At 35.1% G+C, this 72,089-nt stretch overlaps 1 protein-coding gene and 1 pseudogene across 1 annotated transcript; both read left to right on the top strand.

Moving 5' to 3' along the window:
• The first annotated feature begins 13,708 nt into the window (after positions 1 to 13,708).
• Positions 13,709 to 66,806, top strand: C6H14orf39 (chromosome 6 C14orf39 homolog). The gene is made up of 18 exons (XM_046009628.1): positions 13,709 to 13,757; positions 13,851 to 13,907; positions 16,392 to 16,518; positions 21,017 to 21,106; positions 35,867 to 36,054; positions 36,145 to 36,187; positions 38,168 to 38,288; positions 39,246 to 39,343; positions 41,010 to 41,143; positions 41,836 to 41,912; positions 48,652 to 48,737; positions 48,823 to 48,881; positions 53,190 to 53,251; positions 53,999 to 54,177; positions 57,886 to 57,891; positions 58,156 to 58,294; positions 63,113 to 63,170; positions 66,610 to 66,806. The coding sequence occupies exons 1-18, from the start codon at positions 13,709 to 13,711 to the stop codon at positions 66,804 to 66,806; spliced, it is 1,770 nt and encodes a 589-aa protein (XP_045865584.1).
• Positions 55,234 to 56,824, top strand: LOC123944491 (annotated as a pseudogene).
• Positions 66,807 to 72,089: the final 5,283 nt, after the last annotated feature.

The raw sequence follows: 72,089 nt of genomic DNA, 5'->3' as shown, positions 1-72,089 counted from the left end.
ATAAATGCATATTATTATTTTGAATGGTTGCATTGTATTTCACATGTATACATAACTTATTGAGCCTGTCTCTGTTGATGTTTGTTTAAATCAATTCCAGTTTTTCACCTTCATAAACAATGAGGCGTGAGCATCTTAATGCATTGTCCAATTTTTTTCCTTTAAATTCTTTTTTTTTGCAACAAAGCAGCTCTTTTTTAAAAATTTTGTAAATAATTTTCTTTTTCATCATGATAAAGTGTACTCTAATCCCTATCCCCCCCACCTCCCCTTTAGTAACCATCAGTTTGTTCTCTATATTTTGATTTGTCTTTTTCTTTCTTTCCTTGTTTGTTTTGTTTCCTAAATTCCACATGGTATTTTTTTTTTCCAAATGACTTATTTTGCTTAGCATTATACTTTCTAGCTTGATCCATATTGTTGCAAATTATGAGATTTCATTTTTTATGGCTGAATAATATTCCATTGTATATACATGCCACATCTTCTTTACCCATTCATCTATCAATGAATATTTGGACTGCTTCCATAGTTTGGTTATTGCAAATAATGCTGCATTAGAATAGGGGTGCAGGCATTCCTTTAAATAGTGTTTTTGTATTTTGGGGGTAAATACTCAATTGTGTGACTCCTGAATTGAGGCACCTCCATATAGTTTTCTACAATGGTGCACCAATTTACATTCCCACCAATAGTGCAAGAGTGTTCCCCTTTCTCTACATCCTTGCCAAACTTGTTGCCTCTTGTTTTTTAAATTTTAGCTATTCTGTCAGGTGTGAGGTGATATCTCATTGTAGTTTTGATTTGCATTTCTCTGATGGTAAGTGACTTTTCATGTGTCTCTTGGCCAACTATATGTCTTCTTTGGAGATTTCCATTTTTAAATTGGATTATTTGTTTTTTTGGGTATTGAGTTGTATCAGTTCTTTATATATTTTAGGTACTAATCCTTTATCTGTTATGTCATTTGGAAATATCTTCTCCCATTCAAAAGGTTGTCTTCCTTCAAATTCTTGGAAGTGAAAAAAATATGAATATGAATATGAAATGAATATTTGAAAAATTGATACACATTTCCAAATTGTCAACCAAAAGGATTTTTACTTCTACTTATACTGTGTAAGAGTATGAGAGTACAAGATACTCCCCTCCCCCATGCCCTGGCTGTTATTATTCTTTTAAATCTTTGCTATCTTGATAGGTGAAAAATGTTTTTTCATTTTTATAATAGGCATTTCTCTGGTTATTAATAAGGTTATGTTTATATTTCCCCTTTGAGAATTTCTCAATTATATCCCTTCATTGGAATATTTTTTCCTTTTATTCATTTGTAATATTTCTCCAAATATTAAATATCTGTTTTTCCCTGTCCTATATTGCAAATATTTTCCCTTTTTCACTTGCCTTTTAACTTTATGGTTTTGTTTTCCCTGTAAGTTTATAATTTTTACATAGATCTATCAAATCTGGTTCTATTTTGCATGCCATACTTAGTATTGCCTCCCTTCCAAATTATATCAGTATTTTCTTCTCCTACTCTGCCTAGATTAAAAACATAAGTTTTCCCCTTCATATAATTTTCTAATTCTTCTGCCATTATTTATTGATTGATGCATCCATATCCCGTTGATTTGAAGTGCCACCATTATCACATACTAAATTTCTAAATATAGATAAATTTCTATATATACATAGAATACATGGGTTTTCTTCTGAACCTTTTATTCTCTTTCTTTGGTATGTTTACTTGTTCCTATGATTTCACTGTAGTTAAATTACATTTTAATATTTGATATATCATATTACTCCTTAGCATTTTTTAAAGAAAAATTCTTTGGCTTTTCTGTGAATATTTTCTTCCAGATAAAAGGTCAGTTTTGTCAAGTGTCTTTTTGACACCTGCAGAGAGAGTCCATTGGGAGTTTTTGTGGAATTGCGTGTGTTTGCAAACTGACCCCATGCATGGAAGGCAGAAAGAGACCAAGGAAAGAGGCAGACCACTCCAGATTGGCAGGTGGCAGGTTTAATAAGCAAGCAAACTTATTTACAAGGGTTGTCTCAGGCAGTTGCAAGATGACCAGATCTCTGTGCCTGCCTACCAAATCTTAAAAATTTATATAGAGACCTTGATTGGACTCAGTCATGTGTTCAGTCCAGATGATCTCAACAACACCTTATCCTCTGAAGCCTATGTCCTTGAAAATGGCTCCCACTGTGAAAATAGTGGGTAGAACTTACATTCCAAGGATAGGGAATGCGGTAAGGAGACTCCAGTTGACCGGTCTAGCTCTTAGGTCAATGGGTAGTCATGTCTTCTCAATGACCTTCTCCAATACTCCATCCCTCATACTGCTCTTGCAAACTTATACATATTCTTCTTCCACATTATGCCCTAAGAAGTCAATAAGAAATTTCACTAGTATAGAGATGGCTTATTTGGTGACTATCTGGCCATCCTAGTGAGACATCCCATTGTAAATTCCAGTAGCTGATTCCTTTCCCATGTGCGATGGGGCTTTGGTGTTCTCAGCAGCATAGTATATTTGTTTGTGTGTGTGTGTGTTTTAAAGGAGGTATAAGTTTATTGAATACACTGCAAGGGAGTGTATTCAATAAATGTGTATAAGTTTATCGAATACACTGCAAGGGAGTGTATTCTGCAGGACAGCAGAAGAGAGACTGTCTGCCAGCAGCATAGCATGTTGATCCATAGTGAGAGTTGGGGCAATGGCTATTTCCTACAACTTCTATATCTTTGTGGTACTGAGTGTCTCAGCATGTGTCCCCAGTCTGACATATGGGGCAATCAGCTCTACTGGTTGATCATTTAAATGTATTAAAGCCTGGAACTATAGTCCATCTGGCCAAGGTGGTTTTACCTGTTAGTAATTTACTCTGCTGCTTTAATATGGTATTTCTCCTTTCTACCAGATCTGCTGCTTGTGGATTATAGGAGAGATGGAACCTCCATTCAGTGTCATGTTCTTGATCCATCTTGCTTATCAGATCTTTCAAACATAACTCCCAATCACTGTCTGATTGGGAGTTTGATAAGGGTGTCTGTACATGGTACTCAGGTTCTCTAATGCTCTAATGGTGGCAACATGTTTTGTGCAGCAACAGGGGAAATCTTGGGTTAGGCCAGGTACAATATCCATACAAACCAAGGCATATATAGAACCCTCACTCTTAAGGGATGGGACCAATATAGTCAATTTGCCAATTCTTCACTTGTTGAGAACTCTGGTGGATGGCCCCAGACTCCTTTGGCAATTGTCTCAGGCATTGTTTAAAACACCCAGGAATGCTATTACTGCATTAGCCAAGTCATTTTACTGATATGAGGAGGGAGAACAGGAATAGGTTTTAGGCTACCATCTCATAACATAATGTGGGGCTATGTGGATTGCCTTGGAGAAGCACTTGAAAGGTCTGTTATTAAGCCTCCCATGTGAAAACAAATTGACCTTGGTTATCAGAAACCTCTGCTTGTCAGAGTCTTTTCCATAAATCTCCTTGAAGATGAAATACTTTTGCAGGGACAGTTAAATTAATAATATATTTATATGAAATAACTTAAAGTTTAGCATCACTTCTTTTTTTTTCACTTCTTTTTTTTACAATGCTTTCCATATAATTTTACCTGACAAATAAGCCTGATTAGTCTAAAATCTCTCTTCTATAAAGACAGACAGCACATCTTTTGAGATGTTCTAGGGCTTCCCTGCAAAATCCTAAAGTTAACTCAAGATCAAAAAACCTTACTTAGAATTTGATTTTGAGGAAATTTGTCAAAATTATCAAAAAGTTCAAAACTCTTGATTACATAGGCTCAGAGTTCACTGTGATACATTTCTTAGTTATTCATTTAACCAAAGTGACAATTGAGGACTTCAAGTACCTAGGAATAAACTTAACCAAGGAGGTGAAATAATACCTGTACTCTGAAAACTATAAAACATTGCTGAAAGAAATTAAAGACAGCACCAACAAATCAAAAGATAATCCATGCTCATGGATTGGAAGAATTAATAGTACGGTAAAAATTCCGTACTACCCAAAGCAGTCTACAGATAGAATACAATCCCTATTAACATATCAACAGTATTTTTCAGAGAACTAGAAAAAATAATACTAAAATTTTTATGAAACTACAAAAGAGCCCAGATAGCCAAAGCAATGTTGAGGAAGAAAAACAAAACTGGAGGTATCACAATTCCAGATTTCAAGATATACTACAAAGTTATATAATCAAAGCAGTGTGGTATTGGCACAAAAGTAGACACAAAGATCAATGGAACAGAATAGAAAAATAATCTGTGACAACAGAGGCAAGATATGCAATGGGGAGAAGTCTCTTCAATAAATAATGTTGGGAAAACTGGAAAGCTACATGCAAAAGAACAAAATTGTACTACTTTCATACATGATAGAAAAAATAAACTCAAAATGAATTAAAGATTAAATGTGAAACATGAAACTATAAAACTCCTAAAAGAAAACATGGGCAGTAATTTCTTTGACATTGTCCCATAGCAATATTTTTCTAGATATATCTCATCTGGCTAGGGAAATAAAAGCAAAATTAAGCCATTGGTACTACATCAAAATGAAAAGCTTGTGTACAGTGAAGGAAACCATCAAAAAACAAAAAGGCAGCCTACTGATGGGGAAAAGATATTTGCAAATAATATACCTGATAAGGGGTTGATATTCAAAATATATGAAGAACTTAGACAATTGGACATAAAAAAAACTTCAAACTGATTAAAATATTGGTAGAAGAACTGAATAGATTCATATCTACATGAATAGAAGACATACAGATGGTCAACAGACACATGAAAAGATGCTCAACATCCCTAATCATCAGGGAAATACAAATCAAAACCACAATGCGGTATTACATCACACCTGTCAGAATGGCTAGTATCAAAAAGTTAAGAAATAACCAATGTTGGTAAGGATGTGGAGAAAAAGGAACCCTCACTATAGGTGGGAATGTAAATTGTTGCAGTCATTGTGGAAAACAGCATGGAGTTTTCTCAGAAAGTTAAAAATAGAAATACCATACAATCTAGTAATTCCACTACTGGGTATTTACCCAAAGAAAATGAAAACACTAATTAAAAGCTATAAGTACCTCTATTTATAGCAACATTATATTCAATAGCCAAGATATGGAAAGAACCCAAGTGTCCATCAATAGATGAATGGATAAAAAGATGAATGGATAAATATATATCTAAAATATATATCTATATATCTAGTATATGGAAAAAATGAAGATTGCCTTGTTTCTCCAATATGTGCGCGTGTGCGCGTGCACGTGTGCGCGTGCGCACACACACACACACACACACTGGACTATTACTCTGCCATAAAAAAGAATATCTTGTAAAAAAAAAAAAAAGAATATCTTGCTATTTTTAACAACATGCATGAATCCAGAGTGTGTTAGTTAAAGTTGAATAAGGCAAATATCACATGATTTCACTTATATGTGGAATCAAAAAAAATAAAAAAGAATGGATAAACAAACAAAAGCAGAAACAGATCCATAAATATAGAGAACAAACTGATAGTTGCCAGAGGGGAGAAGGGTGAGAGGATGGGCAAAATGGGTGAAAGGGAGAGGGAGATACAGACTTCTAGTTATGGAATGAATAAGTCACAGGGATAGAGCATAGAGAATTTAGTCAGTGATATTGTAATAGCATTATATGGTGACAGATGGTAGCTACACTTGTGGTGAACACAGAATAATGTATAGACTTCTCAAGTCACTGTGTTGTACAGTTGAAACTAATGTAGTATTGTGTGTTAACTGTACTTCAGTAAATAAAGGTGACTTCAAAGGCAAATACAAGAAATTATGTAGTTGGAAAAATAACTTAACTCTTAGTAGAGGAGATGCTTTTCTTAAGTAATCAAAGACTTAATAAAGGCAACATGAAATACAGGAAATTATTTTGATAAAACACAGCATCTTTGTTTTCTAGGCAGATTACTTAAGAGTTAAAAACATTTCATAATTCCACTAAGAACAGACCAATAGTCCAAGAAAATGTTGTCCTTTTAGCATATGAAAGAAAATTAAGTTTCAGTTCTATATAAGTACACTACTGATTCTATTTTATTTTATTTTAAAGATTTTATTTATTTATTTGACAGACAGAGATCACAAGTAGGTGGAGAGGTAGGCAGGGAGAGAGAGGAGGAAGCAAGCCCCCTGCTGAGCAGAAAGCCCAGCAGTCATTCTCTCAATGATATCCTTCAACAAATTGTATTACATAAATTGATTTATTTGGGATAAAGCACATCTTTACATTGATGAATATTCCCATTCAGGTACATGGAATGGCTGTCACTTATGCAAATGTTCTTTTATGTCCATCAGTAAGATTTTATAGGAAAAGCAGATAAGAGAACTGAAAAAGTATCATGATTTGAGGTTATTATTGTAAGCATCTTAACTCCTACACAGTTCCACAGATTTTGAAGGCATCATTGTATTGCAACATGGTACAATAATTAACATTTAATATTGTTTAAAATGAATGAGGAAGTTTTTCTATTGATTGTCCCTGAGTTGGTAGATATAGAAAATTGCAAGGGGAAGAGGAGCAGAAAATGAGGTTATAACTTGAAAAATTATCCAGAGCAGGACTGTGGTAATTGGCCTCTCCTATCCCCTCCTACCTAAATGAATGCACCCAGACTGAAGCCTAAGATATAGTCTGCAATGAAATCAAGTGATTAACTTGCGAAGATATGGGTGTCTCAAAGTAGAGTGTTTGTGCTTACTCTAGGCTTAGAAATTATGCTAGGGCAATTAACAAGTAGTAAGGCACCTGAGGGATTTAATGATATGATGCAGAAGACATATGATTCTTCTCTTTATGGGGGGAAAGTACAATTGAAACTCCAGGGGAAACAAAATATGTATAAGAAATCATGGATCAAATATGAAACAAACTAAAACATGGAATGATTACAATTAATTGATGGAGACTAAACAAGGAAAATTTCACTAACTTTGATGATTGGAAATTTGATGTAATCAAATTTCAAATGGCATGTGTAGCGACAAAAATTTTATCATCTCTACTTCTCTGCAGTTAAAAGGCCTCTATAAGTGCAGGCAATATAAACTGAACTTAGACTATCTTGAACAAAAAGGGAACCTATTGACTTATAGAACTGAAAACCCTGGGGTAGCTGACTCCTCTCTATCTTGTTTCTGTTTTTGTTTGTGTTGCCTTCATTATAGGGCAGGGGTTTTTTTTGTATGGAGAGAAGGACGGTTAGCAGCTCCAGCCTTACAAGGTTTTTGGAGTTCAGTAGCTTAGAGAAGCATTTTTCTTTCACCATTCTGCACATACCATTTAAGGAAAGACTGGCCCCAGAGATGGAGTACTGTGATTGGCCAGGCCATTCCTGGCCTGGTCACATGTCTATCCCTGAGATGAGCCCTCTGGGAGCTAGATATATAATGTTATTGGTATCTGTTAAGAAAGAGGAGTTCTGTTGTCTGAGAAGGAACTCTTTTTTTTTTTTTAAACACTTTTTTTTTCCTCTTTTTTTTTTTTTAAAGATTTATTTTTTTGACAGATAGAGATTACAAGTAGGCAGAGAGGCAGGCAGAGAGAGAGAGAGGAGGAAGCAGGCTCCCAGCCAAGCAGAGAGCCCGATGCGTGGCTCGATCCCAGGACCCTGGCATCATGACCTGAGCCGAATGCAGAGGCTTTAACCCGCTGAGCCACCCAGGCGCCCAGGAACTCTTGAATGTCCTAAGCCTTTATTTCTCTGCAACTGATTTAAATGTGCCAAGAAGAAACTTTCCAGTTGAGAGGAACATTGAACACAAAACCATGGAAGCTTAAATAAGCATAGTGTCTTCATGGATCAGTGAGGGAATTGGGCTGCTAAAAAGAGAGATTTTGTTGGGAAATAAGGTCAAGGTCAAATTATAGAAGGTCTTAAAATAGTGCAGACATTCCAATTTGAAGCAGAGGAAAATATAATCATTAATTTCTTTCAAATTAGATGGATACCATAATGAGATAGATGCAAGAAAAATCAGAATTGTTGTAGGATGGAATAAGAATACAGGATAGGTCAAGGGGATAGTTGTTCCTAGTCTATTATAGTAATCCAGATATGAAATGATATGACCATTTTTTGAGCCCTTTTCATTCACTCATTTACAAATTAAATTAAAGTAACTTTTGAGTGTCTATCTTGTGTCAGGCACTGGCCAGCTGCTGGGCATACAAAATTGAGTAAAAAACAAATAAAATTAAAGAATTATGTGATGTAAAAGATAGAATAAGGGGAGTAAATTAAAATTTAAGATCTCATTTAGTAGGATTTTAGAAGTAAGTAGATATATTTGAGGGAAACAGGATTGCACCAAAAACAAAGATACATGAACAGTAAAACAATGAATGGGTCAAATTAACATTAAATGGTGCCTTTAAGATTTACAAGAACAAAAAAGTCTGTTTTTGTTTGTTTGTTTGCATTTGCCCAATATGGTTTGTACACACTTAGAAGAAAACCTACTAGCATTAGGATTATTGTCAATGGAGCAGAGGTGTCAAATAACTACTCATATTTTATTGACGTGGTAATTCAAGGAAGTGATGAAAATACAAACCTAATGTGGCCAGGAAGGTGAGCAGCACTAATCCTACCACAGGGGATCAAATGAGGAAAAAAAGGAGGGGCGGTGTTTTGATTAATATTAATATATTAATTTAATATTAAACTGTAAATTGCATCATGCATATTTGAAAATCTGGGCACACTTTAAACTTGTTGGTTTTTTTCTTGGACCTGATTACCATTCGTGTAAATAAATTTGTGTTAGATTCAAATTGTTTCACTTCCTCTTCTATGGCTGTTTTCCCTATAAGGACTGTTCTTAGAATGAGGTGGCATTTATTACCTTATCATTGTGTGTGAATTGAACTGGGATTATTCCTTGTGGCTGTGAAGGTGTTTGTGTGTGTTGGAGCAGAGGGGACAGAAGAGATTGGGCCTGTTCCTAGGAAACCTACAGTATAATGGATGAGATAGCTATTTATACAATAATTTCACAAATAACGTAGAATTATAACCATGCTAAAGGCTATGAAGGATGCATACATGAACTCTGAGAGTTTTTAATGAGCGTTACTGTGGCTGTGATACTTGAGTTGAGATTTGAAGGATTAGGAGGTTATCAAATGAAAGAGCATTCCAGACTAAGCAGTCAGCAAGTTCAATGCCTAGGAAGGAACATGTTAAGAACTGAAAGAAGGTCTGTAAGGCTGGATTTCAAGGAAGAAAATAGGGTTGGTATAATATGAAAAAACAGAGATAGATAGGGACAAGGATCATGAAGTGCCTTGTAAGTCCTTAGAATAATAGGAAGTCATTGCTACTGAAGTGTTCTAAGGTGTGTGTGTGTGTCTAATGAGAGAGAGAGAGAGGGAGAGAGAGAGACAGAGACAGAGAGAGTAATAAGTTTGCATTTAAAATCACTCCATTGAAGAATAAATGAAGAATGTTCTAGAGGGCCAGAAGTAGATATACACCAAAACTAGTTTGGAAGCTACTATAATAATCCAGGTGAGAAAATAATGGTAACCTGGACTAAAATGGTGAAAATTGAGATGGAGAGAAATAGAATCCATTTATGTATGCCTACAAAAACAGTTTATAGAGTTGATTGGATATAAATAGGGATATATCAAAGAACACAGGGTGTTACACACACACACTAATGAATCATTGAACACTACAACACAAACTAATGATGTACTATATGTTGGCTAATTGAATTTAAATAAAAAAGAGAAAAAAAATCAACAGGACTTCGTGAGTAGTTATAAGAGATGAAAAGACTAATGAGTCATATAAGACACCAACTTTTCATGTATTGATTTTGGAGGGAATTACAATGTTACTGAGACAGGTGTGTTAGAAGCAAAGGAAGAGATGACTTTGGATTTGGATCAGATTGAACCCAGACTGATGGAAAAGCATGTAAATGTAAATATATTTATAACTCTTAGATAATAAGATAGGACTGGAAATAAAGATTTGGGAATTTTAAGCAAAGAGGTGATAACTAAAGTCATTAGAATGAATGATCCAAAGAAAAGAGTGTAGAGAAAGTTAGAGAAAGGCTTTGAGGGATGCCTGGGTGGCTCACTTGGTTAAGCCACTGCCTTAGGCTTCAGGTCATGATCCCATGGGATCAAGTCCTGCATTGGGCTCCTTGCTAGCCAGGGAGCCTGCTTCTTTCGCTGCCTCTGCCTGCCTCTCTGCTGGTTGTGTGTACTCTCTCTCTGGCAAATAAATAAAATCTTTAAAAAAAAAAAAGAAAAAAGAAAAAGAAAAGGCTTGATAAGAGTCCATAGTGATGGCAAAAGGGAAAGAAGTAGACGCCAAAGTCAGATGAGCAGGTAGGAGAGGTAGAAAACTATGAGCGATATGGTTTCACTTATTTGTGGAGCATAACAAATAACATGGAGGACATGGGGAGATGGAGAGGAGAAGGGATTTGAGGGAAACTGGAAGGGGAGGTGAACCATGAGAGACTATGGACTCTGAAAAACAACCTGAGGGTCTAGAAGGGGCGGGGGGGGGTGGGAGGTTGGGGGAACAAGGTGGTGGGTATTAGTGAGGGCACATGCTGCATGGAGCACTGGGTGTGGTGCAAAAACAATGAACACTGTTACGCTGAAAAGAAATGAAAAAAAAAAAAGAAAACTATGAGCGAGTAGTGTCTTGGAAGTCAAGGTTACAAAGACCTTTAGTAGGACCAAACATGTAGAAGAGTTAGAAAAAAGGTGGGGGGGGGGGCAATAAGACAGAGAAAAGACGGTTAGATTTGGAATAAAAATATTTATTGATTATCTGAGAAAGCAGTTAAATGCCGTGGGGATAGCAGATGAGTTTAAAAAGCCAATGAGGAAAGTAGTGGAAAGTAATAGTAAATAGGAGATGTGTTTTCTGTTGGATAGATTCAGCAGTGAAAGGGAAAAAAAAAAAAAAGGAATACAGTACAATTAGGATGGGGAGCGCGTTTAAATAAAGAATTTCTTCAGATTCTGATTTGCATGTCTGGAGCAAAGGAGAAGGTGCTAATAATATGTAGGGAGGGATTTTTACAGGAGTACTTTCCCAGAAAATGATGTTAAGATAAATGTTTACCTAAGTCAATGGTCTATAATTTTTCAAATGGTGCTCTATATTTCATTGGGGGGATAGAGAGGGAAGAACAAAATTTGTTACTTAAAACTCTCCAGTTGTTGTTGGAACTTGCTCATCTTTATTGCTTTCCAGAAGGGATTTTTTTGGAATGGAATCCGTGGCAGTGGTTTTGGTAGAACACAGTTGTATTTTTGTGAGAGTAATTAGATATGCTCAGATGTTGGGACACCTGGGTAACTCAGTGGGTTAAGCCTCTGCCTTTGGCTCAGATCATGATCTCAGGATCCTGGGATTCCCCCCACCCCCATCCAGCTCTCTGCTCATCAGGGAGCCTGCTTCCCCTCCCCCCCTGCCTATTTGTGATCTCTGTCAAATAAATAAATAAAACCTTAAAAAAAAAAGATATGAATAGATGTGAATTTAAATGCAAATAAATTTTCAGGTGTCAGTAAGGTGGTGTTTCTAGGTTTCTACAAATTTTTACAAGAAAATCTACTGTTAAGTTGAACTGAATCAATTCTTTTGACCTATGAATTGTCTTGACAGTCATAGCAATGTAGTACCAGCAAGATTAAGTAACTGCAACCTTCATATTTATGCCCCTACGCCTTCCTAAAAAGGGGGTTAGTTAACAAATACATCATAAACACGTATAAGAATAAAGCTGTTAAATATCTTACACCATCAAACTTAGTTTTGATGGCTTACTACCATTAATACTAATGAGCAACATTACATCATAGTATATTACATCATAGTATAATAAAGTCAGTTATGCACACATATTCTGAGGTATTTAAACAAGAAAAACCTCAAAATTTCTTTTTCATTTTAATAATCTGTAAATTTAGGTTGTGATGAGTTGAGGCAATTATTTAGATCATTTAGTATTGAAAGCCTTTACCACAAATATATTAATAATGAAAGCAATTTGGGGGCTGACTTGCTTAAATTATTTTTTCTCTACCCTTTTTTTCACTTTGGATATGCTGACAAATTCTAAGAGCACAAATTATCTAAAGGCAGCGTTTGGACAAAAATGTTAATGTGCGGGGCGCCTGGGTGGCTCAGTGGGTTAAAAATATTAATGTGCATTTTATTTGAAACTAAAATGAGTCACTCAGAATGTTTGTTGAATGAAAATGTATTTGAATTCTTATGCTTGCTTTTTAAGAAGTTTTGAAAATACTGAATGCAAAATTGAATTCCGATGATTGATGCGAGGTTTTTCCTCTCACGTTACCATATCAAATTTACTGCTGTTCTCTGAAAATACTTCTTTAAACTGTTAAGTTACAAGAGGAATGAATCGTCTTAAGACAACATTTGTCTTCAAGGCAGTAGGAAAATCCCTGAGAGGTTCCTGCTCCGTCCCTTCAGGGCTGCTCTCTGACTCTAGCACCACCTCTAGGGTTTTAGGGTGCTTGGTTCACGCTTCGCCCAGCGGGAAGGGGTGACTGCAGCAGCGCTGGTCTCGCGGGGAGTTCGATCTCGCTCAGCGCGATCTGCAGCTCCCGCTGCCCTCTTCGCGGGGTCTCGCGGGGCTGGGTGGGGCGGAAGCGGACTCCGGCGGCATTTCAGTGTCGGTTCTGCGTGGCTTACCCCGAACTCGAGACCCTGAGTCGAGTTGTGGGACCCAGAGAAGGGAGGACGTGAAACGTTCGGGTCCCGGAGGGGCCGTTGAGGTGGCTGGGAAAAGGAGCCTGTGCGTGGCGGTTATTCCTGCTACGCGGGCGGCTCTGAGGGATCTGGGGGGTTGGGGGGCCCAGTCTCTGGAGTTCCACCAGCGGTCGCGTGAGGGCTTGTCGGCGCGTGGCCTCCTCCTTGGGCCCAGCGCCTCCCCAAGCTGTGGGCACCGCCGCCTGGCTGGAGGGTTGGGGAGGGATCCGGGTGAGCAGAAGCGCCTGGGCTGTGAGGGTGTTGGTCTTGAGCGAACTTCGTGCTTCAGAACGCGCGGGAAGAGTAATAACGACCCCGCCTCGGGCGTATTTTGTAATGAGACTTGGCAGTCCTGTGAAAACCTTTACTTTCTCCATTTTGGGTGGTAAATTCGTTAAGTGTAAAATTGCACTCTCGCTTTGTTTTACCTTTGGTGTCGGTTAAGGACTTTCTTTGGAATCTTGCGGCGCGTAGTAGTCCACGCGCCGAAAAAGGGCATATTCAGAGAGATGATTTTAAAAGGCATATCCCTTTGAGAAATCTTGGTGTCCGTGCACTCCAGAATATTCAGTGACGTGTGACAATACCACGTATAAACGATTATTAAGGCTTCCCCCGGCCCCTAGATATTTCAGTCCCGCAGTGACATCGAGCAAGTATTTATTAAGTGCCTTTCTAGGGCTGTGCCCAGTATTGGGCTGAAGGGGACTGTTTCCTCCTCAGTTCTTGCTCCCCCCACATTCTTCTGAAATAATGCCTAGTTACCGCACGAATATATGCTGTTTTGCATAGGACTTCAGAAAATCTCTCCTTACAATTTTTTTTTAATATAGTATCCAAGATGAATGACAGCCTGTTTGTCAGTTTGGACAGACTTTTGCTAGAATTTGGTAGGTATAAAATGAAAATAAAGAAATAAGTAACTATTTGTATTATCATTTAACATTTTAATAATGAAGTGAAGTCACTATTTTTTTTTTTAGTTTTCCAGTATGAGCAAGATATAAGCACTAAAGAAGATATGCTTCAACGAATTAATAGTAAGTCGTTTTGCATGATAGAGTTATTCTAGCTTTTAAGTTTTTTATGGCATATAAGATAATAAGCAGTTGCCTTGTTTAGGGTAACTTATAGTGGGGATTATAACTTTTGTTCTAGTTTTATCTGTCTAGTGACTGTTTGCCCTAACTATGGCTTTTCAGTAATAAATTTCTGTATTTAGCATTTAATTACTTTGTGTTGAAGAATTTTGCTTTAAGCAGACCGAACACCTTAATTAAGCACAGTTGAAAATGTTGTTTTTCTCAGATAACAGGTTCTTTCAAACCTATGAGTGAATTTTAAATTTTTGCTTTTTTGTAGTTTCAAATTTTTATTTAAATTCCAGTTATTCAGCATGAAGTATAATATTCATTTCAGGTGTAGGATTTAGCAATTCATCACTTACATACAACACTGGTGCTCATCACAAGCACCTTCCTTAACACCCATCCCCCATTTAACCGGTCGGCCCACACACCTCTCCCCCACCCCCAGCAAACTTTAGTTTGTTCTCTATCATTGAGAGTCTGTTTTATGGTTTGTCCCCCTCTCTCTTTTTCCCCCATGTTCATTTGTTTTGTTTCTTAAGTTCCACATATAAGTGAAATACTGTGTTATTTGTCTTTCTCTGACTGACTTATTTTGCTTAGCATAGTGTTCTCTAGCACCATCCTTGTTGCAAACGGCAAGATTTCCTTCTTTTTCATGACTGATATTCCATTGTATGTATGCTCCACATCTTTTTTTTTTTTTTAAAGATTATTTATTTGAGTGCAAGAGAGAAAGAGAGAGAACATGAGTGGGAGGATCAGAGGGAGAGGGAGAGAGAATCTCAAGCAGATTCCCTGCTGAGTATGGAGCTGATGGGGGGGCTCGATCCCAGGACATGGAGATCAGGGCTCAAGCTGAAACCAAGAGTCAGATCCCCAACTGACTGTGCATCCAGGTGCCCCTACACCACATCTTCTTTATCCATTCATCAGTGGATGGAGATTTGGGCTTTTTCCATAATTTGTCTATTGTTGATCATGCTGCTATGAACATCAGAGTGCCTGTGCCCCTTCTAATCAGGTTTTTGTTTTGTTTTGGGGTTTTTTTGGAGAGAGCATTTGTGAGGGGGTAGGGCAGAGGAAGAGAGAAAATCCTAAGCAGGCTCCTCACTTAGCACAGAGCCAGATCCAGGGCTTCAACTCACCTCCCTGAGATCAAATCAAGAATTGGATGTTTAACTGACTGAGACACCCAGGCACCCCTCCAATCAGTATTTTTATATCCTTCGGATAATACCCTGTAGTGCAGTTGTTGGATCACAGAGTAGTTCTGTTTTTAACTTTTTGATGAGCCTCCGTACCATTTTCCAGAGTGGCTGCACCAGTTTACCTTCCCACGAATAATGTAAGAACGTTTGTCTTTCTCCACATCCTCACCAACATTTGTTGTTAATTTTAGCCATTGTGATGGGTGCAAGGTGATATCTCATTGTAGTTTTGATTTGTATTTCCCTGATGATAAGTAATGTAGAGCATCTTTTCATGTGTCTTGTTAGCTCTCTCTGTGTCTTCTTTGGAAAAATGTCTGTGTCTTCTCATTTTTTAACTGGATTATTTGGGTTTTGGGTGTTGAGTTTGATAAGTTCTTTATAGATTTTGGATCACATGAGTGAATTTTTAAAATCTTTTTAAACATCACCAAAAGTCAGGGGCCAGGACTGATGGATGTCCATTTTCAGGAATAATTCTGAAAAATGATATTATGAGAGAAATGGCAAAGCAAATTACATAAATATAGTATTTTAAGATCCTGCATAAAAGCTATCATAAAATAGAACCATTAATTTCTTGATAGTTCTGAAAAGATAGAATTTGGTTACCTTTCTGCAACAAAAAAGAATGCAGATAAAATAAAAAAAGAATTTATTTTAATACTTAAATTCTATTTTTATCTTGTATTGTTTACTAGTAACAAAAAACAAGTGAGTTGAATGTGTATTTAGTAATTAATTGACATGGAATTGATGAAGAGGAATTTTACATTTTCAAAACCAAAACAAGTCAGTATCTTACATGACTAAATATTTACATGAACTCATACTGTCATAAGATGCCATTGATCCTAGGTATCACTTAATCTAGCCCTCTTATGTTAAAGATGATGGACAGGAACCAACCCTCCCTCCTTCCCTCCCTCCCCCCCTTCCTTCCTTCCTTTCTTGTTTTTATAAATTCCAATTAGTTAACACAGTATAATGTTAATTGCACATGTACTTCTCCCCTTCCAAACACAAATCCTTTGCTTCTAGGTCTAGGAGCAAGCCTGATTCTGGTTCTGTGCTTTTTAGTATAGGGCCTTTCCATCTCAAGCCTCACTTCCTCTCAGTTCTCTAATTCTCCTCCTTTTAGGTAAGTTGCTATACCTATACCTTCTCCCTCTGTATTTGTTATTTTGAATTTATGATTTTCATCTTAAACATTTCTCCTTTCCAGAATGCCTTGAAGATATTAAAGAAAACAAGGCAACAATTTGTAAGATACATGAAACTATAAACACAACAGATGAGGAAATTGGTCATTACTGTAAACATAGTAAGGAGATCAAAGACAACTGTAGTAAGTGAGTATTTGAAAGAAATGTCGCTAGATCTTTTATTCAAGGTCTGTGTTATTTATAATTTATAGTATTTTATAATTGAAGACACTGTTGATTTAAAGTAGTGTTTTGTATTAGCAAAATAATGAGTCGGGTCTTAACTTGCTTTGCTACGTGCTTTGGTAAAAAGGGATCATAGGAGGATCAAAGGAAAAATACAAGTGCTGTAAGATTTCTCTAATTCAGATCCAAATAGTCTACAGAATCTTGAATAATACAGACTCAGTATATAAAATTTCTATTAGCTAAATATATTTGAAATAATTTCCATCTTTGAGTTTTTAAGATTTTATTTTTTTCTAGGGGAATCTAGCCTAAAATAAGTTGCCTTTCAAAGTAAAAGTATTCAATATGTTAAGAATTCTGTCAGCATGGCTTCAGATTCTGGATCCCAGTGTTCAAATTTATTATGAGACATAAACATTTTGAAATAAAGACTTACTAATGGAACTTTATTGTATATTACAAAAATAAAATGTGTTAGTTTTCTGTACTTTATGTAGACCATTGTCTTTGTATCACCACTATACTTTAGAATCTTATTTTAAAATATTTTTTATTCAGAATTTTAATGTCTTTTTGATTTTTCCCCTTTGTAAAAGTAATGGATACCTAGTATAAAAATTCAAAGCCTTTATAAATGTGTACTGTAAAAAGTTATTCCCTGCCTGCAGTTCCTACCTCAACCCTATCCTCTTCCTTAGAGGTAATAATTTTTAACGATTCTATCTTTTCAGACATTTTTCAGTAAAAATTCAATGTCATTATTACATAGACTTATATGTACATCTATCTATATATCTATTTTTTCTTTTTACAAAATGTAATCATACCATACTTACTATTTTTTTAAAAAATTTAGCAGTATGTTATGTAAATGATGCTATACATGTAGTGATTATGTATAGATATCATTCTTTAACAACTCCATAGAATTTTATAGTATTGGTGTATCTTAAGTTATTTAACCATTCTCCTATTAATAGACATTTAGGTTTCTAGTCTTTCCCTTCTATGAGCAACATGTGCAGGTATCCTTCCATGTTTATAGACCTGTTGCTATAGAATGAGCTTCTAGAAGTACAATTGTTGCATCAAAGAGTATGCACATTTAAACATTTGATAGGTAATGCCAAACTTCTTTCCATGAAAAGATTATATAAATTCATATTTCTGCCAACAGTGTCTGAGAAAGTTCCTGTTTCTTCATACCCTTGACAACAGTGAAATTATGTTTAAATTTTTGTTTAAATTATTTGTCAATCTGATAGTACAGTTCAGTATTATTGAACTTTCTCTTTTATTTTGATTTAAGTTTTTTTGTAGGAGGTTTTACCAGTGGTTTCCTTAAACTAGTTGCAGTGGGTGCTGGAAAAGTAGTTTCCCCTTAGAACCTGCTGTATCTAAGATATACTACTTCATTCAAGCTTAATCTCTGCTGGGTTCCAAGGACAGATTTTAATACCATAATATACCTCTAATTCATGATTTCAGCATACTGGTTAAGAGATTTAAATGTGGGAAATGAATTCAAAAAAGTACTGAAAGAAATATAAGTAACCATGTAATCTTTGAGAGTAGAAGGCTGTTGTCTTTTCTTTTTCTTTTTCTTTCTTTTTAAAAAGGTTTTATATATTTACTTGACAGAGAGACACAGTCAGAGAGGGAACACAACCAAGGGTAGGGGAGAGGGAGAAGCAGGCTTTCCCCCGCTGAGCGGGGGCTCGATGTGGGGCTTGATGCTGGGCTCAATATGGGGCTCAATCCCAGGATCCTAGCATCATGACCTAAGCCGAAAGCAGACACTTAATGACTGAGCCACCCAGGTGCCCCGAGAGTAGAAGGCCTTTGTAAGTGTGTCATCAAAAGTAGAAACTGCCGGGGAATCAATGGATAATTACGACTACACACAAAAAGAAAAATGCCCCCAAATGATGTAAAAGGCAAAAGATAAGGTAGAAAAAATGTCAAGTAAGGGTTAGTTTTTAAACATATAAAGTAGGGGCACCTAGGTTAAGTGAGGGGTTGAGCCTTTGGCTCAGGTCATGATCCCAGGGTCCTGGGATTGACCCCCAAATTGGGCTCTCTGCTCAGCAGTGAGCTTGCTTCTCCCTTTCCCTCTGCTTTTTCTGCCTGCTTGTGCTTGCTTTCTCTGTCTCAAATAAATAAATAAAATCTTTTAACAAAAATAAAAACAATAAAAATATAAAGTACTTGTGGAAACTAATAAGCAAAAGGAAAAGCCCCACTAGAAAAATGGGCAAAGAAAACAGGTAAACATCAACATGTAGAAATATATATTTAACAAACATGTGAACAAATGCCCAGTCTTACTGGTAATCAGACATCCAAATTAAAGCAATAATGAAATGGTCTTTTTGCCTTTAAGTTTTGCAAAAATTAAAAGGAAGATGATATCCTGTGTTGACCAGGGAATAAGTCATTTAATCATGTACACTATAGTAAGGTATGCTGGTGTAAACCTTTTGGGTGACACGTCAGTATATTTTTTTAAAAAGCTTTAAAAATAAGCATGACTTTTGATTAAAAGTTTCCTTTTCTGAGAATTTTTCATAAGGAAATGGGCATTTTCTTAAGGATATAATGTACAGTAGGGTATTTATTTCAGCATTTTTTATGATAGGAAAACATTGAAAAGAACTCTAATGTTCAACATTAAGTGATGGGTTAAATGAATTTTGGTATATGCATGTGAATGAACAGTATCGACCAATAAAATTGTAAGTGTATATTTATTGACACAGAAAGATGTTAGCTTTCTATTGTCATGGAAAGATGTATATTCCAAACTGAAAAATGGAATAAAACAACATTCATAGTATGAAACCAATTTAGTAATTGTGTATTTATATATAATTAGAAATAATCTAGGAATATATACATCAAAATGTTTACAAGGAATAGCTTTTTAGTGAACATGTATTTCTTACAGAATTTTTAGAATACTCAGAATATGTATATGTATAAGCTTTGACTTTTAATTCCATTTTTAGAGAATGTTTTCTAAGGAAATGATTAGAAATTCAGACAAATATTTAAGTAAAAGTTCTATTTACAATAGAAAAACTTAAATTAAGCAAAAATGGTCAACAATATGGGATTGCTTAGATAAATTATGGAATGTGATATATTTATTAAAACCTTTACAATGAATTCTTAGTGACAAGGAAAATGTATATAATTTACAAGCGGGTGCTAAAGGAGGATACATTGTTATATATATGAATATGATCTCAAAGATGTTAAATATTGGGTACCTGGATGGCACAGTCAGTTAAGCATCCAGCTCTTGGTTTCAGCTCGGTGGTGAGATAGAACCCTGCATAGGACTCTGCACTTAGTGCCGAGTCCACTTAAGATTCTCTCTCTGTCTGCCCCTTTCCTAGTCTTTCTCACCACCTCAAATAAATAAACTTTTTAAAAAAGAGTTAAATATATACTTATAACAAAATGTGGAAATAGTTTATTAAAACAATAATGGTAGTTATTATTCAGTGTCGAGAATATGGATGATAATTATTTCCTTACATATGCTTTTCTGTGCTTCCAAAGTGGGCATGTGCACTTTTTGAATCTGAAAATCATATTTGAAAGATTTGGAAAAAGAGCTAGAGGAAATAGTTGAACAACACTTAGAATAGAAGCTCACATGGTATATGCAAATTTTAGATTTTTCATATTTGGTAGCATTTCTCAAGTCTTGAAATAAAACAAAAAATATATAACTGTTCATTTCATTCTTACTATCTGATTTTATAACTCATTTTTGCCTAGTTTCTTTCTAGTTCAGGAGGGTATAGCAACCTGACTTTCTAAGTTTTAAAGGAGGAAAAAACCTCTTTTTATTTCTTTTTCTTTTTTTTTTTTTAATTTTATTTATTTGACAGGTCACAAGTAGGCAGAGAGGTAGGCAGAGAGAGAGGAGGAAGCAGGCTCCCTGCTGAGCAGAGAGCCCGATGTGGGGCTCGATCCCAGGACCCTGGGATCATGACCTGAGCCGAAAGCAGAGGCTTTAACCCACTGAGCCACCCAGGCGCCCCTATTTCTTATTCTAGTTCTTTGAATCCTTATTCCAAAAGAATTTCTTAGTCAAGATGTTAGAAGTATGATGAGAAGGAAGCCTGATGTTGCAGTGTTGCACAGTATATTCTAGAAATACCATAGTAATACATAGACTAGCCATGTAATACTTGCTCCTTCCTTAGTCATGGTTCCACAATGGGTTTTATGTAAAAATTAATGGATATTGGTATTTGAGTATATGTATGATTGCCTAAATCATGGTAGTGGTGATGATGGGAGGTGGGAATATTTTCTTGTTTTAAGATTGTTTTTTCCATGAAGAGCAAGATTCATTTATCTTTAAATAATGAAATTTAATTTTATTATCTCTTACAATTTATCATTCTGAGATTCTAATTACAATATTTTTTTTCTATAGCTGGAAGCCAACATGTGATGTTTTTCATAAGCATGAAGACTATATGCAGGACCAATTTACTATTTGTCAAGAAACTATTGAAAAAGACAAGTACAGTACATACATTAACAGTACATATATTAAGTTTATCAGTTAAATTATTTAATATAATAGGATATGCATAGTAAAAATATTACTTGAAAAATGCAGAAACTTTGTACATTGGGGGAGTTTTTTGTTTTTAAAGTATATCCAGTGTTTTGGACTCTTTGGAGGCCTACCTATTTGTTATAAAGCTCTACCACCCTGGATATGTTTAGTGATGCCCTTAGAAACAATTTATCAATAGGAATTGTTACAGCACAGTGCTTCAACTAATGGTCCTTATAATTGAATTGTTATAGGTAAATATCTGGAGGAATAGTTAGCTATAGAATTAGCTTATGAAAAATTTGGAGTGTTGACTTTTGAAGGGGATTTTATATTAAACTCATTTTCAGAGAGCTAATGTAGTTACATTCTAATGGAGAAAACCATTGTATGGGTTTATTTCATTATGTGTAAAATAATCTCGTTTGGAGGACTAAATGTAATTAGTGAATATAATGGAACAAGGTGAGAGACTTTGTTTTTTGTTTTTTTTAAAGATTTTATTTATTTATTTGCTAGAGAGAATGAGAGTGCACATGCAGGTACAAGCAGGGGAAGTGGCAGGCAGAGGGAGAAGAGGGCTCCCTGCTGAGCAAGGGGCCCAATGCCTGATGCCCTCTACCTGAGTGAAGACAGGTGTTTAACCGACTGAGCCACCCAGGCTCACCAAGAGAGACTTTGAACACATTATACAGCATTATAATTTTGTTTAATTTAAAAAATGAAATGTTTTCATTTTTAACATAATTAGACAAGAGCATGGTTTTTTATATTTTTTGTATTTTCTGTTATCTTTTTTATACTTTAGTTTTATTTTTTTACTACTTCTTCTCCCAGCTTTATTGAGATATAACAGACAAATAACATTGCTTAAGTTTGAGGTCTACAAACATGATGGTTTGATATATCTATATAATTTAAAGTGTCTACCACAATAAATTTAGGAAGGTAGCACATCTGTCACCCTGTATTAGTACTATTTTTTTTGTAGTAAGAACATTTAAGTTTTACTCTCTTAGCAACTTTTGAGTATATAATACACTATTGTTATATTTAATATGCTGTGTATTAAATCCCCAGAACTTACTCACCTTACAACTGGAACTTTGTATCCTTTGGGCAACATCTCCCTATTTCCTCCACTCCTGGCCCCTGGCAACAACCATTCTATTTTCTGTTTCTGTCATTGGACTTTTTTTAGATTTTTACATATAATAAGATTACACTGTATTTGTTTTTCTTTTATTTACTCAGCATGATACTCAAGGTCCATCCATGGTGTCATAAATGGCAGCAGTTCTTTTTTTATGACTAAATAATATTCCTTTGCATATATATATATACACCACATTTTTTAAAAATTATTTTTTAAAGGGTTGAAACTCAGTGCCCAATGTGGGCCTCAAACTCATGACCCTAAAATTGAGTCCCGTGCTCTGCTGAGTGGCCCAGCCAGCTACCCCTATATACCCACTTTAAAAAATTATTACTGAATAATAATTGATGTACAATGTTATATTATTTTCTGGTAGTATATAACATAACGATATATATACATATACACATGTATGTATATATATGGCACATAATGATTTAAAAAATATATCCATTCCTCTGACAATTTTTTAAGAAAAATGTATTTAGAGAGAGAGAGAGAGAGTGCATGAGCAAGCAGAGGGAGAGGGAAAGAGAATCTCAAGCAGATTTCTCACTAAGCTTGGAGGCCGATGTAGGGCTTGATCCCCCAACCAAAGAGATCATGACCTGAGCCGAAATCAAGAGTTGGACACTCAACCAACCGAGCCACTCAGGCATCCCCTCATTTATTTTATAACTGGATGTTTGAACGTCTTAATCTCTTTCTTGTATTCCCCACACCCACTGCATCCCAACCTCGGCAACCACTAGGTTGGTCTCTGTATTTAAGAGTCTGGTTTTTTTGTGTTTTTTTTTCTTTTTTTTTTTCAGATTGCGTATCTAAGTGAAAACACATATTTGCCTTTCCCTCTCTGACTTATTCCAGTCCCATTAGTACCCCTTAGATTTATCCATGTTGTCACAAATAGCAGGACCTCTTTCTTTTTTATGGGTGAGTAGTATTCCATTGTACACATACACTCACGCGCGTGTGTGTGTTTCTCACTTTTTTATCCATTCCTCTGTATATGGACACTTGGGTTGCAAGTATATCTTGGCTATTGTAAACTATTCAGCTGTACACATAGGGGTGCATGTATATATATATATATATTTTTTTTTTTTAATATTTTATTTATTTGACAGAAATCACAACCAGGCAGAGGCAGGCAGAGAGAGAGGAGGAAGCAGGCTCCCCGTGGGGCAGAGAGCCCGATGCGGGGCCCGATCCCAGGACCCTGGGATCATGACCTGAGCCGAAGGCAGAGGCCTTAACCCACTGAGCCATCCAGGCTCCCCTATATTTTTGAATTAATATTTTTGTTTTCTTTGGATAAATATCCAGTAGTGGAATTACTGGATTATATGGTACTTCTATTTTTAATTTTTTGAGGAACTTCCATACTGTTTTCCACAGTAGTTGTACCAATTTATATTCCCACCAGTAGTGCTCAAAGGTTGCTTTTTCTCCACATTCTTACCAATAATTGTTATGTCTTATCTTTTCAATATTAGCTATCCTGACAGATGTGAGGTGGTATTTCTATGGTTTTGATTTGCATTTCCCCAATGATTAGTGATGTTGAGCATCTTTTCATTAACTTTTTGGTCATTTGTATGTTTTTGGAAATATGTTCATACCCTCTGCCCATTTTTAACATGAATTATTAGACTTTTTACTATTCAGTTGTATTGAATTCCTTATATACTTTGGATATTAACACGTTATTGGATATATGGTTTGCAGATTGTTTCTTCCATTCTACAGAATGCTTCTTCATTTTGTTGATTTTTTTTCTTTCTTTCTTTTTTTTTCTTTTTTGATTTTTTTCTGTGCAGAAGCTTTTTTAGTTGAGTGTGGCCTCACTAATTTAGTTTTGCATTTGTTGCTTGTGATTTGGGTATTGTAACCAAAAAAATTGTTGCAAAACCAGTATCAAGGAGCTCTTCCCCTGTTTTCTCCTAGGAGTTTTATGGTTTCAGGCATTGTATTTTAAGCATTTGATCCATTTTAAGTTAATTTTTCTGAGTAGTGTAAGGTAGGGGTCCAGTTTCATTCTTTTACATGTGAATATCCAGTTTTCCCAGCACCGCTTATTGAAGAGACTATCCTTTCTGCACTGAGTATTCTTGGTTCCTTTTCCAACTATCTTTTAAAAAATGTTATTTATTTATTTGATAGACAGAGGTGGGGAGAGCACAGAGGGAAAGTGAGAGGGAGCAGCAGACTCCTGCTGAGCAGGAAGCCCCATGCAGGGCTTGATTCCAAGATCCTGATATCATGACCTAAGCCAAAGGCAGAGACTTAACCTGCTGAGTTACCCATGTGCCCCCTCCTTTTCCAGATATTAGTTGACTGTATATACATGGTTTATTTGTGAGTTCTTGATTCTGTTCCATTGATCTGTGTATCTGTTTTCATGCCAGTATGATAGTATCTTGATTGCTATATCTTTGTAACATAGTTTGAAATCAGGGAGTGTGATGCTTCCAGCTTTGTTCTTGTTTAAGATTGCTTTGGCTACTTGGGGACCTTTGAAGTTGCATACAAATTTTAGTGTTGTTTTTCTATTTCTGTGAAAAATGCTATTGGAATTTTGATAGGGATTGCATTGAATCCAAAGATGTCTTTGGGCAGTATGGACATTATAACAATTCTTCTGATCCATGAGCACAGGATATCTTTCCGTTTATTTGTGTCTTCAGTTTATTTAATCAATGTCTTATAGTATTCAGTGGACAGACCTTTCACCTCCTTGGTTTAATTTATTCCTAAGTATTTTATTGTCTTTGATGCTATTGTTAATGAAATTGTTTTATTTCTTTTTCACATAGCTTATTATTAGTATGTAGAGATGCAACTGATTTTTGTATGTTGATTTTATAGTGCAAAATTTCACTGAGTTTGTTGATTAGTTCTAACAGTTTTCGTGTGGAGTTTTAGAGTTTTTGTAGATAAGATCATGTCATTTTGCAAACAGACCATTTTACTTCTTCCTTTCCTATTTGGATGACTTTATTTCCTTTTCTTACCTAATTTCTCTAGCTAGAATTTCCAGTACTACACTGATTAGGACTGGTGAGAGTGGCACCCTTGTCTTATTGCTGATTTTGAAGGAAAGCATTTAGCTCTTCACCATTGACTGTGATGTTAGTGATGGACTTGTCATAGATGCCCTTTATTATGTTGAAGTATGTTCCTTCTGTACTCAATCTGTTGAGAGTTTTTATCATGAATGTGGGTGTTGAGTTTTGCCGGATGCTTTTTCTGCATCTATTGAGTGAATCATATATTTTTTAAAGATTTTATTTATTTATTTGAGAGAGAGAGCACAAGAAGGGGGAGGGTCAGAGGGAGGAGCAGACTCCCTGTTGAGCAGGAGTTGTGATGTGGGACTCAATCCTGGGATTCCGGGATCATGACTTGAGCCAAAGGCAGTTGCTAAACCAACTGAGCCACCCTGGCGCCCCTGGATCTTATGATTTGTATCCTTCATTCTATTAATGTGAAATAACATGTTTATTGACTTGTGCTCATTGAGCCCATTCTTGCAACCCATGGATAAATCCCACTTGGTCATTGCGTATGATACTTTTAATGTGCTGTTGAGTTTGGTTTGCTAATGTTTTGTTGAGAATTTTTCTGTCTCTATTCCTCAGGAATATTGGCCTGTAGTTTTCTTTTCTTGTAGTGTTCTCATCTGACTTGGTATCAGTGTAATGTTCTTAAAATGAGTTGGAGGGTGTTGACTTCTCTTCTCTTCTCTTCAGAAGAGTTTGAGAAGTATTGGTATTAATTCTTCAAATGTTTGGTACAATTCATCAGTGAAATCCATCTGGTCTTGGATTTTTCTTTGTTGGGAGGTTTGGTTACAACTTCAATCTCATTACTAATAATTGATCTGTGCAGTTTTTCTGTTTCTTCATGACTGAGTCTTGGTAGGTTGCATGTTTCTAGAAATTTAATTCATTTCTTCTGGGTTATCTAATTGTTTGTCTTATTATTGTTCATGGTAGCCTCTTATGACCCTTTGTATTTCTATGGTATAATATCTCCTCTTTCATTTACAATTTTGCTTATTTGGGTTCCTCTTTTTTTTCTTGGTTGATTTAGGTAAGGGTTTGCAAAACCTTTTAATCTTTTCAAAAAACCAACTCTTTGTTTCATTGATTTTTTCCATTGTCTTCCTCTTCTCTATTTTATTTATTTCTGCTCTAATCTTTCTTGTTTGCTTCCTTCTGCCAGCTTCAGGCTTAGATTGTTCTTCCTTAGATTGTTCTAATTCCTGGGTGTAAAGTTAGTTTATTTGAGGTCTTTTTTCTTAATGTAGGCATTTATTGCTATAAATTTCCCTTTTAGAACTTTTCCTGCATCACTTCCTTAGGTTTTGGTATATTATGTTTTCATTTTCATTTGTCTCAAGATACTTCTGATTTCTTCTTTGACCAGTGTTGTTCAGGAGTGTGTTGATTAATTTTCACGTATTTGTGAATTTTTCATTTTCTTCCTGCTGTTAATTTCTAGTGGCTAGAAAATACCCTTGATATAATTTCAGTCTTCTTAAGCTTATTAAGGTGGCTTTGTGGCTCAAGATATGATCTCTCTACTGGAGAGTATTCCATTTGTGCTTAAGAAGAATGTATATTCGTGTGTTGTTAGAGTGAATGTTCTGTATAAGGCTGTTAGTTCCATTTTGTCTACAGTGTTATTCAGGTATGCTGTTTCCTTGTTAATTTCTTTCTGGATGATCTTTCTAATGTTGAAATTGAGGTATTTGAGTCCTCTACCAGTATTGCTTTCTCTCTTCAGTTATGTTAATATTTTCTTTAAATATTCAGGTGGTTTAGTGTTGGTTGCACAGGTGAGTTGATCTTTTTTATCATAGTATTGAGACTTTTCTTTGTTTTTTTCTTTGTATTTTCTGACTGATTTTGACTGAATATCTATATTGTTTGGCATAAGTATAACACCCTTTTCTCTCTTTTGGTTATCATTTGCATGAAATATCTTTTTCCATCCCTTTACTTTCAGCCTCTGTGTGTCCTTAAAGCTAAAGTGAGTTTCTTATAGGTGGCATATTGTTGCTTACTGTTTTTTAAATTTATTCAGCTCTGTATCTTTTGAATTTAGTCTATTTATGTTGAATGTTTTGAATTTAGTCTATTTATGTTGAATGCTTTTTTAAAAAAGATGTATTTATTTATTTTCAAGAGGGAGATAGAGTGTGAGCATGAGAGTAGATGGGCAGAGGGAGAGGGAGAAAACCTTTGGCAGACTCCATGCTGAGCACGGAGCCCAACGTGGGACTTGATCCCACCACCTCGAAATCATGACCTGAGATGAAATCAGGAGTTGGGCACTCAACCAACTGACCCATCTAGGTATCCCTAAAATAATTATTGATAAACAAGGACTTACTATTGTCATTTAGTTAATTGTTTTCCGAGTATTTTTAAAATTCATTTGTTCTATATTCCTCTCTTGTCTTCCTTTGTGATTTGTTTTTCATAGTTCTTTTCTCTTTATCTTTTGTGTATTTACTATAGGTTGTTTTTCACCTGTGGTTACCATGAGGTTAACATGAAACATTTATAAATATAACACTATTTTAAGCTGATATAATGTACCTGCAATTGCATATAAAAACTCTACATTTTTACATCCGCCTCCCCAGATTTTATGTTATTTATGTCATACTTTACATCTTTTTTTTAAAGGGTGGGCATTATATAGGTGTGTGCTTTATTTATTTATCTTAAAGTTCCCTTTATTTGTTTAATACATTTTTAAAAGTAATCTTTACCCCCAACGTGGCGCTTAAACTCATGATTCCAAGATCCAGAATCAGACACTTCACTGACTGAGCCAGCCAGGTGCCCCACTTTACATCTTTTATACTGTGTATCCATTAACAAGTTATTGTAGCTGTATCTGTTTGTTAATATTACTGTTTTTTAACTTTTATACTAAAGATAAAAGTGATTTACAAATTATTAATACATTATTATGGTATTCTGAATTTGATTATATGTTTACCTTTACCAGTGAATTTTGCAGTTTCATATGTTTTCCTGTGGCTACTTAGTGTCATTTCATTTCAACTTGAAAAATTCCTTTTAAAATTTCCTGTAAAGCTCCTCAAAGGATAATGAATTCCCTTAGCATTTGTCTGTCTAGAAATGTCTGTATCTCTCATTCATTTCTGAAGGACAATTTTGCTGGGTGTACTATTCTTGATTTGCCAGTTTTTTGTTTTAGCATTTTGAAAATATGATCTCATTCTCTCCTGGCCCACAAGGTTTCTGCAGAGAAATCTGCTATGAATGTTATAGGGATTCCCTTGTGTGAAGACATATTTTTCTCTTGATGATTTCAACATTCTCTCTTCGTCTTTGACTTTTAATATTTTGATTATAATATACCTTGGAATAATCTTTGGGTTGATCTTGCTTTGGGTCCTTTGAGTTTCCTATACTTGGATGTCTAACTCTTTCCCACGATTTAGTAAGTTTTCAACTATTATTTCTTTAAACAAACTTTCTGCCATGGGACTCCCATGATGCAAATATTTGTTTGCTTGACAGTGTTTTTTGATTCATGTAGGCTTTTTTCATTCTATTTTTTTGTTCCTCTAACTGGCTAATTTCAAATGAACCTATTTCAGATTTGTGAATTCTTTCTTTTGTCAGATCAATTCTGTTGCTGATGCTTTTTGGCATTGTACTTTTCAGCTCTAGGATTTCTTTCTTTTCTTTTCTTTATGATTTTGTTTATTTATTTGAGAGAGAGTAGAGCAAGCAGGAGAAAGCAAGCATGAGTGAGGGTGGGAGGCAGAGGGAGATGGAGAAGTGGACACCCTGCCAAGCTGGGAACCCGATGCAGGCAGGGCTCAATGCCAGGATCATGACCTGAGCTGAAGGCAGACACTTAACTGACTGAGCCACCTGGCTACCCCTAGGACTTTTCTTTGGTTCTTTTTTATGGTTTTTATTTATTAAACTTCTCTTTTTGTTCATCCATTGTTTTCCTGATTTTATTTCCTGAAACTACCCAGATTAGTTGTCTGGGTTCTCTTGCAATTTATTGAATTTCTTGAAAATGATTATTTGAATTCTTTGAAAGGCAAATAGTAGATCTCTATTCCTTTGGGGTTAGTTCTTATAGCTTTACTACTTTCCTTTGGTGGTTTTGTATTTGCCTGGTTCTTTGTGATCTGTATAGCTTTCATTAATGTCTTTGCACTTGAATGAACGAACATCGCTTTCAGTCTTTATAGATTGGTATTGGCAGGTAAAGACCTTTTCCTATTGGTTTCTTAGACTGATGGTTTACCTCTAGAATTGCAGTCATGATGTGTCAGAGTTGGTTTTGAGGCTGTCTTTGTCCCCATTGGGATCTGTGGTTGGTGTGCTTGTTATGAAGGGTTCAGGTAGGTACAATCCTTCTGGTCTCTAGGTGCTTGAGAATGCTTCTAGTACTTCACTCAGTTAGATAGTGCTGGGACAAAGGTCTGCTTCTGGTTCCGCAGTTGGTCTTCAGTCAGCAGGCCTATTACCAAGTATGTGGACTGGTGTGGCTCCCACTTAGGAACCTGGTAGAGTCTGCCTAGTCACTAGATGGATCTGTGGGTGATCAGGAATGGCCCTAGACTGTGGCCAGGAGGGACTGGAACTGAGCCTCTGAGATGTTTCAGGTTACATGTTCAGGTTCCACAGTCATACATTCTGTAGTCCTTGCTCTGAAGGCACGGATAGACATATCTTCGACCAGTTCCCTGGGTAGGCTGGAGTACTCCTTGACTGTAGCCGGAGGGACTGGAGCCAAGTATAGGGCCCTTTTAAGATCTCTAGGGGTACATATAGGAGTACCTATTTTTGGGTTCCAAGGCTGGCAGTTCTGCTGATGGCTTTTGGCTGTGAGAGACCTAGAACCAAGTATATGGCTCTTTAGAATCTACTAGGGTGCAGATAGGAGAGTCTCCCACTGGGAACTAGACCCTTAGTACTGCTGAAAAACTGTGTCTGTAAGGTGGTTGGAACCAAGGATAAGGTCTTTTCAGGATCTTCAGGGGTATGGACATAAGTATCTCCTGCTTGGGTCCCTGTGTGAGCAGGACTCTTTGGTAATTGTGACTGGGATGGGCTAGAGCCCAGTTACAGGGCCCTTTCAGAATCTATAGTCTGAATGATTTTGGCAGGGGCTCCTGGAGTGCAGACATAAGGACTGGAGCTGGTTCATGGTCACTTCAGAGTCTATAACTGGACCAGGGTATGTATGCCTATTATCTGATACTCGGGTGGACGTGACTCCTTCTGGGCCCTTTGATGTATGGTGCTAGTAACAGACCCAAAGCCAAATAGGACTGTAGCAGAGTTCTCAGTGGGTACTGAACTGTTTATAGGTCTGTAACCAGGACCACAGTTAATAATAAGTTACCCACCAGGATGTGAGCCTGCCTTCTCAAAATGACTCTTCTCAGTCTTGGACTACACCAGGATTTCACAGACTTCTACCTGGATCCCAAAGATCCCACAAACACACTTTTGTCCTTGGTTGGATGCTAAATTGTTATTTTTGTTGGGGAAGTGTACATGAGGGATATTTTATTCTGTCATCTTGCTGACATCACTCCAATTTTTGTATTTTAATTAAAAACACACATACGGGGGCGCCTGGGTGGCTCAGTGGGTTAAGCCGCTGCCTTCGGCTCAGGTCATGATCTCAGGGTCCTGGGATCGAGTCCCGCATCGGGCTCTCTGCTCAGCAGGGAGCCTGCTTCCCTCTCTCTCTCTCTCTGCCTGCCTCTCTGCCTTGTTGTGATTTCTCTCTGTCAAATAAATAAATAAAATCTTTAAAAAAAAAAAAAAAAAAAAAAACACACATACGTGGGTGCCTGAGTGGCTCACTCGTAAGCATGTGCCTTTGGCTCAGATCATGATCCCAGGGTCATCGAGCCCTGCTTCGGGTTCCCTGCTCAGCAAGAAGCCTGCTTCTCCCTCTCCACTCCCCCTGCTTGTATTCTCTCTCTCTCTCTCTCTCTCTCTCTCTCTTAAATAAATAAATAAATTCTTAAAAAAAAACTACACATACAAAATCTATACTGTAGTACTTTATATTTAAAGATAGGTCTTAAGAGGAGAAGGTAGGGACCAAAGTAATAGATTTGGACATCAATGGCATTTGAAGTCATAGAGATAGATGATTGCCCAGGGAAGTGTATAGTGCAAAAAGAAGAGAAAGCTAGTATATGCTATCATCCTAATATTAGGCAGAGGATGGAATTGGTAAAAGAGGCTGTTACTTTGTCATTTTTAGACCTTGCTTTAACAAAAAGGATTTGAAATAATTTGTATAATACCATAGTGTTAAAAGAAAACTAAATATAAAAATCAAGGCTATAGGGATATAAGGATAATGTAGGAAGACGAAGCCTTTGATTAGGATAGAAATTCATATTACGTGGTCTTGCACATTTGTTAAATATAGGTACAGATTTGAATTCCTAGTAGTAGTCAAGGCGTTGTAGAAATGTGATCAGTTTGAGATTCAGAGTATTCATTTAAAAAACAATTCAGTTCAAAAGTGGCCCTAACTGGATCCTCCCTGAGTTTTGGGGAGATGAGTTCCCAGAGTAAAGGGCCTTGCACTGAGGGCAGAGTGGGCAGGAGATGCCGTGGACCCTGCTCTTGGGAAGGTTTCTGGCAGATGCCTCCTTACCTGAAGCTTGGAACAGACTCACAGGCAGCAAAGTGAGTTAGTTCAATGGGTGAGTTGAGGTGAGGTAGCCTAACCCAGGGGACCTCATAACCCAATTCAGATTACTTTCTTCCATCCTCTCTTAAAAAAAGGAAGGAAGGAGGGAAGGAGCCCAGCTCAGCTGTTTAAGATAAGCAGAGGTTTTTTCTGCTAATGAGATTTGAGAGAAATTTCTCCCCTGAGTTTTCATAAAAGGGGACTTACGCAACATGGTAGTCAGTTACCTTCTTCAATGGCCTCCCCCAAATAAACACCATACATACATACATACATATAACATATAACTTCTTAGAACATCTCTCAATGCAAGCCAAGGTTGTAAAACATTATTAAAGTGCTTCTATGAGGGGCTAAAACAAAACAGTTTAAATATGTACCTCTCTAATAGTGTTTGTTGTGGATGACTTCTCTTAGGTAACTAAAGGTATTAAAGTGAAAACAGGTCTTTCTTAAACAAACTGCATAGGTTGGTTGAACTGATGACTCAATATCAGACATGTATAGAAGAAAAAGACTCCATTTACTGGTATCATGTGTACTGAAGGAAATAGAGTTACCAGCTTCTTGTTTCTCCTAATCTTCCATTCTAGACATTGAAGTATTGATGGCAACAGGTAAGATAGTCCGACTATGATGGTCTCTGCTGAAGTTCCTATATGGAGTATATAAGAAGAGTGGGTATGAATATATAACATGAATAGGGTAAATGTGGTATTAATTTCATCTGAAACTGGTGACTCAGACTCAGTTTTCTAATAGATATTTCCCTCTTCCCTGCACCATTTCCCCCAAAAGTGAGAGATTAATTAGCAAATGTATATTTAGAGGAATTGGAGTTTGTTTTGGGCTCAAATGTTTTATTTTATGAAAGGGGACAGAGTTTAGTATATCAAACAAATTAAAACATTCAGAAGATTCAGATCTGCTGACCAGTACAATACTGTTATCCTTAGTTTTTTTTTCTCCGTATACAAACATTTATAAAAACTGTTCTTGTTGAGCACTTTTTCATGTGTCTGTTGGCCATCTGGATGTCTTCTTTGCAGAAATGTCTGTTCATGTCCTCTGCCCATTTCTTGATTGGATTGTTTGTTCTTTGGGTGTTGAGTTTGGTAAGTTCCTTAAAATTTTGGATACTAGCCCTTTATCTGATATGTCGTTTGCAAATATCTTCTCCCATTCTGTCAGTTGTCTTTTGGTTTTGTTGACTGTTTCCTTTGCTGTGCAAAAGCTTTTGATCTTGATGAAGTCCCAATAGTTCATCTTTGCCCTTGCTTCCCTTGCCTTTGGCTATATTTCTAGGAAGATGTTGCTGTGGCTGAGGTCGAGGAGGTTGTTGCCTGTGTTCTCCTCAAGGATTTTGATGGATTCCTGTCTCATATTAAGGTCTTTCATCCATTTTGAGTCTATTTTTGTGTGTGGTGTAAGGAAATGGTCCAGTTTCATTCTTCTGCATATGGCTGTCCAGTTTTCCCAACACCATTTCTTGAAGAGGCTGTCTTTTTCCCATCCTGTTTCCAATGGAACAGAATAGAGAGCCCAGAAATAGACCCTCAACTCTATGTTTTCTCAACTGCTAGGATGCAATAATCAGTATAGTATCTTTAAATAAATTTCCCCATATAGTATGTCTTGATTTAGAAAATTTACAGAATTTTGAGGAGCATAAGGACTATGTATTTTTAGAAGATTTTCAATGAATATTATTTCTTGATGCTAAGTATATGATAAGAATTGGGTAAAAAGAGGATCTAGGAATATATTTCCTGTAAGGAACCTGGATTGAACATTTTCATTGCTGTAGATTAGGATAGGCAGATTTTTAAAATTATTATTAAAGGCCAAATAGTAAATATTTTAGGCCTTATGTGTTATACAGTCTCTGCTGATATTCAGCCCTGCTGTTGTAATGCAAGAACAGCTTTAGATGCTATGTAAATGAATTGCTGTGTTCTAATAAAACTTTATTTGTGGATATTATAGCTTGAATTTCATATAATTTTAATGTGTCATGAGATATTATTATTTTGATTTTTTCAATTATTTTAAAACACAAAACTTATTCTTAGCTCACAGGCCATACAAAAACAGGTATAAGGTTGAATTTGGCCCATTGGTTTAAAAAAGTCAAATGAAAAGGATTAATATCCTTTTGTAAGAATTAACTGTCCACTTAAGACTTGTGCCCAAATTGGTGACCATCCACCTCTACCTGAGTTGGACTGGAGGAGCTCTTCCAAACAGTGCTGAAATTTTCTTCATAAAATAGTTATGGTGTATATAAGAATGATTGTGAACCCAGAGCTCTAACACATAAAGCATGACTTCCTATTAAAATGTCAGCTTAGAAAATTGAAAGTTTACAAAGCATAGTTACAGAGGTAGCTGAACTGGGGAGGGTAGAAACTGAAAACCTCAGGGAGGATAGAGATCAGGAAGTCATTGGAAAAAGCAGGTTTTCGTTTTCGTTTTGATTTGTGTTTCCCTGATGATGAGTGATGTTGAGCACCTTTTCATGTATCTGGTGGCCCTCTGTGTATGTTCTTAGGAAAAATGTCTATTCACGTGTTCTGCCCATTTTTAATTGGACTGTTTATTTTTGGATGTTCAGTTTTGCAAGTTCTTTATATATTTTGGATACTAACCCTTTATCAGATATGTCATTTGCAAGTATCTTCTCCCATTCCATAAGTTGCCTTTTAGTTTTTTTGTTTCCTTCATTGTGCAGAAGCTTTTTATTTTGATGAAGTCCCAAATACCAACAACACAAGAAACAGCAGGTGTTGGCAAGGTTGGGGAGAAAGGGGAACCCTCTGCACTGTTGGTGGAAATGTAACCTGGTGCAGCTACTCTGGAAAATGGTATGGAGGTTCCTCAGAAAGTTGAAAATAGAACTCCCCTATGATCCAGCAATTGGACTAGTAGGTATTTACTCAAAGAATACAAAAATACTAAATTAAAGGGATACATGTACCCCAATATTTATTGCAGCATTTTCTACAACAGCCAAATTATGGAAACAACCCAAGTATCCATCAATGGATGGAAGATAAAGAAGATGTGGTACCCATATACAATGGAATATTACTCAGCCATAAGAAAGAAAGAAATTTTGCCATTTGCAATGACATGGATGGAGCTAGAGACTATTATGTTAAGCAAAGAAAATCAGAAAAATACAAATACCATATGATTTCACTTATATGTGGAATTGAAGAAACAAACAAAGAGGGAAAAAAGAGAGAGGGAGGCAAACCAAGAAACAGACTCTTAACTATAGAGAACAAACTGATGGCTACCAGAGGGAAAATAGCTGGGGAGATGGGTTAAGTATATAATGGGGATTAAGGAGTCCACTTGTAAGGAGCACTGGGTGATGAAATCACTATATTGTACACCTGAAACTAGTATTACACTGTATGTTAACTAACTGGGATAAATAAAAACTTAAAAAAAAAAAGTAGGTTCTACAGTATTAACTAAGACGAGAAACAAAAAATCATGGACTTAGACAACTAGATCATTGGTGACCTTGAGAAGGGCAGTTTCTTTTCTTTTCTGGGGGGAGGGCAATTCCTTTGGAATGGTGGGAGTAAAACTGAAGAGGGGTAAGGAATAACTCAGGTAAAGAAGAGAAAGAGTAGAGAGTTGAAAAGTGTAATGAAGTTAAGGAAAATTTGAAAGGTAAAGAGTATTGAGGGAAAGAGGGATAAGTTGGCGTTTGACTTGCCTTTTATGCTTAACTTTTTAGACTTTAATAGGTGACACTTAGAAAGTTTTTAGATATATTCTTGTTATATTGTCATCATTTCTTTTAATTTTAACAGAAAAATGTATCATGGTTATATATGTCAGTATAAAGATGTTTTGAAGCAGTATCAGTTAAAATACTCAGAAACACCCCTTTCACAAGAGTATTATAAGAAGAAAAGAGAACATGAAGAAATTCAAAATAAAGTATTGGCATGTACTGAACAACTAAAAATAAATGAAACTATCTTTATGGAATTTCTAGGTATTAATATTTTTATCATATGTTTAAATAACAGCATCTCTGACATGAAAAGAACAATAAATCAGACTAAAATATGATTTTGTTTTTCAGTGCCTGCTCCTTTTCCATCACTTACTAAATGGACATTGCATATGTATCCACAAAGTATTTTTACCTAGAATTTTTATTAGATAAGTATTATTTCTATATTTTAATTGTTATTATGTTTTACTGGTAAGAATCAAATGGATTTGGGGGTTTTTTTGTTTGTTTAATTAAAAAAAATAGAAGTTACTTTAAAGGTTATCTGGGATTGGTTTTCCTATATGTGCATGTGAAGCGAAGCAAGCAGTTTTAATGAGAATAAAATGGTATATATGTTTGGCTTTAAGTGGTCTATCTTAGCAACCAAACCAATGAAAAAGTCATCTTTCTCTGTCTTACCAAAGAAAGAGTTCCAGTTAAATCTGTTGATTATTACTTGTTAGGTTAGGAAGGTGGTGAGGAGGTGAGTCACAATTAGCTACTCATCTATTAGAAATTGATTTGGTACCTACCTTGTGCCAGGCAGTCCTTGAGAAGTTAGAGAGCTTTTTGTAAGGAGCTCACAGTTTAGGAGGGAAGACAGACACACAAATAAATAATTCTAATACAGTGGCATTTTATTAGATGATTAAGTAATTCTTAATTGGTCTAAGTCTCATCTGTTTGTCCAGGAGATCTTCCCTGATGATGAACTTAGAACTTTAATCCTCTTCCAACCTCTACAATCCTTCATGTGCTTTCCTATCAGATTATAACTCCACTGCTTGTACTAAGTCTTCTTTATCCCTGCATTGTACCTCGCTTCATTCTGCTTCATTCTAAATCATCCTTTTAACTCCTTTGTTGCTTGCTCTCTTCATGTTTAGGTTTTAGCTTAGACTATTTTTAGTTGTTTATTTGCTGCCTCCCTGTGTTGTAACTTCTCAATGGGAAGAGGCAGAGGTTGGATGATGCACGAGGCATAGCAGAAGTTTAGGAGGTTTGATGCAGGAACGGATGAGAAATAAGATTATGTGAGAAACAAGAAAAGGTGATGGAGATAGGGAAAACTGAAGATTAGGATTTAAATACCTGTATCTAAAAATTTTAATTGATATTTTTTATGACAATATAGCATTATAAGTAATATTCATTTGAAATTTTATGTTCTAGCATACATGTTATGTATTTTAAGGCAGAGTATTTCTTCCTCTGCCTTAACTAGACATTTTCTCTAGGATTCTTGTTCACTACCACTATTCTATTAATTTTTAAGTTCTCCTAAATGATTTGTGGAGTAACTTAGGAAATTGTAATAGTTAATAACTATGCAGGATGTCTGTTAACAGCTGAGAAATTCTTGAAATTGGGCATAAATCTAGTTTAAGCGTGAAGCCTAGATAGAAGATCTAGCTGTCTTCTGAGTCCGGCAGCTACTGATGAAACTTATAGAGTAAGAAAAGGGTAATTGGATGGATTTTTGTTTAATTAATCAATCAATTAATATTTTTAAAAGATTTGGTTATTTATTCTTGAGAGGGGAGGGGTAGAGGAAGAGAGAATCCTAAGCAGACACTCTGCTGAGCTCAGAGCCCCACTGTGGGGCTTGATCCCATGGCCCTTGGACCATGACCTGAGCCAAAATCAACAGTCAGACACCCAACTGACTGAGCCACCCAGGTGCCCCAGTTGGATTTTTAAATGTCGACTTTGGAATAAATAAACAATGGAAACACAAGAAGTTAAATTTGGACCTGAATTGATTATGTATTATTAGTCATGCCAGATGACATGATGAACTTGGGTAAAAAAACAAAAGCAAAACAACCACCGTGTGAAATATTTAAATAAAAGAAAAAATTCTAACAAATATTTTACAGGAAGAGTTTTTAAGCTCAATATATAACATAGGTAAGCAATAAGTTATCTTTGTCAGTTTGCCAAATTATTATATTAATGTTGCCTATATTTTCAGATACTGTTATAATATTGCTTATTGCCAATATGGAACATATATAAATAATGTTACATAGTATTAACTATTTCTGATATGGTACATATATTACAAATATAAAATTTACTTGCATAACATAGTTCCTTAACATAAAAGGGCTAACGTGAGATGTAAGACACAAGATATTCTTAAACATGCCAGCGATTATTCCAAAAGTTCATCTGAATTGAAGAAAGAAGTAGATGAAGTGGAAATAGAAATTAATTATTTAAACCAGGTATATATTTTGTAATATATTTCTAATATATGTATTAATGTATAAGTATAATGCTATGTTAGTTGACAGTCTTAGAAGTGATATTTCTAAAGATCCTAAATATGGAGAAAGACTTAGGAAAATCTATTTACCTCAGATTACCTTTGGAGCCAATATGTGTTTTAGGTACAGAGCATATTTACTTACAAGTTTTATGGAATAGTTTAATTTTCTTTGGCAATTGAAAAAAGATTAATTAAAAACAAGACACAGCTTAATAACAGGAATTTAAAGGCACTAAAAGGGCTACAACAGTGTTGTCAAAAAAGAGAACAAGGCAGTAAATTTTTTAAAGAATTTAATTTTGAAAATTTATGGTTTTAATCTTTATAGAACTAAGCTAGAACTAGTTTAGCCCTTAAGATTGATGGTGCATGATAGTTTTCTCAAATACATTTTTATTGTCCTCTACCAAAATGGCTTTCATTGACTGTTTGAGAACCCATCAAAGTCATTTCCAAATTCTGAGAAAAAAATTGAACTGCTAATTTTATGGACTTTTTGTAAATTGTGTTAAAGAAGATATATTTACCATTCATAGGTATAATTTTCCAAATAATGTAAAATCGTTTTAATAATAAGAACAAAATAGATGCTACTTCCTTCAAAATATAGGGTAACTGTGTCTATATATAGGAAATTGATACCTACTTTGCTTCTGACCTTTTTAAAAAAGAAGATGGAAGTTCACTGAATCTAGGTGTGTTAATGGATTTGTAAGGGAAAGTTAAAGGAGTATGAATTATTTTTAATTTTGACCTTGTTTTAACAACTTTCACTAAAAGATAGCTAATGCCACAAAAACATAAATCCTGTGATTATGTAGAAGAAATCATATTCATTAGTTAAGATGAAGCATATGTTCCTTAATGCTTTGTAGATAATTACTTTGTTTTGTTTTGCCATTTTTCTTTTTAGCAGATTGCAAGACTCCATGAAACTAAGAATCTTGGAGAAACTCTGGAAGAAAGCAATAAAAATATAGAGAAGATAAAGGAATTGAAAGAAAAGGATAGGTAAACTTTATTTTTTATAAAGATTTTATTATTTATTTATTTGGAGAGCATGCACAAGCAGGGGGAGGGACAGAGGGAGAAGGAGAGAATCTCAAGCAGACTCCATGCTGAGTGTGGAGCCGAATCCATTAGTCAATCTCACAACCCTGAGATCATGACTTGAGCCAAGATCAAGAGTTGGATGGTCAGCTAACTGAGCCACCCAGGCACCCTTAGGTAAACTTTAAAATGGGATTTTATATGAGCAGTTATTCTGCATCTAAGCATTTGATTCTATATTTTATATTCTATCCCAAGCCACTAGTATTCACATATTTACATGTATATTTATATATACTTTTGTGCAGGCTATTTTCTGCTTATTTCTTGAGAAATACTGATTTTACCCTTAAATATTATAGATTAACATTCAAGTATGCTTGTTATTTAGTAAGGCCAAGGATAATGTATAGAGAGAAATAAGGTAGCAGTAGCACATTTGCTGTTTTATAACCTGTCATTACACATTTCACCCAGTTTTTGATGATGGGTCACCAAGAGGAGTAAAACAGAGGAACAGTGATGGAAATAGCATTGTATTTACCTTTTTATCACCCCTGTCACCAGCTTGACCAGTTCTTGTTTTGCCCCAGGGACTGAAGATGAATTAAAATGCTGCCGAATCTATGGCATCCTATGCTTCCTTGTCTTTCAACCTACTGGTGATAAAATAGACTTCAGTGGTGGAGGCATTAAAAAAAAAGGATTGATTTTATCTGTTATTGTGTGACAGAAAAATAGGTGTATTATAGTTGCTGTTTCTGATAAAATTTCTATTTTTTCTCTTTCTGCCTGTAGCCTTTTAAATTCTTCTTAAATTCATCTCATTAAGTTCCATTGGTATTGTCCTGATTTTTCAACACATTCCTCTCCCCAGTTAATTTCTGAGACCCCACTTCCTTGGATTTAATATTTCCTTGATTCCCCCTCACACTTCTTATAACCATAATAATCTGTCTTTAATTCTGTGAAGAAATTGATTAGAATTTCACTTCATTAGCAACTTTTTAATACTGTAAAAATCCTCTATATTGAGAGGAACTTAATGTAACTGTTTAGTCATTTTCACCCAATTTCTATTTTGATAGTTATTATAAATAACATCATTACTTAAAGTACTTAACTATCAATAACTAAAGTTATTTCTCTAATTTAGGAAAAATTCAATGAGTTTTTTTTCTTCCAGTAAAAAACTTAAAAGACGTATTTATGATTATAAACTGCTTTAGTGATTTCTGGATTCTAGTATACCAGCTGATTTGTTCCTGAATAATTATTTTTTAAGTTTTGAAGTACTTTGAAATATACAGCATGCTATTTGTGGATAAAGTTTTGGTTTTAAATGCCTTTGATATACTTAGAAATTCTTTTAAAATGATTTGTTTTAAAAATTAAAGTGTGGTATACTAAGAAGGGTACTAGACTTGACCAGGAAAAGTGTGTTTTAGCTGTGACACCTGTAAAAAATTTAATAATATTGGGCAGATCTATCAAATTTTCTGGAACTCAGTTTTACTGTATGCAAAATGAGCTTAAACTGTATAGTATATAAATATCTCTTCTATCTTTAAAATACATTTAAAGTGCATTTTTACTTACTAAATATTTAATGTAATTCACTCTTCAGAATTTTTGAAAAAGATGAACAACCTGCACTTATACTTAATAAAACCCCTCAAAACAGTCAATTATTTCTTCCATATGAATCTCAGAAATTAGTCAGACTAATGAAGATGCATTCTTCAGAACCAAGAGTTACAGGTACAGTATCTTAATTATTTAAAAACTTAATTTCCTTTGCAAACACATAGAAGAAATAGAAGCAATTTTTGCTATTATTAGGTGTAAGCAAGAACAGACAATACTAGAAACCAGTAGACTCAGGAAAGTACCACTTTGATTCTTTCTGAGAGCAAACAAGATATGCCTTCTATGCCTAAATTTTTTTCTTTGAGAGAGAAATCACAAGATATTAAAAGAATTGTTCTGGTCTGCTTGCACAGCTGTCAGAGGAGGATGAATAATAAGAAATTTTTCATTGAGAAGTTATCAGAATGTATAATTAAAGTGGATAGCAGACTTGTGTTAATGATATTTGTGACTTAGTCTCCTAAGATATTTGAATCATGTTTCATTCGGTGGATTTGCAGATTAGATTAACTACATTGTATCAGTTTAACCCCATTAGCTGTTCTTTTTCTTCCAGTCTTCTTTGGTTCCTCATTAGAAAGACGAAATTTTGTGAGCAGTTTTTCATTTTACATGCATGCTTATTGAAATAACTGTTATATAGTGTGGAATTAAAACTTGTGTAGAAATTTCACATTTCTATATTTTAAGTTAAATATTCATGTAACTTGATTTTTTAAATTACAAGCTTAGATTGAATGTTGGGCATAATTTTTTATTCTATCTCTGGAATTCATTTGAAGTTGTACAATTTAATAACCTAGATAAAAAAGAAGAAAGTTCTGTGAAGCAGGCAAAGCTTGCCAATATTGACTTTAGACAGAAAGAAAACAATGTGCAGGTAGGCATTTCTTTTTTAATAGTATAAATTAAATATTTGCTTGCATTAAATGAAACTGTGAATGTACTGCATTTAGAACATGGGTCTGTGTGTATGTGTATTATATGTGTTATAAATATATTAACTCAGCTATTACTACAACTCAAGGTCTAAAAATCTTAAAACAATTTCAGAATGTCAGCCTGAATATTCACTGCATAGCCTTATTGTTTGTTTGTTTGTTTTTTAAAGATTTTACTTATTTATTTGACAGGGAGACACAGCAAGAGAGGGGACGCAAGCAGGGGGAATGGGAGAGGAAGAAGCAGGCTTCCTGCTGAGCAGGGAGCCAGATTTGGGGTCTGATCCCAGGACCCTGGGATCATGACCCTAGCTGAAGGCAGAGGCTCCACGACTGAGCCACCCATGCACCCTAGGCTTCTCACTCTTAAAAATAGAAAAGATATATATATTTTTTTATTTTATTTATTTGACAGAGAGAAATCACAACTAGGCAGAGAGGCAGGCAGAGAGAGAGAAGGAGGCAAGCTCCCCGCAGAGCAGAGAGCCCCACGTGGGGCTCAATCCCAGGACTCTGGGATCATGACCCGAGCCGAAGACAGAGGCTCTAACCCACTGAGCCACCCAGGTGCCCCAAAAGTAGAAAAGATATTTAAAAGTACCAAACCCTGGGGCTCCTGGGTGGCTCAGTGAGTTAAGTGTCCGACTTTTGATTTTGGCTCAGGTCATGATCTCAGGGATGTGAGATTGAGCCCTGCATTGGGCTCCACGCTGGACATGGAACATGCTTAAGATTCTCTCTCTCTCTCTCTGTCTCCCTCTGCCCCTCCCCAATGCTTGCATGCACACATACACTCTCTGTCTCTAAAAAAACAAAGAAAAAACCAAGCCCCGTACCCAGTAGACCAAAAACATATTTCTGAAGAAGGAAAACAGAATGGGATTGAAGAGGGAAATTGTGACTCATGACTTGTATAGAATACTCTTGCAGAAGGAATAGGTGTGGAGATAATGAGTAGGGTAATTGGTTGGGTTACTTCAGTGGGAGTTAGTTACACCTGTTCATCTCATATCCCCTCTGCCTTTGGGCAGTCATCAGCAATGGGATAACTGTCTCCAGGTGGAAGCAGTAAGTGTAAGAGTTTGGGTTAGAGAGATAGGTGGTACTGTAAGGAGTTCATGATGCTTATGAAAAACAGGGAACATACCACCCAGAAAGCTAGCTTTTGATGTGGCACATCTCCATCCTCCCCCATTTTTCCTGAAAATAGTCCATAGGGAAATTCTCAATGAAAAATATGATTGCTTTCATTAATTCATGATTAATATATACAAACAGAGGTGTAGTGGTGACCAAAGTAATTAATGAAACTTATTAATTCTAAATATGTATTAATTACAAAAACTTATAAATCTGATACTAAAATTTCAGATTAGATCAATATGGGATGAAGGTGGGAAGATAAATGAGGGAAACAAAAATTTACCCAAGTTCTTTTTTTGTTTGGGGATAGAGGTAGAGAAGATATAATACTGATTTACTTACATATTATTGGAAAACAAAAAGTGGAATTCATGCATGTGTATTGAACATGTAAGGATATACAACATAAATGAAATGCCATGTGTAAAATTTAAAATAGTAGAAAAAAAAAACGCTGAGACAAAGAAAACTTAATCAGTTCAACAAAAGGCAAGAATGGAAGGGTGGATAAAATAGCTAGAACACATTGTAAATAGAAAATAAGATGCCATAAATAGTATCAAATCAGTAATCAGCAATTGACAGAGGTGCTTCTGTGGAATATATAGACAAATACAGACATACTTTTTTTTTTTTCCTCTTCCAAGTTTTAAAATTCCAGTTTCTTTCAGGTGTACAATATAGTGATTCATCACTTATACACAATACCCAGAGCTCATCACAGTAAGAGCCCTTTGTAATATCTATCGCCCATTTAACCCATTCCCCTGCCACCTCCCCTCCAGTAACCCTCAGTTTGTTCTCTGTAATTGTAAAATTGTAAAAAAGTCTCTTTTATGGTTTTCCCCTTTCACCTTACCCCCAGTATTCATTTGTTTTGTATCTTAAATTCCACATATGAGTGAAATCATACGGTATTTGTCTTTCTCTGACTATTTCACTTAGCTAATACTCTCTAGCTCCATCCACATCATTGCAAATAGCAATATTTCATTCTTTCTTACAGCTGAATAATACTCCCATTTGTGTGTGTGGTGTGTATGTGTGAATATCTCCTTTATTCATTAGTCAGTGGACATTTGGACTCTTTCCATTTGGCTATTATTGGTAATGCTGCTGTAAACAGAGAGGTGCATGTATCCCTTTGAATTAGTATTTTTGTATTCTTTTGGTAATACCTAGTAGTGCAATTACTGGATTGTAAGGTAGTTCTATATTATAAATTTTTGAGGAACTTCCATACTGTTTTCCAGCGTGGAACAGCCATATACTTTTAAAACAGAAGAGCTGAAACAATTTGACAAATGAGGAGTGAAGGTAGAAGGAAATGGGAAATATGTATCAGACAAATGCAACAAAAAGCAGATGTAACAATGTTGTATAAAATAGAGTTCAAGACAAAAATCATTAATAGGGATAACTATATTTCATATTTTTAAAAAAGAGTAACTCACCAAGTTCTAAGAACCGTGATGCACCATATGTAAGGTAAAAATTGATAGAATTCCAAGAAAGTATTGAATCTACAGTTTAAAAAGGATAGCTCTCTCAAAAAAAGTACTACCTTGAGTTTAGGTGTTGAGTTTGGGTACATGTGTAGCAATACAAAATCAAATGAATGAAATAACAGCATCTTAAACAAGATGAATATTTATTTTTCTCTGACCTGCCATGAAATTCGGAGTGACTCAGGTTCACTTATCAGGGCTGATAGCACCATTTCTACAGTGTAATTTCTCAGACTCAACTATGCTTTCTTTTCCTGATATTTGCAGTATTTACCAAAATTGACCATTTACTACAACTAAAAGAATATTTCCACCAGTTTTAAAAAGTTGTTCTCTTTACTTACCACTATATAAAAAAAGAGAAGTTCAACAAAAAGATAAATCCTTCTCTCAAAAAAGTATTTAGCAGAGGAAAAAGAAATTCATACACTTTCAAATTATTTGGGGGTTATAGAAGAAATCAAAATAAAACTGTTTAGAATACTATAAACCTCCCAATCCCATCTTGTTTCATTTATTCTTCTCCTATCCCCCTACCCCCCCCATGTTGCTTCTCCATGTCCTCATATCAGGGAGATCATATGATAGTTGTCTTTCTCCGATTGACTTATTTCACTAAGCATGATACGCTCTAGTTCCATCCACGTCGTCGCAAATGGCAAGATTTCATTTCTTTTGATGGCTGCATAGTATATAAACCATAAATGACTCTTAATCTCACAAAACAAACTGGGGGTTGCTGGGGGGAGGTGGGATTGGGAGAGGGGGAGCGGGCTATGGACATTGGGGAGGGGAGGCGAACCATAAGAGACTATGGACTCTGAAAAACAACCTGAGGGTTTTGAAGGGTCAGGGGTGGGAGGTTGGGGGAACAGGTGGTGGGTAATGGGGAGGGCACGTTTTGCATGGAGCACTGGGTGTTGTGCAAAAAGAATGAATACTGTTACGCTGAAAAAATAAATAAAATGGAAAAAAAAAAAAAAAAGAATACTATAAACCAAAACCTATGGAATGTATCCAAATTGGTCCTCCGAAATTTATATTTGAAAACAAGTATATTAGAAAATAAAGATTAAAATTAGCTGAACTTTAAGTGTGAACAGCTCAATTCAAAGTGTGAAATATCTCAACTCAAAACAGGAAAATAACAATCCAAAGAAATTAGGAATTAATAAAGAGAAAAGCAGAAATTAATGAAATTAGAAAGTTGGGTTAATCAGTATAGCCAGAAGTTAATAACTTTTAAATAGCAATAAAATAAAATTGCACAAGTATAAAAAAAGAGAAGCCCCACCTCCCAAAAGGAAAGAATAATCAGGGGGAAAAGTGCATATCCTTGTACATAGGAAAGAAATGTTTTCAAGGCCCTAAGAGAATACTATGCAAGACTTTATAACAATAAATTTGAAAAATTAGGTGAGGGGGTTAATTTTCTAGGACAGTATAAATTGTTAAGTAGACTGAAAAAGAAAGACATGAGTAGAACCATAAACTAGAAGAACTGGAAATGTAAGCGAAACTGAAATGTAAGCAAATCTCTGTTTTGCTCTTTCCTTCCCTACTTGCCTCCCTTCTCCCTCTGAGACACACACACACACACACACACACACACACACACACACACACCCCTTTCAAAACGTACCAGAATCAGTTTTTCCTGTGAATTCTACCAAACCTTTAAGGACTAAATCAGAATTTCTAAACTCTGACATTATTGACATTTTAGGTGAGATAATCCTTTTTTGTAAGGTCATCTTGTGAACTTCTAGGGGTAAATAGGACCCACACCAAAGAAAAGACAATAGAAAATGGTCTTCAGACATTGTCAGATGCTCCCTGAGAGGAAAAATTGCCAGTTGAGAGCAATCATTTTATTATTTATTATTAATAAGCAATTCTAGAGTATAGAAGAAGTTGGAAACTAGCCAATAAATTATGCATGGCTATTCATTAGGTAGCAAGGACAAAGATAGTGAAAGAAAAAATTATACATTCATCTCAAGAATGAATATACATGTAGAAATCCAAATAAATTATTAGGAAACCTAGTTTGGCACTGTAACATTAAAAAAAACAATATATTACGACTAAAACTTGGTTTTCCCAAGAATTATAATGATAGCATTAGAAAAGTCTGTCAATCATATTGACACTTTATCAACAGATTAATAAATAATTTCAAAGATTTAAAATAAAAGATCTTTTTAAACAATGTGAGAGAAACTGATACTCTTAGATATCAAAATGTTTATCATAAAATTCATTTTAAAATGTGCATTTCAGTGGTTTTTAGTGTATTCTTATCTTCTTTTAAAGATTTTATCTATTTATTTGATAGAGAAATCACAAGTAGGCAGAGAGGCAAGCAAAGAGAGGGAGAGGCAGGCTCCCTGCTGAGCAGAGAGCCCGATGTGGGCCTCAATCCCAGGACCCTGAGATCATGACCCGGGTGGAAGGCAGAGGTTTAACCAACTGAGCCTCCTAGGTGCCCCAGTCTTTAGCATATTCTAAAGGTAGTGTAACCATCACCACAGTCTCAGTTCCAGAATATTTACATAATCCCAGAACATTTTTTTTTTTTTTTAGGCTGGGAGAGAGAGCAAGTGAGCAGGGGCAGAGGGAGAGGGAGAGAAAGAATCACAAGTGGGCCCCATACCCAGCGCAGAGCACAATGTGGGACTCAGTCTCACAACCCTGAGATGATGACCTGAGCCAAAATCAAGAGTTGGCTGGCCACTTAATCGACAGAGCCACCCAGGCACCCTATCTCAGAACATTTTAAAATATAATCAAAATCCAGTGATTATAACAGTGTGGTGAAAGAAAAGACAAATTGATCAGTGGACTACATCAAAACAAAAAACTTTGGTGTGACAAAAGACACAAGTTATAGAGAATGACAGAATAGATAGGAAATTGGTGTGCAGAGTGTATAATATATAAATATATAATACAAATTAATTTTTAAGATAGGCAAAAGATAAAACAGTTTACAGAAAAAGTGTCACAAAACAAGATGCTTGAATTTTGGGATACAGGGAAATGCATATTAAACCAATGAAGTATCTGGTTTCCCCTATCAGATTTGCATACACTACAACATTTGATAATATCTAGTAAAGTCACCAATACTGGGAATGTAATTTGGTGTAATTGCTTTGGAGGACTGGTTCATAGTACTTATTAAAAATAAAAATGCAAATATTCAGCAATTTTAGTTCTTAGCATCTACTATAAACAACTACTTAACTTGTACAAATACTTTTACAGGGAGCCCATACAAAATGTATATTGTTTAATACATCAAAACAGTAACAACACTTATTCTTTAAGGGACAAATGTTCTTTAAGGGGCAAGGTCTTTTATGATCTAAAAGCACAATAAGATCACAGAATTAAGACCAATGGCTGTTATAATAAAAATAAATAGGATTTTTCCTATTAAAGATATTTTTATGTTGAGTCGAATAAGAAAAATCAGGAACTCTTCAAAATGAGTGACTCACAGAGAATAAATGACTTGAAACAGACAATACAAACATTAGTAAAGCAGTGGCTTAGATATTGATATTAAATAAAATTTAAAGTTAAAAATGAAATATTACCTTGTTCATACATATATAAAAAACAAAATCTCAGGTTTTAATCTTTTAACTTATTTTGCTTTTTAATGTTCAATTTAAGAGGTTATTGAGAATAGACATAAATCATTTGAGAAAATGGTTAAGATTGACTTGAATAGTCATAAATATGGGATAAAAAATTGTAAGTTTACCTTAAATGTTGAAATACTACAAAGCATAGTTGTTATACTTGTCCAAAATACTAAATTCCTTATGAGTTTTAAAGTTTCCTAGCATTTGAATATTTTGTATGTAGTAGTTTCAGTTAATGTTTATAGTTGTTCATATTCATGATGATGAGGAGGAGAATGACAATGTTCTTGGAGAACCTTCAGTAGCCATGGCAAGCAAAAAATTTTTGTTGTCTGTGTAGCAGGTTCTAATACTTAATTTCTTTTGTTCAGGTACTTAATGACTTTACTCTGAATAACCATTCAAAATGCTCAAATTCTGTGGCTATTAAAAATTCTCAAAATATGATGCATTTCAGGTAACTTTTAAAATAGGAAAATGTTTTAATTCTGAAATTTATCAGTTCAACAAACAATATAAAAATTTTATTTATTGTATTTTAGATTGTTAACCCCCCAGAAACAATCAAATTGCAGTCAGTGGTTTGAAAAAGGAGATACAGGTATTTGCTGTTTATATTTTTTCCTAAGAAATGGGAGTAACAAATTATATCCAGTTTTATACTATTCAAATATATTATTTGTATTGTTCACGTCTTTGGTTAACTGACTGTGCATGTCTGGTTTTTAAAAACATTTTTCACTCAATATAAAATATTTCATTGTAAAAGATTTGGAAAACAGGGAAAAATACAAAAGAAACAAAGATACCATCACCCAGGTATAACTGGCACCATCCATACTGGTATATGTTCTTGTCCTTCTTTCCTATGTATATGTGTGTTCTTTTATTTTCTCCCCCAAATCTGAAACATACTATATATCATTTTGTAACCTTTTCTTTCCATTTGATAACTGTTTAGGATATTTTTCTATGCCATTAAATAGATTTTATTTTTAATGTCAGTATCATATGCCATGGAAGGATATGCTGTAATTCATTTAGCCATTATCTCAAAATATTGAATTATTTTTATATTGAATTATTTTAATTACTTAGCCATTCTTCAAAATATTAAATATTTTATTGTTTCTAGGTTAGGCTACTATATTCTTTTTTTTTTTTTTTTTAAAGATTTTATTTATTTATTTGTCAGGGAGAGAGAGTGAGCTAGCACAGGCAGACAGAGTGGTAGGCAGAGGGAGAAGCAGGCTCCCCACCAAGCAAGGAACCCGACATGGGACTCGATCCCAGGACACTGGGATCATGACCTGAGCCAAAGGCAGCTGCTTAACCAACTGAGCCACCCAGGCGTCCCTAGGCTACTATATTCTTTTACATAAATCTTTTACTGTTTGGATTATTTTCTTTGAATAAAAGCATAGAAAGGTTACTGGAGATAGATATATGAGTTTATTTTCTTAGATCAACTAGATGTTGGAAAATTTTAAGGGTATCATACTCTTGGAAAAAACTCTATGTGTGTGTATGTAAATATATATTTATTTGTGTATGTACATGTGTATACATAATATATATAATATAATGTGTAATATGACATCTCATATGTACATATACATAGATATTAGTAATCCAATAATGAATAACAGTTATTCCACTATATATATATTAGGCTATATAAAAGTCTTCACTTTTTCTTGTCTATATGATGTGAATTATAGCCTTTTATTTTGAAGTTTTAAAAATGTCTCATTCTATTGAATCAGTAATAAAAAAATCTCCCAACAAACAGAATCCAGGGCCAGATGGCTCCACAGGCAAATTTTACCAAACATTTAAAGAAGAGTTAATACCTCTTCTCAAACTATTCCAAAAATGGAAAAGGAAGGAGAACTTCCATATTTATTTTATGAGGCCAGCATTACCCTGATGCCAAAACCAGATAAAGACTCCACTAAAAAACAAATAAACAAACAAAAACTACAGGCCGATATCCCTAATGAACACAGATGCAAAAATTCTCAACAGAATACAAACAAACCAAATCCAGCAGTATATTGAAAGAACTGTTCACCACTATCAAGTGGGATTTATTCCTGAGTTGCAAGGTTGGTTCAGTATTCACAAATCAAGCAACATGACACATCACATTAATAACAGAAAGGATAAGAACCATATGATCCTTTCAGTAGATGGAGAAAAAGCATTCGACAAAGTACAACATCCATTCATGATAAAACCCCTCAATAAAGTAGGTTTAGAGGGAGCATTCCTCAACAGAATACAGTCCATACACAAAAACCCACGATTGATATCATCCTCGGTGGGGAAAAACTGAGACCTTTTCTTTTATGATCAGGAACAAGATAGGGATGTTCACTCTTACCACTTTTATCCAACATGATACTGCAAATCCTTCCCACAGCAATCAGACAACAAAAAGAAATAAAAGGCAGGGAAATCAGCAGGGAAGAAGTAAAACTTAAACTATTTGTAGATGATATGATACTAGATAGAGAAAACCTGAAATACTTCACCAAAAAACTGCTAGAACTGGTAACATGAATTCAGTAAAGTTGCAAGATACAAAGTCAATATACAGAAATCTATTTCATTTCTATATGCCAATAATAAAGCAGCAGAAAGAAATTAAGGAATAAATCCCATTTATAATTGCACCAAAACCCATAAGATACCTAGAATAAACCTAACCAAAGAGATGAAAGACCCATACTCTGAAAATTATAAAACACTGATAAAAGAAATTGAAGATGACACAAAGAAATGGAGAAGCATTCCATGCTCATGTATTAGAAGAACAAATACTGTTAAAATATCTGTGTTACCCAAAGTAATCTACACATATGATGCAATCCCTATCAAAATACTACCATCATTTTTCACAGAGCTAGAATAAACAAATTTTTATGGAACCACAAAGAGCCTGAATAGCCAAAGCAACCTTTTTTTTTTTTTTTTAATATTTTATTTATTTGTCAGAGAGAAGGAGAGAGAAAGAGAGAGCACACAGGCAGGCAGAGAGGCAGGCAGAAGTGGAGAGAGAAGCAGGCTCCCTGCCGAGCAAGGAGGCCATGCGGGACTCGATCCCAGGACCCTGGGATCATGACCCGAGCTGAAGGCAGCGGCTTAACCCACTGAGCCACCCAGGCGTCCCTAGCCAAAGCAACCTTAAAAAGCAAAGCTGAGTATCCAAAATCTATAAGGAACTTAGCAAACTCAACACCCAAAGAACAAATAATCCAATCAAGAAGTGGGCAGAGGACATGAACAGACATTTCTGCAAAGAAGACATCCAGATGGCCAACAGACACATGAAAAAGTGCTCCACATCACTCGGCATCAGGGAAATACAAATCAAAACCACAATGAGATATCACCTCACACCAGTCAGAATGGCTAAAATTAACAAGTCAGGAAATGACAGATGCTGGCGAGGATGCGGAGAAAGGGGAACCCTCTTCCACTGTTGGTGGGAATGCAAGCTGGTGCAACCACTCTGGAAAACAGCATGGAAGTTCCTCTAAATGTTGAAAATAGAACTACCCTACGACCCAGCAATTGCACTACTGGGTATTTACCCTAAAGATACAAACGTAGTGATCCAAAGGGGCATGTGCACCCGAATGTTTATAACAGCAATGTCTACAATAGCCAAACTATTCTTTCGAACCTAGATGTCCATCAACAGATGAATGGATAAAGAAGATGTGGTATATATACACAATGGAATACTATGCAGCCATCAAAAGAAATGAAATCTTGCCATTTGTGACAACATGGATGGAACTAGAGGGTATCATACTTAGTGAAATAAGTCAATCGGAGAAAGACAACTATCATATGATCTCCCTGATATGAGGACATGGAGATGCAACATGGGGGTTTGGGGGATAGGAGAAGAATAAATGAAACAAGATGGGATTGGGAGGGAGACAAACCATAAGTGACTCTTAATCTCACAAAACAAACTGAGGGTTTCTGGGGGGAGGTGGGGTTGGGAGAGGGGGAGGGGGGTTATGGACATTGGGGAGGGTATGTGCTATGGTGAGTGCTGTGAAGTGTGTAAACCTGACGATTCACAGACCTGTACCCCTGGGGATAAGAATACATTATATGTTTATAGAAAAAATAAGAAATAAATAAAAATTTAAAAAAGAAAAAGCAAAGTTGGAGGCATCACAATTCCAGACGTAAGTTATATTACAAAACTGTAGTGAAAAAGATGGTATGGTATTGGCACAAAAACAGACACATAGATCAATGGAACAGCACAGGAAATCTAGAAATGGACCCACAACTATATGGTCAACTAATCTTTGACAAGGTAGGAAAGACCATTCAATGGAAAGGAAAACAGTCTCTTCAAGAAATTATGTTGAGAATATTGGACAACCATATGCAAAAGAATGAAACTGGACTATTTTCTTACATATGTCTATATGAAACAATACAGATGAATTTCACGAGCATATGCTGAATAAAAAAAGCAAGACAAAGAACACTTATATTACTATTTTATCATATAATATTTTAGAACAGGAAAAATAACTGAATTACTTAGGTGATAAAACTATAGAATGCAAATCAAGGAAATTCAGGATAGTGAATACCTCTGAGGAGGACAATATGAGGAATATGTGGACATTTGGAGTATGTATAATGTTCTGTTTCTTTACCTGTGTGATGGTTACATGGGTATTCTCTATAATTTTCTTTTAAACTGTTCACATGGGTTTTATTCTCTTATCTGTGTGGATTGGGTTAAACTATATGAAACCTATTTTTGTAGGTCAAAAACAGTTAAATATTCACAATTTCTTACTGTTTATATGTTTTCTTTACAATTAAATTGTCAAAAGAAAAACTAGTTTCTTCTCATAACAAACAGATGCTGAGAGTGAAGATAAAGGGACAGTAAGACAATTGAGAGAATCAAAATGTACTTCACAAGTAAGTCGAATATTTTATTTGTAATTTCTAAGCAAAATATTCCAATTTAAAATGCTGTTTCCACTTTAATTTCAGATTAGTGAAGATTATATATGTGAGGTCTAGGTGTTTTAGGTTAGTAATCTAGTTCCTATGATGTTAAAGCTTCTATTCCTTAGAGGAATTCTAGATTTAAAAAATGAAGCCACAAAAAGTTTATATGAAAATACACAGTTGTCATTAATAATTGATCATATATATGTGTATATATACATATATATATTTATATCACAACTAAATCACAACTGAAGAAAACAATTTTGTTTGGTAAAATTGAATGACTTTCTCAGACAGTTCAAGACTGGTGGTTGCTGCAAAAGTATTTTCTAAAATATTTTTTAATAGTGGAAAACATTAATGATAGATGTAGACAATGTTTATTGGCTTTACTGAGTTAGCTGCTAGGGGTTAAAGCAAGACAAATGACAGTAGAATTCTGCTCAAGAAGAGCAGGTAAAGGGGCGCCTGGGTGGCTCAGTGGGTTAAGCCGCTGCCTACGGCTCAGGTCATGATCTCAGGGTCCTGGGATCGAGTCCCGCATCGGGCTCTCTGCTCGGCAGGGAGCCTGCTTTCCCCTCTCTCTCTGCCTGCCTCTCTGTCTACTTGTGATCTCTCTCTGTCAAATAGATAAAAATAAAATCTTTAAAAAAATAATAAAATAAAAAATAACATTCATTTTTATAGTTTTCTATTATTTTGAATTTGCAGGTTATATGTGCAGAACATTTTGAGAAGCCAATAGAAAATAATAGTGATGAAGTAGAAGAAAGGGCTGAGAACTTTCTACAAACTTCTGAAATTCCTTTATTTTTAAAAACGCCTGAAGCTGTGAAAACACCTGAACCTTTGGAGAAATTATTATTCCCTAAGACCCCCTCTTTTGAAATGTAGGATTTTAATTAATAACTGTTATTAAAGAATCTATATATGTTGAGCCAATATTTTATAAATAATTGATAAGAATAGTAAAACGTCTAGTACCTGTAACTTTTAAAAAGGTTTTATTATGGAGTATTTCAAATACACAAAGGATAGAGACTAGTGTAATGAACCTCATGTACTTATTGCCCTGTTTAAACAATTATTAACATTCTGCCATTCTTGTTTCATAGAACCTCTTCCCCATTTTTCCTACAGCATTCAGCTGAAGAGGATACACATTATGAGAACATATCCAGTGCAGTAGTATACATTTAAGATTTTCTAAAGGATAAAAGTATATGAAAAATATTAAATGTCAAGCTAAAAATTTACTATCATGTATGGTAGATTGTGGACATCATTGAATAATGTTCCAGCTGTTATTTTTTCTTATGTTATAGTGTCTAAAGCAAGAATTGCCATCTGTTATGTAATCTTGGTGTAGGCAGTAATATCTCTTAACATGATTATTTAACTTGGGTAACCACAGATTTGTTGTTTACAGCTAAGAGAAAAGGTTGCATTTAACATTTTTGTTTAGTTTAATCCCTTTTTAAACTACAAAATGAAAGATTCTTTTAAAACATTGATTCCACTTCAGAACTCTCTCACCCATGTTCTACTTCTGTATTTTAAATTGCTAATCAATTTTATATAGTAAAGTCATGCTGTTGATTCACACGCAGTATATTCAAAGTGGAATTCATCATCAAATATGAGAACTGTAAAAGGATATGCTTGCCATAAACCTCCACTTATGGATGAGAAAACTGATCTGTAAAGTTAAGTGACTCATTGATGGTCAATGGAGACAGTTACAGAAGGATCTTCAGATTTTTGTTCTATCTGTCAAAAGCATAAGCTGTCTAAACCCTTTATAAGTATTGCTCATTTAATATTCACAACTTTATGAGATGTAAATACATTATTATGCTTATTTTATAGAAGAGGAAACAGACTCCCAGGTGATACAACTTGTCAGTGATAGAGTTGAGATTCAAATGCAGGCAGCTCAGGAGAACATGCTGGATGGTGAAGAGCCAGAGACAAAGACAAGAATAGAGGAGCTGCTGGCTGAGAAAATGGCTGTTGTTTTTGGGTGTTGGGGACACTAGAGACTGGGAAGGTTGCTGCAACCAAAAAGAAGTTCCTCAAGTGATCTGGACCTTTCACACACCCTGATTTCGAGCTGAGGACTGAATTTCTCGTTTTTGTTAGATACATGTAAAGTTCTGGTCATTGGACTTAGGATGTGAGCTCCTGAAAAATCTGGGGTTGTCTGGTTTTAGACAGATTTATGATATAGACATGGACACTATAGATATTTTCAATCTAAATAGGTAGTTTTTATATAGGCCTTAAGATGTTGGAAGACCTAAGGCTAAATTGCTGCAAAATTTCTAAATGACAAGAGTTCCTAATTGCAGTGTAGTTCCATATTTCAACAAGATTTCAGGATTTTAATGATATTTTCTATCGACAATATCATATAATTGTAAGTGGACTGGACTCTATCATGGCCAGAAGATGGATAAATGGCATGCTGATATCTCTTCTAAATTATGAAGATGGTGTATAAGATCTAAGCTCCATTGTCCTTTTGATAGATGGAGGGACAGAAGGTTTTAAAGGAAATGCCTGGGTGATTCTGCCTGGAATTACTGCTTGTATTGGATGTGCACTAGAACTGTATCTTCCACAGATTAATTTTCCCATGTACACCTTGAGTCTATGCCCAGGCTACCAGAACACTGTATTGAGTATGTAAGGATCCTGTAGTAGCCTAAGGAGCAGGTTTTAGAGAAGGAGTTCCATTAGATGGAGATGATCTTGATCATATTCAGTGGATTTTCCAAAAGTCCATCAAGAGAGCAGGATAATATATTAAGGGTGTTATCTACAGAGTCACTCAAGGAGTAGTAAAACAAATCATTCCTGCAGTAGCTTCTACAAATGTAGTCATTTCAGCTGCATGTGCAACTGAGGTTTTTTTGTTTGTTTGTTTTAAAGATTTTATTTATTTATTTGATAGAGAGAGATCACAAGTAGATAGAGAGGCAGGCAGAGAGAGAGAGAGAGAGAGAGGGAAGCAGGCCTCCTGCCGAGCAGAGAGCCCGATGCGGGACTCGATCCCAGGACCCTGAGATCATGACCTGAGCCGAAGGCAGCGGCTCAACCCACTGAGCCACCTAGGCGCCCCAACTGAGGTTTTTAAAGTAGCCACAAATGCATATATTCCTCTTAATACTTGGTATTCAATGATGTAGATGGACTGTACACATATACATTTGAAGCAGAAAGAAAGGAAAACTGCCTAGCTTATAGCCAGCTTCCTTAAAATATCCAGTGTTCTCCAACCACTAAACTCCAGGTGGTTTTAGATTATTTAACCAATAGTGCTTTTCTACAGATGAAATCTCCAGCCATCACAGCCACTTTAGAGGGAAAAAATAGAACACTTCACTTACAGTTAGTAACCTCTATTGAAGAACGAATAAGGCCAAATCTCTCCAAGACATTGAAAGAATTGGGACTCGTTGATGGGCAAGAACTGGTGTTGCTGATGTCACCACACCAGTAACTGTATTAGTCAAACTTCATTTTACTTCTTAAGGAAAATAAGTCTGAACATAATAGAAAACTCATGGAAATATATTATGTGGATGCTAAGAAATTTAAGTCATTTTTAGCATTAGTGTTGCTAGAATTTGACTTTTTAAATATAATGAACCACTCTTTTTTTAAAATGTATAACTTACCCTTGAAAATAGAATTTTGGGGTTGGTAATTATAAGCATTTTCATTAAGAATAGGGAAGTGATGCCTGGAGAGAAAGATAATGAGCAAATGTATTCTTTCAGAGGAGGAGATAAGCACTCTCTTGTGTCTGAATTTTGTTCCTATGGTCAAAGAAAGCATTTCTCCATTTTCATTTGAGCACCCACCTACAGAAGAGATGTCCCTTTAAAGAAAAAAAGAAATTAAGTTTTAAATAACATTGATTATTATACCCTGACATCTAGGACATATTGAACATAGCCTGTTTCTTGCTTGATTTAATATTCATTTATTTATAGTTATCAAATGAATATTAACTATTGCAAACTTTCTTTGTCCATACTAATTTTATTTATCTATCTATTTTTGGCTATTGATATCTCTTCTTTATTAATATATAATATTTGTTTCAGGGGTATAGGTCATGTATACTAATTTTAAGTGGTGTTATAGCTGAATACCTGTGCATGGAAATGGGAACTATTTTCATGTTTACTTGTAGTGTCATAGAGGCCAATATGCGCAATATTAAAGCCAAGACATGAATGTTTAGAAGAAAAAAAAATACAGGCAGCTCTGCCTCCAGAATTCATTTAGCCACTCTCTTCTCTAATTATTGTTCCCAAATCATTTTATAGTTTAACTTCCTTATGCAACAATATGTAATGGCTGACTTCTCATCAAGACTAAAATCTTGTAATTGTCTTTCAATATCTTGGAGACATATAGCCTGAAAGTTAAGAGCTGGGAATTTGAATCTGGATTGCTGAACTCAAATCCCAACTCTGGCACTTCCATTTCTTGGAGAAAGTCATTTAACCTTTCTATGCTTCAAAATTTTCTTCTGTAAAATGGAGGTGGTAATAATAGTACTTATTTCATAGGTTTACTGTGAGGAATAGGTAAGTTAATGACAGTGGAAATACCTAGAATAGGTTCAGACAGTGTATTCTCAGTTGGAATTCATTATTATTCCATAACTGATCTACTCTAACATTGTTATCTACCTCAAACTTATCTTTTTCTCAAGAGGTTTGTCACTTCAAGAACTATTCTCTTCTTTTTCCTACTGTGCTAATTCTTATTTCCATGATATTGTTTACTGATCTATAATATTTAGTAATATATTTTTAACATTTTTATTATTTCTTATTTCTTTGTAATAGAAATAGAAATATAATGCCTGAAGGTCAAACAGAAAAGGAATCTCCTGGATTTTCTTTTCTTACAAATTATACTTCTAGATCCCCTGGATTGAATTTATTTGATTCTACTATATTTGATTCAGAAATCTCATCAGATCAGGTAATAATGAGAAACTAAAGTTTTATTTCTAAAAAACTGTTCTCTGGTACCTCAAGTAATTTTTTTTTTTAAGAGAGAAAGAACACAAATGCACTCATGCATGTAAGCAGGGGTGGAGAGGAACAGAAAGAAAGAACTTTTTTTTTTTAAGATGTATTTCTTTATTTGAGAGAGGGTAAGCAAGTGAGTGAGCAGGGAAAGGGCAGAGGGAGAGAGAGAATCTTAAGTAGACTCCTCACTGGTGCAGAGCTCGACTTGGGGCTCCAACTCACAGCCCTGAAATCATGACCTGGGTGAAAATGAAGAGTGCCCCTCAAGTAATTTACATTCTTTAGTATCAAACTGTCTTGGAGCAGAGTACAAAACAGAGGCAATTTTTATTTTTTATTTTTTATTTATTTATTTATTTTCTTGATAAAAAAGTTAGTGGTGGGCGCCTGGGTGGCTCAGTGGGTTAAGTCGCTGCCTTCGGCTCAGGTCATGATCTCAGGGTTCTGGGATCGAGTCCCACATTGGGCTCTCTGCTCAGCGGAGAGCCTGCTTCCCTTCCTCTCTCTCTGCCTGCCTCTCTTGTGATTTCTCTCTGTCAAATAAATAAACAAAATCTTTAAAAAAAAAAAAAGTTAGTGGTTAGAAACAGATATATCATCATAAAAACAGTAAGAAGGGGGTGCCTGGGTGGCTCAGTGGGTTAAGGCCTCTGCCTTCGGCTCAGGTCATGGTCCCGGGGTCCTGGGATCGAGCCCCACATCGAGCCCCACATTGGGCTCTCCTCTCAGCGGGGAGCCTGCTTCTTTCTCTCTCTCTGCCTGCCTCTGCCTACTTGTGATCTCTCTCTCTGTCAAATAAATAAATAAAATCTTTTTTAAAAAAACAAACAAAACACAGTAAGAGGGTCACAGTGGCTATACATAATATCATTTTAGGTAATCTTCAAGACAAAGCATATTGCTAGAGATGAATCTTTTTTATTATGTTAAAAAATCATTTTTTTACTATGTTAGTCATCATATAACACAACATTAGTTTTTGATGTAGTGTTCCAAGATTCATTGTTTGCATATACCACCCAGTGTTCCATGCAGTATGTGCCCTCCTTAATACCCATCACTAGGCTAACCCATCCCCCCACCTCTTTCCCCTCTAAAAACCTCAGTTGGTTTCTTGGAGGCCATGGTCTCTCATAGTTCGTCTCCCCCTCTGATTTCCCCTCCTTCCATTTTTCTCTTCCTTCCTTCTCCTAATGTCCTCTGTGTTATTCCTTATGTTCCACAAATAAGTGAAACCATATGAGAGTTGACTTTCTCTGCTTGACTTATTTCACTTAGCATAATCTCTAATCCTATCCATGTTGATGCAAAACCTGGGTATTCATCCTTTCTGATGGCTTAGTAATATTCTATTGTATGTATGGGCAATTTCTTAAGAATAAAAGGGCTAGGGACAACTGGACGGTTCAGTAGGTTAAGCATCTGCTTTCAGCTCTGGTCATGATCCCAGGGTCCTGGGATCAAGTCCTGCATTGGGCTCCCTGCTCAGTGGGGAGACTTCCTCCTCCTCTCCCTCTGCCCCCCTGCTCACCCTCTCTCTCTAATAAAAAAAATAAAAAGTCCAGTTCTTAAGGAAGATATAACAATGACATGTGTGTATGTGCCTAATAACAGCTTCAAAATACAGAAACAAATGAAAACAGACCATAAGGAATACAGTCAATGATATTGTAATAGCAATGTAATGGGATGGATGGTAGTTATGCATGTGGTGATAGCATCATAGCATCATGTATAAACTTGTCAGTTCACTAAGTTGTGCACCCAAAACTAATGTAACATTGTCAACTACACACACACAAAATACAAAAACAAAAACCACAAACTTGATTGGAGATTTTTAGCACACTTCTCTCAGCATTTGATTGAATTAGACAACATAATCCATAAAGGTCTATAAAATCTGAGCAATACCATCAACCCTCTTGGCCTAACTGACATTTATAGAACACCAACCACACAGCAACTTCAGCTCTGCAGCTTATATAGGCACGTCTTGTTTTATTGCACTGTGTGGATACTGCATATTTTTTTTTAAATAAATTGAAGGTTTGTGGCAATTTTGTGTCAAGTCTGCTGGCAACAGTTTTCCAGTAGCATTTGCTCATTTTGTATCTCCATGTCACGTTTTGGTAATTTTCACAATATTTCAAACTTTTTCATTATTATTATATTTGTTATGGTGGTCTGTGATCAATGATTACAGCTCACTGAAAAGCTCAGGTGAAAGTTTGCTATAACCACATGCATAACTACTATTTTAGCAATAAAGTATTTTTAAATTTATGCATTTTTAAAGATGTGACACTATTGCACACTTAATGGTGTAGTATAAACAAATTTTATATCCATTGGGAAACAAGAAATTCATTGTACTTGCTTTATTCTAATATTCACATTTTTGTGGTGGTCTGGAACCAAACTTGAAATATTTCTGAGGTGTGCCTGTATATTCTTTTCAAGTTCTGATGGTATATTCACCAAAACCATATTCTGGGCCATTAAATGAGTCTTACTAAATTTCAAAGGATTGAGATCAAACAGAGCATGTTCTCTGCCCACAACATAATTAAATTAGAAATCAATAATATAGAAGGAAAATCCTAAGTAATTAGGGCATGGATCAAAGAAGAAATCATGAGATTAGAGAAGATTTTGAAATGATTATGAAAATTCAGTGTATCAAAATTGAGAGATATTGCCAAAACTAGAATAAAACCATAGCTTTAAATCATGTAATTAATATTTTAAATAATTCAGTTGATAGAAAAGAAGAAAGGTCTAAAATCAGTGACCCAAGTTTTCACCTTGAAAATCTAGAAAATAGGGCCCTGGGTGGCTCAATCAGCCTCAGTCTCTCCACTAAGCTGAGAGCCTGCTTCTACCTCTCCTTCTACCTGCTGTTTCTCCTACTGTGCTCTCTCTCTCTCTCTCTCTCTCTCTCTGTCAAATAAATAAATAAAATCTTTAAAAAAAGAGAGAGAGAGACATTGAGTGGGCTTAATTGGTTAAGTGGCTGCCTTCAGCTCAGGTCATGATCCCAGGGTCCTGGGATAGTCCTACATCGAGTTCCTTGCTATGCAAGAGCCTGCTTCTCCCTCTGCCTGCTGCTCCCCCTGCTTGTGCTTGCACTCTGTCTCTCTCTCCCTCTCTCTCTGACAAATGAATAAATAAAATATTTTTAAAAAAAAAGAAAATTTAGAAAAACAGATAAAGTAAACCCAAAGTAAATAGAATGAAAAAACAAAGGAGATAAGAGAAATCAATGAAATAGAAAATAAGCAATAGAGAAAATTGACAAAGCCAAAGTTGGTTCTTTGAAAAAAAATTGACAGAATTTATGAACTGGTCATTAGACTGACAAAAATAAGAAAATTTACCTATTTTAAAATAAAATATTATAGATCCTACAGACATTAATAATAAAAATATTGTTGAAAAGACTGGTGAGGGGGGAGTTAGAGCAATCAAATGTGATAATGATACAAGGATTGATAAATTGATCAATTGTATGGGTTAAAAAGCCTTGAAACTTTAAATATTCATCAGATCGTAGAAAGAGGAAGGATTCTCTGAGCATTAAAACAGTGGAAGAAGAGCCAAAAGTAAATAAGAGTTTGGGTTTGGTTCCATAGAAAATTTTTGTATGTTGAAAAAATATTTTAAAGGCAAAATGATAATGTGATATAAAATATTTGCAATAATATAAGGAATTAATGTCTCTAATATATAAAAATCTTATATGGATTAGTAAGAATTACTGCTTCAATAGAGAAATATACAAAGTTCTTTAGATGAATAGATAATATTTCACTGAAAAAGAAATTCAAGTGACTTATAAAATCTCTGGGAAAAACAGCTTTCCTTATTAATTGTCAAAATGTAAATCTGTGCATAACAGTATTTATTCAAGTGTAATTTGTATTAGAAAAAAAACCCAGAAGTAACCTAAATGTCCAAAGTGAAAGAATGATTGTAAACCAAGAAACGGACTCTTAACTGTAGAGAAGAAACTGATGGTTACCAGAGGGTAAGGGGTGGGGGGATGGACTAATTAAGGAATGCACTTACGAGGAGCACTGGGTGTTGTATGTAAGTGTTGAATCACTAAATTGTTCACCTGAAACTAATATCGCATTGTATGTTTTTAAATAAAAACTTTTTAAAAAGAAAGAAACTGTATGGCATACACATATGGAAGAATATGAAAATTCCATGAAAAAAAATCTGGTTTTAAAAGAATAGTGACATGGGAAAATGCTCATAATGCAGGATTAAGAGAAAAAAAGGGGACAGAAAACTACATTGTCATGATCCCATTTAAAAGAAAAAAATCTGTTTTACAAAGAAAACAAACTTCTTTGGCAGCAAAACTTGATCTGAACTGACATGAAGCTGTCATATTTCCCATTATTTTTACAAACTGGAAAACAGTACCAAGAACCTGTTATGTAAAATGCCTCCAGAATAAAGCAAAAGTTAATTAGAATTTTAGGTTATATTAATATTCCAAAGTAGGAACTATCTTTAGTACACTATATATATCCTTTTAATGTATTATCTATTGCCAGAATCAAATCAATAAGCCTTATTTTAATAAAAGCAAATGATAGGTTTTAAAGCACAGTAATGTGCTATATAGAATGTTGCCATTTTGTCTACTATAATTATGCTTATTAGAAGAACCAGGCTTTATATTAAAATATAAATGCCATATATACTGTTTTACTGATTTCTTGAGTAATACTGAATGGAAATTATTTTTCAGTTTAATGAACATTATTCTGCTGGAAATTTAAATCCTCTCTCATCACAACAAGAAATTGGTAAGTGATCTGAAGTTTGCTACATACAGAAACATGTTAACTTCCTCACTTTTTATTTAGTTTGCCTTCTGATTTTCTCAGGCCCTTAGTTTATTCTCTTAAAATTCTATTACTTCTGCACCACTCACTAATTATTTTTTGTAACAATTTATCTTCTTTCACTACTCCACTAAATTCTCCAATAACTACTAGTGACTTAATAATTATTAAACATTATGGGTATTTTGTATTTATTATCATATTTACTCTCTTTGTAGCATTTGGAATAGTTGATTGTTTTCATCTTCTTTCTGAAGTTTTTAGATTTCCTCCTATATCTCTGTTGCTTTTTATTGGGTCTTCTTTCTTCTCTTATCCCATGATTGATTCATTCAACATACAAATATGTATGTGTATACATATAATATATCTTATATTCAGTACTGCTTTAGCTCTGGTGATAGATCAGTGGACATTTCTTTTTTCTTTTTTTCTTCTTTCTTTTTTCTTTTGGTTCCACATACAAGTGAGATCATACATTATTTGTCTTACTTTGTGTGACTCACTTCACTTAGCATAATGCTATTAGTATTACTATAAATAGCAGGATTTCCTGGCTTTTTCATGGTTCAATAATATTCCATTATGTGAGCATATGTATGTATATACATATATATTTCTTTTCCTTGCCTGACTGCTCTATCTAGGACTTCCAGTACTACTTTGAATAGGAGTGGTAAGAGTAGGCACTCTTGCTTTCTTCCTGATGTTGAAGGAAAACCTCTCCTCCTTTCACCATTGAGTATAGTGTTACCTGTGGCCTTGTCATATAGGCTTTTATTATGTTGAGATATGTTCCTTCTATGCCTAAATTGAATTTTTATCATGAATGGATGTTGAATTTTGTCGAATGCTTTTTCTGCATCTATTGAGATGATCATATGATTATTTTATTCTGTTAATGTGATGTGTCTAACCTCATTCGAACATACATTTAAAGCCTTTTCTAATAAAAATAATGTATGCTTTTGACCAGACCAAAGAACAAACTACAACCCAAATATGCCCACACTTTCTTACCCACTTATTTCTTCCTGAAATCCTCAACTTCCATTTCTTTCTAACCATCTTCCAAGACCAGGTTCCATAAATTCTTTTATTTCCCTTCAACTTTTCATCCCCAAAAGATCTCTCCTTCAATTTTCTATATTTTCTTTTTCTATATACTTTAAAATATTCTGTTGTCTGTTGTTATTTATTAACATATAAAATCTCTTCTAATCACAGATCTTTGAGGACAGGGATTCTGTTTTATTCACCTTTGTATTGTCCACAACAACTTGCACATTAATCTATTATTTTATTTATAATGAGTATAGGAGGTTTTTTTTTAAGATTTTATTTATTTATTTGACAGACAAAGATCACAAGTAGACAGAGGCAGACAGGGAGAGAGGAGGAAGCAGCCTCCTTGCTGAGCACAGAGCCCGATGCGATGCAGAGCTCGATATGGAGCTCGATCCCAGGACCTTGAGATCATGACCTGAGCCGAAGGCAGAGGCTATAGCCCACTGAGCCACCCAGGTGCCCCAAGTATAGGAGTTTAATGAAGACTTTATGTGAACTTCTTTTCTTCTGAAATTAAATAAAAAACATCAAATTCATTTATTGAAAGGCAGATTCAAGATTTTAGTTCTTTCTGATTCTATAGCTGTATTACAGCTATTTTCCTTCATTTAAGTCTTACAGATGTGTACTAAAGTCAGTGAAAAAATAAAGGTGTAGAGGAAGAAATCACGTATCTGGTAATCAGTCCATCTGTCTTTCTAACCATCCCTCTATCCACCCATCTTACTGCTGGTAGGCTCAGCTTTATTTAGGGTGAAATAATTGAGGTATTTAAGGAAACATGAAATTTCAAAGTGCTACAGAGTGTTCTGCTTAATTTAATTGGTTCTGTATGGAAAAAATACAGGTGATTTAAGAGGCTTCAAGTAAGTTTTTAGATTATTGTGCTTTTGAGTTGTTACTACTTAAAAATTATAATAAAGATATTTAAAATATTTTAATATTTATAGTGCTATATAATACAGTGAATGAAAAATAGTATTTTTCCTTAGGGACAATTCTTGGAGTCATTAACCAATCTTTGTGTAAGTTGATTTCAAAAAATTCCTCTTGGGGCTCATAGGTGGCTCAGTTGTTTAAGCGTCTGACTTTTGGTTTTAGCTCAGGTCATGATCTCAGGGTGGTCAGATGGAGCCTTGCATAAGGCTCCATGCTCAGTGTGGAGTCTGCTTGAGATTTTTTCCTTCTCTTGCCTCCTCTGTTCCTACCCCCAGTTTGCTCTCTCTCTACAAAATAAAAATAAGATCTTAAAAAATTCCTTTTAGAACTGTAGAAGCCTTTTCACTGTTCTGTTCATTTCCTTGAACAGTGCCACAAACAGTATATTGTACTAACTCATAAATAATAGTTGAATAAGCTTGACTTCTGCAATATCTCTCAGACCCAACGTCTTTCCCCATTCACTTTGCTATGACTGTAAGACCAAGCCTTCATTTCTTTCCTTTTATCCCCACTTGAAGACACTCTACTCTTCTAAACTTCCTATGTATTCTTTCTTTAGTGAGCCTTATTAAAAAAAATTGTTCGAATTATTTTGGTGGGGGCACAGTGAAAGGGAGAGTGAGAATCTTAAGCAGGTCTACACCCAGTGTGGATAAGGAGGCAGGGCTTGATCTCACAATCCTGAGATCGTGACCTGAGCCAAAATCAAGAGTCCATTGCTTAACTGACTGAGCCACCCTGGTGCCTCTCCACTTGAAAACTTTTAATGGCTTCCTCTTACATATAAAATAAAGTCCGGATTCTGTAGTTGGACGTTCAGTAGTCTTTCCAAGCTCATCTTCATTAATACCCTTTTAATAACTTTTTATTATTTCTCATTGTTCCTGACAAGCTGAATTGATTTCTCTTTATCCTTATACTTCCTATGCGTGCCTGTTTTTGTTCCTCTGTGCTGTTCTCTCCAGTTGAAGTGTTTACCCCTTTTTCTGCCATATATACTAGCCCTTATTATACTCAAGTTCAAGTTACTTAAAAGTAATTTTGGATCTATTTGATTTTTCATAGTGCAAAGGACAGCTCTTTGCACATAAGAATACAATTGTTAATAACTAATTATTTGGTAGTAACTATGCAGAATTAGTGCTGAGGTGTAATTTAGCTACTAAAAAATGCTTTTAAAACTACTGTTTCACTTACACTTCATTGTTGAGTATAAAGAGTGGTGCTTTAATTTATTAACTATGATTTAATTATTAATAATAACAATATTAATAATCACTTAAGTGATTCAGTGTTACCCTATTTATTGTTTACAGTATACCATAATTTAATAGATTATGCAAATTATGTAACATGAATAGCATGGTATTGAAATGTTTGTCTTCCTCAGGAAACTTATTTGGAAAACCAGAAGGAGAAGATGCTTTCACATTTTCTTTTTCATCAGACTCTTCAACTCATACATTTGGAACTGGAAAAGATGATTTTAGTTTTCCATTTTCGTTTGAACAGGATCAAAACTCAACACCTTCTGTAAAAGGTTTTTCGTCTTCCTCACAAAGTACAACACAATTTACTTTTTTTTGAACTCATTACTAATTTCTCAAATTATTTAACTGCTCTGTAATCATCTGGGGCATAAATTTACATTATTACTTAAAAATGAAGACTACTTTCTTTTCTTTTTTTTTTGACTACTTTTTTTTCTTGATTAAAACAGTAATGGGTTACCATAGTTACATTATTTGATTATATATTTATAATATTGAGGGAAATTAACCCTATGTCATCAAATTTTGTTTTATTTGAAGCATTTGCTATCGTAATTTATTTTGGTTTTGATTTTGCAAGCCCTTTTTTGGCAGAATTAATCTTAATAGAATTTGATGCTTTTTCATTAATCTTTACTATAAGTATTAAGCCTGCTTCTCTCCAGAACCTGAGTTTCATTCTGGTAGTATTTTAGGTGTTTTGATAAGAACAAGAACTTTAGGCTATCAGAAGACTTGGTAGTAACTATGCAGAATTAGTGCTGAGCTGTACTTTAGCTACTAAAAAAATGCTTTTAAAACTACTGTTTCACTTACACTTCACTGTTGCAGTATAAAGAGTGGTGTTTTAATAATATTTTCACAGAATTCATGTTATTGATAGTAAATAAAATGTTATTTTCTTCTAATACAACAAATAATAAAAGTCTAATTTTATCAGTTATTCTAGCATCTTTAGTGGAAAGCAGTTAAATATGAAGGGCTGGAGTAATTTTTGAAAATTAGTCGTTGTATTAATGATAATACTGTTATATTTTCTTGCTTAAACTTTTTTGAGGAACATTGAAAATTTTGTTTTCTGTTTCTAACAAAAAAATTGGCCCTCATGTTTTATATGCAGTATTTGCTTGTGAATTATGTAAGTGAAATGAAGATATTTAAATTTTGATGAAATTATATAAATGTATTGTTCAACGTCTTTGTATTTTGTGCTTTCTAAATTGGTTACATTGAGCTATTGAGTAATAAAGAGTCTTAACACAAAATTCTGGTGTGTGAGTGGTGACAGATTTTAAGTTTTACTGCATTTTCTTTCCCTTCTGCTCCACATCTGATCAAGCTGATAAGAAAGCCCAGGGATTCCTACCTTTAGCACCAGTGGGTAGTTCAAGCCCTGTATAGGAACTCTTGTTCTAGGCCCACCCACAACAACCATAAAAACCCACAGCCATTGATCTCTCAAGCCATTTTAAGACAAACTAGGTAGTCCTGCCTGCTCTTTCCAGAAAAACATCATTATATGAGTAATAAACATTTTCATACCCTACTGGGGTATATGTGGTAGCATTAGTCTCAATATCCAAGCCAAATTTTGGTGGGAGTCCCTCTTGCTTCTTCAGGGTGTCCACAACATATCACAATTGTGTTAAATTAAGCTTTCCCAAACACTTGACAGAAATCAGAGAATAATACAGCTAATTGAGAGAATTTTTTTTTTAAGATTTTATTTATTTATTTGACAGAGAGATCACAAGTAAGCAGAGAGGCAGGCAGAGAGAGAGAGGGGGAAGCGGGCTCCCTGCTGAGCAGAGAACCCAATGTGGGACTCCAGGATCCTGGTATCATGACCCGAGCTGAAAGCAGAGGCTTTAACCCACTGAGCCACCCAGGTGCCCCTGACAGAAAGAATTTAAGAAAACTTAGGACTGTGTTTTAAAAATAAAAGCTTCAACAACTTGATGAAAGCTGAAAATTTCAGTTAAAACCTGGGCTTTTTCTTTTTATATCAAGTATTTTATTGACCCTATGATTGAATTAATTGGTGTCTATAATAAAAGACTTTGGCTATATATGAGGAAAGAGAAAATGTTGTAATTGGTTTGTTATTTAAAAGGTTCAAAACTAGTTTTAGCTTTGAGAGACCCAGTGATTTCATCGTTTATTTTTACTTTAAATAGAGAAATGCCTAGCACACTGGTATCATGTATCAATAAAAGAGATAAAATAAGCATTTTTAAAGTATCTACAGTGTGCATGGTGTTTTGAGGATATATAGAAGAGCTAAAAGACACAGTCTTACAATCAAAGAATTTATAATTTAGTTGAGGAGACATAACTTATGAAACAACAAAAACATAATAAACTAGTTCAGGATCAAATTCTATAGTTTATAAATTGGTCTGTGGTAGAAAAGAGATTGAGTGCGTTAAGAATTATAAGAAGGAGGGGCACCTGGGTGGCTCAGTGGGTTGAAGCCTCTGCCTTCGGCTCAGGTCATGGTCCCAGGGTCCTGGGATCGGACCCCACATCGGGCTCTCTGCTCAGCAGGGAGCCTGCTTCCTCCTCTCTCTGTCTATCAAATTAATTAATTAATTTTAAAAAAGAATTATAAAAAGGAAGGTTATCATGGACTGGAAAGCCTGAGAAGGATTCATTGAAGAGGCAGGATTTGAATTAGGACATTAAAGGTATGTAGATAGTAAAATTATTGAGTGTCGATGTTGTTGCTTTTTTTTTTTAGCTTTGCATTTTTTGTTGCCTAAATCTAGTGACTGTTATTTAGTAAGATTTCATTAATTTTTTGTTCAATTAATAGAATTGAACTGAATTTGGTAAAGAGGCAGGGAAGGCTTTCTAGATAGGGGGAACAATATAAGCAAAAGAAAAATCCAATCACAAATTTAATACAAGCAGAGGAAATTCAAAATAGGCCTAAACAGGGTGGAGAATAATAGTAGGGAATTGAGATTAATAGATACAGTAAGGCTGGTTTATAAAGAATCTTCAAGTGTTTTGACTTGGTTTCTAAAGCTGATAAGGAACTTATGTCTTTAATGCCAGAGTTGCAGGATAAAAGGAATAACTAAGAAAGGTTAAACAGGTAAGATGGTTAGAGTTGGGAGAAATCAAGTAGGAGTCAGCTGCACTGGTCCAGAAATGCAGTGATAAGTTCGGTGATAACAACTAATTGTGTTGTAGTTTGATACTCCTGGCACCTAAAATTAGAAAAGTATATGTTGCCTAAAAGAAATATATTTGATTGAATACCATCCGGGTATAAGGTAAAAAGAAAAAGAAACTGGAGTTATTTGGTTATGTTTGAATATCATAAATCTCAACTAGCAGAGTTAGGTGCAGTGTTTCTAATATAAATCATAGAAATAACTGTATAATCAAATAGCTTTCTAGATAGTTTTTTAAAGAGCAATAGTCTCCTAATGATAGGTGAATCTTCAAAATAACTATCATCCTCAAAATAGGAATTTGTCTCCACTTCTATTCAATAACGTTTTAGAAATATGGGGTCCCGTCCCAGAGCTCTCTGTTACATTTAGTAGAAAAACTAAAACTGGACATCTGTTTATGTTTAAGAAAAAAAGCTATTTTGTTCTGATTAGACTAATTTTTCCCTCTATGATTAGAAAATGTATTCTAAATTTATAAGAGGAATATTTCAATTCAGTTAAGACTGTATCCTCGAAGGAGGTCTAAAATACTATAGCTACTGTGGTATAACTAGTTCTCAGTGGGCAGAGCTAAGAAATGTATATGTGTATATTAATCTATACACCTATCTATATCTATCTATCATCTATCTACATACTTAAAACATGAGCTTGTACTGATAACTTCAACAACATGAGAGTCATTCTAGGGTTTTACTTTTATTTGAAACTTCTTTCTCCGACAGTGAGAAACTTGGCTTTCATTAATTATAATTTTTTTATTCTTTTGTTTGACCTTAGTATATATGTAATTTCAGAATTCTGAACACACACTCTGTGAGAAACAAATTTATCAATTAGAGTATGTTAGGTTCCTGTAGCTGCTGTAGCAAATCTTCACAAATTTGGTGGACTGAAACAATAGGAATTTATTCTCTCACAGGTCTGGAGGCCAGAAATCCAAAATCAGTTTTATGGGGTTAAAATCAAGATGTTATCAAGACCACACTTTCTACAGAAGCCTCTTCCAGTTTCTGGTGGCTGTTGGCATTCCTTGGCTTGTGTCCATATCACCCCAATTTTCAAAGCCTCTCTGTTAGGGTTCAGAGAAACAGAACCAAGAGCATGCATTTCTGTCTTCTATCCATGTATCTGTCCATAATCTAGATTTATTTTAAGGAATTGGTTCTCATGATTGTGGAAATAGCAAATCCTAAATCTGTAGGACAAATTGGCAGGATGGAAATTCAGGTAGGAGTTAATGTTACAATCTTTAGTCTAAAATCCACAGGCAAATCAGGCAGGCTAGAAACTCAGGGTTTCTGTATTAAAATCTTGAAGCCAAATTCCTTTTTTTGGGAAACCTCTGTCTTTGCTCTTCAAGTCTTCAAATGATAGGATAAAGTCTGTTCACATTATGAATAATAATCTGCTTTACTCAAAATATACTGATTTAAATGATAGTCACATTGAAAAATACCTACAGCAAAATCTATAATGGTGTTTGACTAATCAATGGCACACCATTGCTTAGCCAGGTTGACACAGAAAATTAACCATCACTGCCAGGATCTTCAAATCTTTCTCTGTTCTGCCTTCACAAGACCTTCTCTCCATATGTGAAATCTCCCTTTGCCTTTCCTTTATAAGAATATGTGGTTGCATGGATCTACTTGGATGTGTAATTGAAATAATCTCTCCATTTTAAGAATCTTAACTAAATCCTATCTGCAAAGAGCCTTCCTCTGCCCTTTCGTTGTCATATGGGAAAGGGAGGGGGATACGGATATTTTTAGGGGGCCATTTCCTAGCCAGTGACAAAGGGTATATAGTGTTTGTGTACTTTCTTTCAGTCTGTGGTGTTGGAGTATCTAGTCAAAACACTGTTTTTCAAAGTTACTGAGGATAACTCCTGTCTTCGCTACTCCCTAATTATATCACTCATAATATTGTAACATTCATTTATGCATTTCATCTTGAATTTATCTGAATTCCTCTTTGACCTTAAAATTTTTTTAAAAGTTTATTTACTTGAGAGAGCGAGAGAGCACATGTAAACTAGGGGAGGGGCAGAGGAGAGAGAGAGAGAATCTCAAGCAGACTCCCCACCGGGTGTGGAGCCTGAAGCAGGCTTGATTTCACAACCCTGGGATGATCATGACCTAAGCTGAAATCAAGATGCTTAACTGACTGAGCCAGCCAGGCACCCCTAAAATTTTGTATGGTAAAACTCCCTCTTTGTGATCTGTTGTTCTAATGGTTTTGACAAATAGAGTTATGTATCCACCACAACAGTACCATATAGAATAGTTCCGTCACCCCCCAAATTCCCTAGTGACCCTTTGTAATCAACCCCCTCCCTTCCAAAGCCTGGAAACCATGGGTCTGTTTTCTGTCACTTTAGCTTTGTCTTTTCCAGCATGTCATATAAATGG

Source organism: Meles meles, chromosome 6, assembly GCF_922984935.1.
Source record: "Meles meles chromosome 6, mMelMel3.1 paternal haplotype, whole genome shotgun sequence".
Lineage (NCBI taxonomy): Eukaryota > Metazoa > Chordata > Mammalia > Carnivora > Mustelidae > Meles > Meles meles.
This window is presented reverse-complemented; position numbering and strand designations above follow the sequence as displayed.

Bases quoted from the DNA above. Each gene is read 5' to 3' on its own strand.
- C6H14orf39 (XM_046009628.1), top strand. From the start codon at position 13,709: ATGAATGACAGCCTGTTTGTCAGTTTGGACAGACTTTTGCTAGAATTT. The intron at 36,055-36,144 runs GTATTAATATTT...TTTGTTTTTCAG, and splicing joins TATCTTTATGGAATTTCTAG to TGCCTGCTCCTTTTCCATCA. The intron at 41,144-41,835 runs GTACAGTATCTT...TTAATAACCTAG, and splicing joins TTCAGAACCAAGAGTTACAG to ATAAAAAAGAAGAAAGTTCT.